This window comes from Phacochoerus africanus, chromosome 8 (assembly GCF_016906955.1).
Source record: "Phacochoerus africanus isolate WHEZ1 chromosome 8, ROS_Pafr_v1, whole genome shotgun sequence".
NCBI classification, from domain to species: Eukaryota; Metazoa; Chordata; class Mammalia; order Artiodactyla; family Suidae; genus Phacochoerus; species Phacochoerus africanus.
This window is the reverse complement of record NC_062551.1, coordinates 34,170,252-34,241,695: the sequence shown is the minus strand read 5'-3', so window position 1 is coordinate 34,241,695 and position 71,444 is coordinate 34,170,252. Positions and strand designations below refer to the sequence as shown.

Here is a 71,444-nt window from a genome sequence, read left to right as displayed (position 1 = left end):
GGTAGGTCAGCAGATGTAGCTCCGATTGGACCCCTAGCCCGGGAACCTCCATATGCTGCTGGTGCAGCCCTAAAAAGCAACAAATAAATAAATAAAAATAAAAACTCTTGGACAGGAGTTTCCATTGCGGCTCAGCACGTTGAGGACCTGACATGGTCTCTGTGAGGATGTACGTTTGATCCCTGGCCTCACTCAGTGGGTTAAGGATCTGGCATTGCTGCAAGCTGCAGTGTAGGTTGCAGATGCGGCTCGGATCCTGCGTTGCTGTGGCTGTGGTGTAGGCTGGCAGCTGCAGCTCCAATTTGACCCCTAGCCTGGGAACTTCCATGCGCCACAGGTGTGGCCCTAAAAAGAAAAAAAAAAAAGAATTAAATTGAATCGATGGAGACCTAGTTGGTGTAGGAGAATTAAAGAACTGGGGTCGGAGAACACTGTAAACCAGCTATAATGGAAAGAATAAAAATCATTATAAATGAAAAAAAAAAAAAAAGAATTGGTGTCAGAAAAAAATCAGGTACAAGCCCTCTGGAAGAATATTTGTTGAGTGAACAAAGACTAATAGTTAACCATAAATTAAGCATTGTATCCTGTGTTCTATGCCAAATGCTAAATGTTCACTCACTGAACAAAAACAAAACAAAACAAAACAAAGAAACCCCAAAACAAAACACCTTTTGAGTAAGGAGTAGGTGTCATGTGCTGGGCTTGGTATTTGAGTACATCTGTGAACAATTAAGCCAATTCAACAAACAATTTTGGCCCTGACTACTCTATGTCATATACTGTTCTAGGTGCTGGACATATAGCTGTGAGCAATTCAAGTCTCTACAACAAATGTCTATTGAGTTCTTACTATGTGCTGGGTATTGCTCCAGGTCTGGTCGATACAGCAGCGATCAGAGAGAATTGATACAGTGTGTGCATTTTGCAGGACTCCCGAGGACGTAAATCCTTTGATTTATTCGCTTTTGCGATTGAGGCTCAGAGTAGTTAATTGCCTTTTACAAGGTCACACCGGCAGGGCAGTGAGGCTAGACCTAACCCTGGGCCCATCTGACATCACGTTCTCCCCCTTGAGAGAACAGGCTGAGTGTTACTGTTAGGGTGAGTCGAGGGGTCCGCTTTGCTGAGCACTTTAGGGCTCCTGCATCCCCCATACAAGCATCCTTCTTCTGTCCCCAACCCCCACACCTGCACCCTCCTCTCTGATATAGAACATTCCGACCATGGCTGGCAGTGTTCCTGAGTGACACCCCCGAGTGCTGTAATGTGTTTTTCGTGCACAAAACCCCGTGTTCAGCAAATTGCTGTGACCAAGACCCTATCCAGTTACCTGCCGCATCAGAGGTATGTTCTGTGGCGCTGCCAAGCAAAGCAGAAGCATAATACTTCTAAGAATTTTAACCATTAGATAAAAAAAGCACAGCCCTGGCTGCCCCTGGCAGGCGCTGCGAGCAGGAACCAGATACAAAGCAAACAAGAAGGGCTCGTCCTGTGTGTGAGCTGATGTCTTTCCTGGTGGGCTGGCCGCCATGGGTCCATAGTCACGTTGTCAAAGCCATCGGTCCCTGGCTCTGGTGGCTGGCTGGCTGGAGGTGGGTGGCCCTGGGTTTCTGCGCACTGCCGAGCCCTGAGCCGAGGTCTGCCTCCTGGGGGTGGGCTCAGTGGGGACGATCCCTGAGCCCAGAGGATCCTTGTGTGGCTTTGCCAGTTCTGTGACTGTTCCTTGTCTCAGCAACTTGGGAACTTTGGGCAAATGACAGCTTTGCTGAGCCCCACTTCATGTGTGAGGATTAAACGGGTTAATATAAGAGAAGGGAGTGTGGCCGACCCTTGGAGCCCCGAAGCTGTCAGCTGTTCCTGAAAGTCAGGCATTGATGGAACATGTCTCTGGAAGCACCTCCCTGGCCCTGTCAGGTGCACATGGAGGAGCAGGACAGGTGTGGTGCCTGCCCCCATGGAGCTCACCGTCCAGAACAGCGATGGGAGGCCCAGCAACCATGCTGTTAGAACTGGGTCTGTGATAGGAAGTTTCACCAGGTAGTGAGACGGGAAAAGTCGCTCTGGAGGACGCTGGGGCCTGAACAACGAGGAAGTTCTGAGGGTAGAGGAGGGAGGGACAAGCTTTCTTGGTAGGGGGAACAGCATGTACAAAGGGCTCATGGTGGGAGGAAGCCTAATGACCCAAGGACTTGAGGTAAGGCCAGTGCGGCCGTGATGCAGAGTGATGGGCTGGGAGAAGGTTCTGGAGAGGTGGGCAGGGGCCAGGTCTTGCAGGGCTTGGCAGGCCGGGTTGAGGAGTTTTGCTTTTCACTGAAGATCAACAGGAAGCATTAATATGTTTTAGCCAGGGGGTGACTCGATTAGATCAGTATTTTCATAAAAGATCACAGGGCTGGAGTTCCCGTCATGGCGCAGTGGTTAACGAATCCGACTAGGAACCATGAGGTTTCGGGTTCAATCCCTGGCCTTGCTCAGCAGGTTAAGGATCTGGCGTTGCTGTGGCTCTGGCGTAGGATGGTGGCTACACCTCCGATTCGACCCCTAGCCTGGGAACCTCCGTATGCCATGGGAGCAGCCCTAGAAATGACAAAAAGACAAAAAAAAAAAATCACAGGGCTGCTGTGTGGAACATGGTATGTAGGGGGCCAGGAGGGGAAGCAGGGAGGCCAGCTAGGAAGCCTGTACCACTGTCCCAGAGAAGATGGTGACGTAGACCAGGATGGTGGCCATGGGGAGCAGAGAGGTGGGGGCAGACTCCAAAGGTTTTGCTGCCGTGGTGCATGTAGGGTGGGCTGCCAGGGGGTTGGGGGGGTGGTCTTGGGAGCAAAGGTCACAGCCCTGAGTTCCTATGGAGTGGAGAGAACCAGCTTGGCCTGTCCAAGGCCACCCTCAGGTCCCTGCAGGTGGTCCTGCTCTTTTTTTTTTTTTTTTTTGTCTTTTTCAGGTCCGCACCTGCGGCATATGGAGGTTCCCAGGCTAGGGGTCGAATTGGAGCTGTTACTACCGGCCTACACCACAGCCACAGCAACGCCAGATCCGAGCCGTGTCTGTGACCTATACCACGGCTCATGGCAACACCGGATCCTTAACCCACTGAGTGAGGCCGGGAGTTGAACCCACAACCTCATGGTTCCTAGTTGGATTCGTTTCCGCTGCGCCACGACGGGAACTCTTCCCGTGGTCCTGCTCTTGACACTTCACCCTAAAAGCCACTAGAGGCCAAGAAAACTCTGAGCTGATACAGCCCTCAGCGTGCTCGCGTTCTCCAGCCTCTTTCCAGATGCCCAGGAAAGGTCAAGTCTGATCTCCGTCTCCTCCCCTGGCACCAGGGGAGCCAGGGCTCTGACTCAATCTCTCCCCCCGCTCACCCAGGGTGCCCACCCCCGCCGGCAGAAACCCGCCCTGACATCCCCGTGGTGCAGTGAAGTGCTTTCAGATTCGGCTTAGATCCAGGGTCTACCAGTCCGTACCAGCGGTGGCACCGTGGGGGCAAATTAGGAACCTTTCTGTACCTCTGCTTCCTCGTCTGCAGTGTGAAGGGGGCATCTAAGTCGCAGGGGGTAATGAAAAGAATGATGTGAGAACTTGCTTATCCTCCCACGTTCAGTGAAAAAAAAAAAAATCAGGATTAGAACTACAGTCTGAACATATCCCTTTGGAATTTAGGATTTCATATATTGAAATCCTAATCCCTAAAGGTTGATGGTAGTAGGAGACGGGCTTCTGGGAGATGCTTGAATGATAACAGCAGAGGCCTTGTGGGTGGGATTCCTGCCTGATAGAAGCCCAGGAGATCCCTCGCTCTTTTAATCAGGTGAGGACACGGTAAGAAGGTGGAGGCAGGCCCTCGCCAGAAGGTGACCGTGCTGGCTCCTTGATCTTGGACTTCCCAGCTTCCAGAACTGTGAGCAATAAAGTTCTGTTGTTTATAAGCTATCTAGTCAGTGGTATTTTGCTCAGACCGAGATAAAACTATATATATACTGAGACAGTGATTATTTTTGTTTCTTTTTTAGATTTTTCATAATTAAAAAAAATTTCAACTGTGAAAAGGCATCTGTTCAAGAGCCTGAAAAAATATTATGATGTTTATAAAGAGTTTTTAATGACAAGGGAGCATTAAAATCCAATGTTAAATAAGAAATGAGGGAGTTCCCGTCGTGGCTCAGTGGTTAACGAATCCGACTAGGAATCAGGAGGTTGCAGGTTCGATCCCTGGCCTTGCTCAGTGGGTGAAGGATCTGGCGTTGCTGTGAGCTGTGGTGTAGGTTGCAGACGTGGCTTGGATCCCGCGGTCCTGTGTCTCTGGCGTAGGCTGGCGGCTATAGCTCCGATTGGACCCCTAGCCTGGGAACCTCCGAATGCCGCTGCTGTGGCCCTAGAAAAGGCAAAAAGACAAAAAAAAGTTTTTTTAAATTTTTTAAAAAATGAGAGGAGTTCCCTGGTGGCCTCAAGTTTTGGTTAAGGATCAAGCATTGTCACCGCTGTGGCTTGGTTTTGATCCCTGGACTGGGAACTTTTGCATGCTGCAGGTGTGGACAAAAAAAAAAGCAGATTACAAAATTGTTTGTGCAATTTTTTGTGCAAGCTTACATCCAAAGAAGTACTGACACAGGAATAAATATGCCAGGACATCAGTGTTTGGTATTTTGGAGTGAGGATGTTGTGATTTTATTTTATTTATTTATTTATTTTTGGTCTGTTTAGGGCCTCACCTGCAGCATATGGAGGTTCCCAGGCTAGGGGTCAAATCAGAGCTGTAGCCATTGGCCTACACAGCAACACCAGATCCGAGACATGTCTGCCACCTACACCACAGCTCACGGCAACGCCATTCAACCTCTCCGAGCACATTTTCTTACCTGCCAGGTGAGGCACATGCGGATATGTGGAAACAGCTGGAATGTTTAAGAAAGAGGATTTAAGCTCAGGTCGGTCTGCCTCTGGCCAGGACAGTTCCTCTTTCTCCACTAAGGGGTCTAGAAAAGGACCTTGGGGGATAACAGAAGGGAGCTGCTGCTGGCCAGCCCCGGCCTGGGAGCTCTCTGTGTGGGCTGCCACGGGGGCCAAGGTGCCAGGCACAGGGCAGGGAGGCTGGGGGCCCAGGCAGAGGCGAGGGCGTTCAGTCCCTCCAGAGAGCCGAGCGATCCCTCCCATAAACCTTTCACCCCTGCATTCTCTGAATGAAGCCATTCAGAGGAGGAAACCTGACCGGCCGATGTTTTATGCGTGGTCCAGCCATGCCAGCAAGAGCGAGTCTCCTGGGGAGGTATTATTTTTAGCCAGAGCATGTGAGTGAGCTGGGAGCTTGAAAAGAAGTAGGCTGGTCACCCACCTGTCCACCTGCCCCTCTCCCCAGGACCCCCTCCTTTGCTGGGTGGCCCTAGGCAAAGTTAACACATACTGTGCCCAGCCCAGAGGCACTGGCCCGAGTCAGACCTCCACGGGGGGCGGGGCTGGGGTCTCCTCCCACCAGGCTCTCTGCTGTGCAGCCAACTAAAGCTGCTGGAGGAGTTCCCGAGGTGGCACCGTGGTTAACGAATCCGACTAGGAACCATGAGGTTGCGGGTTCGATCCCTGGCCTTGCTCAGTGGGTTAAGAATCTGGCGTTGCCGTGAGCTGTGGTGTAGGTTGCAGACGCAGCTCAGATCCCGAGTTGCTGTGGCTCTGGTGTAGGCCAGCGGCTATAGCTCTGATTGGACCCCTAGCTTGGGAACCTCCATATGCCACAGGAGTAGCCCTAGAAAAGGCAGAAAGACAATAAATAAACAAATAAAGAAAGCAGCTGGCCATCTCCGACACCTGCATGGTCACCTCCCACGGGGAGCTCCCTCCCTCCCTTTTCAGGTGTTGGCTCTGGAGAAGGCTAAACCAATAGTTGAGTCAAGGGGACAAGGACATTTGTGAGACTCTGTGCGAGAGGATGTAGCCTTTGTCAGCCTTTTGAGATTCCTTCGCTGCTGTAAAACATCATCTGGGTGCTGGGAGTGCCCCACTTTCATCACCCCCAGCTTCCTCCTGGGCAAGGTCCCCAGTAGGGAGAGTGTCCACTTCAGGGCCGGTTGTCGGGAAATCCTAGGAAATTAACATTTTTGCTGTCACGTTTCCAGGTCCCCCACCCTGCCTTCCTTTCAACAAAGTTCCAGAGGCAGTGTGGCTAGTGTTTATTGAGCGCGCCTACTGTGTGCTGAGTGCTTTTGTGCCCATATCGTATTTTTCAATCCATACATCCCTTAGGGTGGGTACTGCTCTGGGCCTCCCTTTTCTTATGGGGAAATTGAGGCTCGGATGAAAGGGACTTGCTCAAGGCCCCATAGGGAGTAGTGGCAGTGCTGGACTCACACTCAAACCTGCTTGACCCAAAGGAGTGCCCTCTGTACATTTTCAGTCCTGACCTGGTACCTTCTTAGGTCAAGAGCCAAACCCCACAGCTCAGAGGTGTTTTTTCCTAACTTCTTTCTTTCTTTCTTTTTTTAAAAAATGCATTTTGTATTCTGAAGAAATGAATTTTTTTCTTTCTTTTTACTGCTGCGCCTGCGGCATATGGAAGTTCCTGGGCTAGGGGATGAATCGGAGCTGCAGCTGCCAGCATACATCACAGCCACGGAAACATCAGCTCCGAGCCACAGCTTGTGGCAGTGCCTGATCCTTAACCCACTGAGCGAGGCCAGGGATGGAACGCAAGTCCTCATGGATGCTAGTTGGGTGTGTTAACCTCTGAGCCACAACGGGAACTCCCCTACTTTCTTTTCTTTTGATGAACAATAAGAAGCTGCAAAATGTGGCAATGGAAGGAACTGTGGGGATCACCTCTTTTAAGCTGTTCATTTCTCAGATGGACAAACTGAGGCCCAGAGAGAGGAGGGCACTTACTCAAGGTCACTTGCTAGCCGAGGGGCACTCCCCATTGTGCTAACTCTATTCCAGGGCTTCCTCTGTTCCAGCTCATGGTCTTCCATCACCTTAGCTCCCTGGGGAGCTCCATCTGCCTATTTATAATGGGACCAGTCACTCAAGCTCCACGCACAAGCTCTCATGGATGCAAAGGTGCTTAAGACCAGGTGGTCCTGATTCCCCACTGTGAGTCCTGTGAGCCCTGGGCCCCATTTGGTAGATTGGTTATAGGCCAGCTTGTGGAGGCATCAAGCTGAGTGGGAGGCAGGGCCTTCATTTGAAATGTCTCCCTAAGAGCAGTTGCTGAATTTTCCTTGCCTGGACAACCAAGTTCTGTACCCGTCAAAAGTCTCTCCAGGTCTTTCAACAAGAAAGAATTCAATAGAGGGAGTTGATTACACAAGTGATATAAGAGCTGAGGAGCCAAGCGGAGAAACATAACCAAGCTGGTAGCCTAGCAACCATAGGAAGCTCCTGCCACACCAGGTCTGGGGCCAGAGGAGGATCTGGGCAGGGACCGTCTGATGAGCATGGGACCAGAGACCCAGCACAGTCTCCACTGGAGACACTGCAGGAAACCCAGAGATGGGGGAGGAGGGGAGAAATACCTTGGCTCCCCCGACCTCGACACCTCGCACTCTCTGCAGTGCCTCCCATTGGCCAAACCAACCCAGAAGCCAGATGGCAAAGGAGTCTGGGAAATGTAGTTCCTGTGATGTGGAGCAAGGCTAGGATCTGGGATCGACAGACACAAGGTCATCAGTATCACCCAGGCGACAGACAGCATTGAGGCTGTATCAGCAACCGTTGGTTAAACGTTCACCAGGTACGTAATGCAGTAACTTTTCACCCCACGATAACCCTTTTATGAACAAAAAAGCAGACGGACGCAGTAATGAAGTGTCTCAGCCAGGCAGTGGGGGAACTGGAGAGCTCTGGTTTCGTGCTCTCATTCCACTCTCCCCTCCTTGCTGCCGATGCGCCTCAGGGCTGGTCTCCAGCCAGCACAGGAGTGTGGGCTCTGGGTTGAGTGGTGCCTGCTTCAATACAGGGTGGCTGTTGGGTGCATCATTTTCCCCGTTCTTATAGCTGAGGAAATGGAGGTGTAGACAGGTCACCACGGGGCACCTCCTTATTCCCCCAACTCCCCCAAGCACTTAGCTCATTAGCGGCAGTGCTGGGAGCTTGACCCATCTCTCCAGGCTCCAGAGTTCATGCCCTTAACCCTCGGCTGCCTTGGAACCCCTGCCCGTGTCCTGGGTGCTCCCTGGCAGCCCTTCTCGTGGCCACCGTCTGCCCCCCCACCCCCAGCCCTCTCTAGCTCATTAACTCTGCCTGGATGGCGGGGCTGGTGTGGCTCAGGCATGACCCGCACGCCCAATTAGAGGAATTCAAAACGCCGTTTATTTATCAATGACTTAGGCTCATTTGATCATGAAGGATGGAGCCCAAACTATTCTCTGAAGCCACTGTTGTCTCTCAGCTGTGCCAAATCCGCCTTTGATCTGCTAATCCTGAGTTTATAAGGTTAGGAGATAAGCGGGCGGAACGAAATTCTTTTCTCCGTTGGTCCATCTAAGTGGCCCTGAAACCCCAGGCATCTTAGGACTCCCGGGCCCTGCGGCCTGCTTGCCTGGAAAACCCCGAGGGTGTGCAAAGGGGGGCCCTGCATCCCGGTCCACAAAGGCCACCTGGGGGTGGGAGGCAGTGCTCCTCGTCAAATCTGCCTGCTCCTTCCCCCTCCTCCTCTGTCCCCTCCTCCCTCTGGCACAAGCCTCTCCAAGCTGACCTCAGCCCTGGGGAAACCAGGAAGCCAGTCCAGCCAGGGTTCTGGCCAAACTGCTGGGAACGTCTCCCTTTTTATCCCACCCACACATCTGTCCTTCTATCTGGAGCCTCCTGCCTTCACCCTGGGGAGGCGACAGAGACCCCGTCCCTCGGAGACGGACAAGACTTTCGGCCCAATGAGCCCAACCCGTAATTATTGTGCTCTTGCAGGAGAAAGACCCCGGGGAGGGTTTATCACTCAGTGTGTTGAAGAGCCAGAGCGATCTGCAGGCATTTGGGGTATAGATCCCAGCCCTGGCAGGGTCTGGGACCCTGGACAACTGGTTAGCCTTCCTGAGCCTCCGCGTCTTCATTCCTAAAATGGGGCTAATGATGCTACCTACCGTCGCTAATCTAAGTGTCACGGTGAGGCTCAAACGAGGACACTTACAGCCTGGTACCGAAAAATGCTTAACACATGGCACCTGCTGGGATGGTCTTTGTGACCTTCCATAATAACGAGGACAACCTGCACCTGGGCAATGTTTCCCACGTCCCTTTGGGGGTGGCTCTGTGCCCCGCAGACCCCAGAGACAAACTGGGAAGCCCCTGCCATGTGACTTAGGCAGCGAGGGGAGCGAGCCCCTGGGAGGAGGGCCGGCGATACACGTGGTCAAAGCTGTGGGACGTGGGCCAGGGCTCTTGCAAGAGCTGCAGTTGTCACTCACCGTCTCAGAAGGGCCATAGAAGAGAGGGCAGCAGGTCAGAAGAGGCCAGGACGGCTTTGAGGCAGTCGGGGGCAGAAGTCCCATTGTTCACCAAGAGGCCGGCTGATTGGAAAGCTGCGCCTGGAAAACAGGTGTCCTGACCTATTTGGTGTGGGATTCATTGATAATAAAATAATGATTAAGGTCACAATAATTCATAAAAGCCTTCAAAGGCTTTTAATGGGCAAAAAGGCTTTCAGGGACAAAGACTGGACCTAGCAGGGGAAGGAAGAGGTCGAGGCTGAGGGGCGGGCTTACTCTGGATTGGAGAGGGAGGCAAGAGAGGCTGGGAGGCTGGGAGGCTGGGAGCCCTCTCTTCCTTCCTTCCTCCCTCCCTCTCTCCTTTCTTTCCATTCTTTCTTTCTTTCTCTTTTAGGGCCACAACCGCAGCATATGGAAGTTCCCAGGCAAGGGGTTGAATCAGAGCCACAGCCACAGCAATTCGGGATCCAAGCCGCGTCTGCGACCTACACCCCAGCTCACAGCAATGCTGGATCCTTAACCCACCGAGCGAGACCAGGGATTGAACCTGAGTCCTCATAGATACTGGTCGTGTTCATTACCACTGAGCCTCAACAATAACTCCCTCTGGGGGCTGTTTCTACCCTCACTCTGCTTCCTACCAGTCCTCAGACAATTCCCTTCACATGCATGGTCTCAGGCCTGCCTTTCTGGCTTTTTTTTTTAAGGGCCACCACAGCCACAGCTGTGCCAGATCCGAGCGGCGTCTGCGACCTACACCACAGCTCATGGCCACACCGGATCTTTTCGCCCACCTAGCAAGGCCAGGGATCAAACCCACAGCCTCATGGATACTAGTCCGGTTCTTAACCCTCTGAGCCAGAGTGGGAACTCCCAGCCTCTCTGTTCTTAAACTGTAAGCTCCTTTGAGCTGAGATTTGGCTTTATTCATCTTGGTAAAACCCAGATGTCAGCAGAGGGCACCCCATTGATAAGATGTTCTTGAGGTGGACTCCAGCTCTGAGTTGACATCTTGGAGTTGGGGGGGGGTCACCCCACCCGCTTGGGATCCCTGCAGATTTCTAGGTGTCTGTGCTTCACTTCTGGTCCTGATTCCCGGCCCTCTCTTCTCACCCTGCACCTCCGTGACTATTTCTTTTCTTGGCCCCGTGTGTGGCTCCGGGGAGTTGGACTCACACTTTCCCCACATCTCCCCAAACGCCACGCACACACCTTCGCACGGCCAACGTTGCTGGTTGGGAGTTTCAGGAGAAGGAAGGTTATGTTACAGAAGCGGCCAAGTCCAGATCAATATTAGCATCCTTATCTGGAAAAGCCCCTTAGCCGCGGCTCCCGGACCATGGCTTCACTCTGTGTGGGATTCTGCCACATCAACCCCACTTTTTTTTTTTCTCCAACTTACTCCAATCCCTTCCAAACCCTCCTGCAGAGCCATTGCCTTTACCCTCATCCTCCGTTCGAGTGTGCCAAGGCCCCACCTTTGCACCATGATGTGCCCCAGCAAGATATTTTTCTAAACCAAATTTCCTCTTGAAAACGGACTTGGATCATCGCAATCCAATTTCACAGGATTTCCATCCCACTTTATACAACTGCAGATGTGATAAAAAAATAAAAATAAAATAAAGTGAAATTAAAAAATAAAATAAAATACAAAAGAAACAAACTAAAAAAAATGGACTTTGGAACAAACTGTTGTATAGCTGTTTTTTGTTTTTTGTTTTTTTTGGTCTTTTTGTCATTTCTTGGGCCGCTCCCACGGCATATGGAGGTTCCCAGGCTAGGGGTCCAATCAAAGCTATAGCTTCCGGCCTACACCACAGCCATAGCAACGCAGGATCCGAGCCGTGTCTGTAACCTACACCACAGCTCTTGGCAACATCAGATCCTTAACCCACTGAGCAAGGGCAGGGACCAAACCCGCAACCTCATGATTCCTAGTCGGGATTTGTTAACCACTGAGCCATGACGGGAACTCCTTTCTTTAACCCTTTAACCTGCATCCCCGTGCATGTCCTTCTTTAGGTCTGTCTGCCCTCATGTGTAAACGGAAGTCACCATCTCTCCTTTCTTTCTCTCAGACTTTTTTTGTTGTTGTTGTTGTTGTTGGATCAAAACAGAATACTAACCAGAGAAACAGAAGGGCCCCGCAAGTGTTCAAACTCTCCTTGACAAAACTAGCCTATGCTGATAAAAAACGGTGCTGTAAAACTTGGCAAGAACTCTGGTCTCTTCGGTTTGGATCTCCAAGTAGGTCGTTTTTGACCTTGCTGATAAAAGAGCTCAAAGACATCCTGAAAAAGAAAAATGGAGCTGGAGGAATCAGGCTTCCGGACTTCAGACTATACTACAAAGCAACAGTCATCAAAACTGCATGGTACTGGCACAAAGACAGACATATAGATCAGTGGAACAGGATAGAAAGCCCAGAATTAAACCCATGCACTTACAGCCAACTAATCTATGACAAAGGAAGCAAGACTATACAATGGAGAAAGGACAGCTTGTTCAATAAGTGGTGCTGGGAAAACTGGATAGTCACATGGAAAAGAATGAAATTAGAACACTCCCTAACACCATACACAAAAATAAACTCCAAATGGATTAAAGACCTAGATATAAGACCAGACACTATCAAACTCCTAGAGGAAAACATAGGCCAAACACTCTCTGACATAAACGACAGCAACATCTTCTCAGATCCACCTATCAGAGTATTGACAATAAAAAGAAAAATAAACAAATGGGACCTACTCAAACTTCAAAGTTTCTGCACAGCAAAGGAAACCCTAAACAACACAAAAAGACAACCTACAGAATGGGAGAAAATCTTTGCAAATGAATCGACTGACAAGGGATTCATCTCCAAAATTTATAAACACTTTCTGCAGCTCCATACCAAAAAACCAAACAACCCCATCCAAAAATGGGCAGAAGATCTAAACAGACAGTTCTCCAAAAAAGACATACAGATGGCCGAGAAACACATGAAAAGATATTCAGCATCACTCATTATTAGAGAAATGCAAATCAAAACCACGATGAGGTACCACCTTACACCAGCCAGAATGGTCATCATCCAAAAGTCTACAAACAAGAAGTGCTGGAGAGGGTGTGGAGAAAAAGGAACCCTGGTACACTGTTGGTGGGATTGTAAATTGGTGCAACCACTGTGGAAAACAGTATGGAGAGTCCTCAGAAAACTAAACATAGAACTACCATTTGATCCAACAATCCCACTCCTGGGCATCTATCCAGAGAAAACCATGACTCGCAAAGACACATGTACTCCAGTGTTCATTGCAGCACTATTTACAATAGCCAAGACATGGAAACAACCTAAATGTCCATCGACAGAGGAGTGGATCCAGAAGATGTGGTCCATATACACAATGGAATATTACTCAGCCATCAATGGTACATATACACAATGGAATATTACTCAGCCATCAAAAAGAACGAAATACCAGCATTTTTAGCAACATGGATGGACCTAGAAACTATCATGCTAAGTGAAGTCAGCCATACAATGAGACACCAACATCAAATGCTTTCACTGACATGTGGAATCTGAAAAAAGGACAGACGGAACTTCTTTGCAGAACAGATGCTGACTCACAGACATTGAAAAACTTATGGTCTCCGGAGGAGACAGTTTGGGGGGTGGGGGGATGTGCTTGGACTGTGGGATGGAAATCCTGTGAAATCAGATTGTTATGATCATTATACAACTACAGATGTGATAAATTCATTTGAGTAATAAAAAAAAAATGAAGAAAAGAAAGAAAAAAAAATAGCTCTTTGCTCTCCCCACCGCTGGGATTCGCCAGATGCAGGGAGGATGGCACGGAAACGCGGAGGTTTCCCTGTTTAAGAAAAGATGCCCACCTCCTTTTCATTCCGTCCCTCTGCGGGGTGGGGTCTGTTTTATTCTTTTTTTTTCCTTCCGTATGCAAATCTTCCTCTCGGCTTCCCTCACAGCTTGATAAATGATTGGTTTTCGCTTTCAACATGAAGAGCAAGGCGTATATATATATATATATATATATATACTTTTTTCTTTATTATGCATGATTCTGTGTCTAAGTTCTTGGACAGTGAGAGAAAACAATATAGTTCTCCTGCAGGAGGTAGACTGTGTAAATATATATTAGTTTGGGGAGAACAAATGAGGAATGATAAAATATTCAGAAAGCGGTCTGTTCTTGAGGGGTGTTATTCCACACAGCCAGGGAGCAGATTAATGACGCTGTGTGCGAGGAAGGGAGAAGGGCCCCATAAAATATGTATTAGCGGGGTTGGTGGTGGGATGGGCGGGTATGCCTGGGGGTGGCCGGGGGGAGCCTGGCCTCAGAATCTGGAACCTGCCCTTGGTCTCCTTCACCAGAGCTCCCAACAGCTGTGGCTCTGGGACCCTAGGGGACAAAAGCTCTGATGAGGGGTGTGCTAGCAGTACCGAGCCAGATGTAGGGCATCAAATGGGGTCTAAGGTCGGAGTTTTGAGGGGGGAGCTGGGAGACCTGGCCTGCCTCTAACCTGCTGTGTGGCCTTAGACAAGTTACTTAACCACTCTGGGTCTGTGTTTCCTCCATGATAAAATGAAGATTAGATGATGCCTAACAGGGCTTGTGGACGTGGCCAGGGTGGGGAGGGGAGTCCCTGGAAATGCAGCAAGATGGGAAAGGTTGTATTTGATAGGAGTGTGGGAGTGTGATGTACCCGGCTGGGAGAGAGTCTTTGATCAGCTATTTGGGGGTTGGAGGGAGACCCCTAAGGAGCACAGTTGAGTAACGAGTGATGGTCCCCAAATTGCCTTCTAAGGTTGACAGGCCTGGTAACTTAGGGTTTCATGTGGCTGAATGGGAATGCAAGTTTGGGGCCAGAGCTGAATTGCCTGGAGGAGCAGCAGAGGGAGAGAGAGGACAGGGTGGCTAACACAGAATGTAGCTTCTCTGCTAAGTCAAGAGTGGGTAGATACTTGCCTTCTTGGCCAGGCTGAGGGGCCCGCATGTCCTGGTCCAGCCCTGATTCCTTAGGTTACATCTGCCTCAGACACAGTGCAGGACTCTTTGTCCCATCCCTGTGCCGAGCCTAACTCTGCAGAATTCAGCTTTGATCCCACAGGGCACGCTCAGATTTCACATGGTAATAGTGAAAAGTTGGTATCACACTTCCCATGTCTTGGGGATGCTGGCAGCCGTTCCCAAGCTGGGTGAACCCCTGGAGAGCACGAAAGCCTGTTCTTGTCCCCACAGGTATAGCAGATGTGGCCGGGGCTCAGCTCCGGATCCCCGCACGCTGTTCCTGTTCGGGCTGACCCCGTGCCAATATCTGTGGCTCTTTCTGGGTGCTTCCTCTGGCTGCTGGGACTTAGTGAAATTGTGGGGAAGTTAGCCTCCCTGGGAGTAGACTTCAGCTGATGATGGGCTGCTTTCTCGCCCCTCTGGTGGGAGACCGGAGGAGTTCTCTCTGCCATCCCAGTAGCAGTGAGCCCGGCTGCCGCAGCAGTGACCTGCTCATTATGCCCCTTCTCTGCCTCCCATCCCCCAACCCCCACTAGGGCTTCCTGGGATCCCCTCCCAGACAAACTCCGAGGTGTGTGTGTGTGTGCGTGTATGTGTGTGTGTGTGTGTGTGTGTGTGTGTGTTTGTCTTCTGTCTTTTTAGGGCCAAACCTGCGACATATGGAGATTCCCAGGCTAGGGGTCTGGTCAGAGCTATAGCTGCTGGCCCACGCCGCAGCCACAGCAACTCGGGATCCGAGCTGAGTCTGCGATCTTCACACAGCTCACGGCAGTGTCAGATCCTTAACCCACTGAGCGAGGCCAGGGATCGAACCCACAGCCTCATGGTTACTAGTTGGGTTCGTTAACCACTGAACTGCAATGGGAACTCCCGAACTCAGTGTTTCAAATCTTGGTCTCAGGGTCTGCTTCTGGGAAGCCCAGCCTAAGACAATAGAGGGAACCATGACAAAAACTGCAGGATGGGGGGAATTAGTCTGCATGAGCCATTCACTCTGGGTCCCGAGGCAAGAGCGCTCTGTCGTGTTGCTCAATCCTGGGACAGGAAGGAATCCAGCCAACTGCTTCTGGGTGCATATATTTTTTTTTTAATTAAAAAAATATGATTCCCCCTGATAAACCTCTTGCAAATTTCCCACTGTAAAACATAACACCGGCTTGGGTATCATAGTTTACTGGTCGATTCCATGTGCCTTTGATGGTTTGGGGTCTGATTTTTGATGTCACAGAATCTATATTAAGAAGGGGGACATGTTCCCCTGAAGCTCTGCTTGCTCTTGCTCCCCCTGCCCTAGCCCCTATCAAGCTCCCAAGAGGGAGCTCATGCCCCTCCCGCATGTCACCCCCCTCTTCCGGGGAGAGTGACTGTCTCAGGTTGGGTCAGCTCAAGGTGACTGAGAGTCGGGGGTGATGATGGGTCCAGGGAGCCTGGAGGGGTTGGCCTGAGAGGTCTTTCCCAGGCGAGATTCTTGGCAGGTGTAAGATGGTGCACGTGAAGTGTTGCACATTTGAGTGTTGGAGAATCTTGTGGGAGGGGCTGCAAGATGCTCTAGGCATCCAGCATGGGAGGAGAGAAGGCTATGGATACTGTTGGCCCCTGGACCTCTAGAAGCTACTGGATCAATGGCAGGTGCCAAGCTGGAAAGGCCAAGGGCCCCCCACCGCCTCAATCCCAAAGTCACAGTGACTTTCTCTGGGAGAGCTGGGTAGCTTTGAGCAGATGGACAGGCAGGGGGCTGGGCAGGACCCAGGGTCCCCTCTGACGTTGTGTCTGTCTACCAGAGTGGCTGGCCAGGGCCGGTCAGGTGTACCTGGGAGCACTGCCCATTTAGAATGAAGGAGGGGTGGTTTGGGCAGGTGCAGATCCAAGGGCAATGGTAAAAGGGAGAGCCTGGGGTTTTTTTTGAAGTGGAACCCCCCCTGAGAGTTTGTACAGCCATCCCGTCCTCTCAGAGAAGGTAGGGTCTCTTGGGTTCATTGTAAAATGCCTGCTTACATCAATAAAGCTCTTGGCTTATTAGCATTAAAAAAAAAAGTCCCAGGGTCCCCTCCCCCCAACCATACATCTGCAGCCACTGGGGGCTCCTGGGATGAAGGAGGAGGTCTGTACGTTGTCACCTGCTGGATCCCTGCCAGCATTTTCTACTGTTAGGGCAGAATCATGTGATACCCATGCACGTCTGGTTCCCAGTAGTTTATCTGGAAGATGGTCCTGGAGAACATCAGCAGAGGGGCAGGACAGTGAGATGAAAAAGGAAAGGCAGCCATAGAGGGCGTGTTTGCAAGTGTATTACCGCTGAAGACAACTGGGCTTTACCCTGCTGGGGAGCCCTGGGAACCGGCGCAGAACATCCGAGATACCCCGCCTCCCTGAGCACGAGTGAGCTGCAGTAATGATACACAAAGCCTCCTCCGACAGCTCGAGAGCGTGTTCCTGGGTGGTGGTAATTTTCCAGCACTGCTATCCCATGGGAGGAGTGAACCTGTGGGACGCTGGCCATCGGAGAAAACCCTCAGGCAAAGAGATGTGGGTGCTGGCAGTCAGAAAGGCCCAGAGTTAGGGGTAGGGCAGTGAGGGCATTTTCTACGCTCCTGCCCCAAACCTCTTCACTGCTCCATACGACTTAACCCTGAACTTTGAGGCCCTGGCCACCTGGCATCTCCCACCTTGCCAGCCTCGCTCTCACTCCACAAGCCTTCTCCTGAGGGGGCCCCTGGGAATTGTGCCCTCCCATAACACTTTCCCTCTCCGGCATGCCCAACCTTCTTCTCTCCATCCTCCTGACTCCTCCTCCCGCACGGATCAGCCCCTGGTCCTTCCCTGAGCATCTCTGGCTCTAGAGGCTTCTGGGAGCTTGGCCATTTGTAGCACCCACTTTGTCCTAACCAGGGCTGGGTCTGGTTGGTGTCCACTTTCGCAGCATGTAGCTTGTTTCCCAAAGAGACAGGATGCAGCTCCGAGTCTCAGTGCCCAGAACAGCATCTAGCACATAGTAGGTACTCAGGTAAAGCCTATCGTTTTGGCTGAGGGTCTGAGGATGAAGGTGGTGAAGGCGACAAGGTCTCTGCTGAGCAGGTCCTGGGGATTGCTCTGTAGCTAACTTGTTCTGTTTCTTCTGACAGGTCACAATCTCTTTAAATCTGTTTTCCTACAGCAGAGACTTGCTGGTTGTTCTAAATGGTTCTCTTTTCCCTGCTGGGGACTCAGGTCAGCCACCCTTCCCTTGGGGCTCAGGAGTTCACCAATGGACTGAGTTCTGGCAAGAGCATGTGGGCAGAAGGGATCCTCCCACCTCAAGCTTCTCCCTAAGCCTCCCCAGGCCTGATCCTTCCTTATCTTTCTCCATCTGCCACTAAAAGGTGGAAGGAACCAGGCCCCAATCAGCATGGAAGGAGAACAGCCCAGGGGGACCCCACCCAAGGCCCCATCAGACGATATGGCGAGTAGGAAATACACCTTTATTGTGGTAAGCCACTGAGGTTTTATAATGGTTAGAACAGTTTATTCACCTCAACTAACATAGAAATGTTTCAAATAAGGGCAGTATAATAATCTCTAGGTCCAGCTGTGTTGCTGCAAATGGCATTATTTCACTCTTTTTCATGGCTGAGTAATATTCCATTGTGTATACGAACCACATTTTCACACTAAGTAAAGTTAGAGAGTGAAAGACCAACAGCATATGATATCGCTTATATGTGGAATCTAAAAAAAGGATACAAATTAACTTATTTGCAGAACAGAAATAGACTCAACAGCCTTTGAAAAACTTAGGGCTTTGTTGTATAGCAGAAATTGACACAACACTGTAACTCAACTATATTTTAGTTAAAAAAAGTCACAAAAAGAAAAACTTATGGTTGCCAAAGGGGACAGGTGGAAGGGGTAGGGATGGACTGGGGGTTTGGGATTGGCATATGCACGCTAAGATATAGAGAATAATTGGCCAACAGGGATCTGCTGTACAGCACAGAGAACTCTACCCAACATTCTGTGATCATCTATGTGGGGTAAGAATCTGAAAGAGAATGGATGTGTGTCCATGGATAACGGAACCACTTTGTTGTACAGCAGAAATTATCATAACATACTAAATCAACTGTACTTCCATAAGACTTTAAAAATGGAAAAACACACACAAGGTGAGGGCAATATCAATCAATGGGCTATTGCCAACATTAATGATGCAACCTGATTAGAAGATGTTAGACAAATCTACCAGGACTGCCACAATGAAGGGCCACAGAGCGGGGGCTTAAACAACAGAAATTTACTTTCTTGCAGTTCTGGAGGCTGGGAGCCTGAGATCAAGGTGTCCGCAGGGCTGCTTCCTGCGGAGGCCTCTCTCGTGGGCTTGCAAGCGGCCGCCTTCTCTGTGTGTCTATCACATGGCTTCCCTCTGCATCTGTTTGTGTCCAGCTGTCCCCTTTGGATGAGAACACGGTCATATGGATTAGGGCCCCCCTAATGACCTCATCTTGCCTTAATTGCCCCTTTAAAGGCCTTGTCTCCAAGTACAGTCACACTCCGAGGTTTTAGACTTCAGCAAGGGAATTTGAGGGACATAACTGAGCCTAAAGCAGATGCTCAGGGAAAATTCCTTTCCTTCCTTTCCAGGAAATTCTAAGACACTCCAGTAACTAAAGCATGATGTTCATGGCACATCCCGACTTGCTCTGAAGTGTGGTATCCTGGAGTGTCACCCGGGTCCTTAATTCAAAGTCTACTCTTTGATGGAACTGCACAGAAGACACGGGGACTCTAGGAGATGAAGTGTGGCCAGTGCGAGGGCTGCTTGGGAAGGACCAGCCCAAGCTAGGCTTGGAGGAGGGGCGTGGAGACAGACCACAGAGCAGACTTGGCCATGACCCCATGGAACCCTGGAACAGTCACTAAGCCTCTCTGGGCCTTGGTGACTTCATCCGTGACATCCTTTGGCTCGGGATGGAGTGGGCACAGGTAGTTGTAGAAGTCCCAGTGAAGGATCACAGCAAGGGAACCTAGGGGGCATTGGGAGACTGCCATAAGCTAATAACTGCTCGAGAAAGCCATCAGCACAAGGCAGGCTGGCCTGACGAGCGGAGGTGCGAGAATTGCCACAGGTCATTAGGTGGGGATTGGGATGAGGCCTGCATTCAGATTCAGACCAAGGGCAGGAGTTTGAGGACCTACGGAGGAGCTACTACTCAAAGGAAGAGGAAAAGGCCGTCTTTCCTGACTCCCACTCCCCTTGGAGGATAAAACTAGCCCACCGGATCCTGGGGGCAGAGCCTCCTTGCCTGCCTGTTTGCATCTATTTCTGCGGCATATGGAGGTTCCCAGGCTAGAGGTCCAATCGGAGCTGTAGCCGCCGGCCTACGCCAGAGCCACTGCAACACGGGATCTGAGCTGCGTCTGCAACCTACACCACAGCTCACGGCAACGCCGGATCCTTAACCCACTGAGCAAGGCCAGGGATCGAACCCACAACCTCATGGTTCCTAGTCAGATTCACTAACCACGGCGCCATGATGGGAACTCCCTGTCTTAATAAACCTATTTCTTGCCTATCACTTTGTCTCTCCCTGAATTCCTTCTGCACGGAGACATAAAGAACCTGAACCTCACTAAGTCCAGACACGGGGTGAGTGATTCTAATTTAAAACGTGGGTTCAAGTCCCAGTCGGGTTTAGGCTGGGTTCAGGCCACTAGTGCGGTCAGTTTCACTTGCTTCCTCCCTGTTCTTTCTCTTTCTCCTGCCTCCAACCTGTAACCTCAGCAGGGTTTTAGGAGAACAAGCCATGATCCTGACATTAACCACCACCTATTTCTTGAGCGCTTACTAAGTGTCAGACACTTCCCCGCACACTCTCCGAGACTTTGTCACTGCCTCCTCTCTAAGTGGGCTCTCCTGTTATCTCCCTTTAAGAGAAGCCCCGCATGGCTTACACAACTTGCTCAAGTGGCACAAGCGCGAGGCAAGCCTGGTGGGTTGGCTCGTTTGTTGAATAAAAGATGGAGATGTTGCCTCTTCAAAGGGCCCATCAGGAGCTGGCCACCCCAACCGCGCTGGACCCGGACATTTTTGTCCAGGGCTTGGACTGGAGCCTGTCTCCTCCTGCTTTTGGGGCCAGAAAGCTCCCTCCTGCCCCTTTCAGGGTTTGTCCCGAAGTCTGGCCTCCCTCCCTGTCACTGTGCCGGCGGCGGTGGCGGCGGGGAGCTTTCATTCAAGTGGAATTTAGCCGGGGACTTTTGTAGCACTTCATTTACATGTATGCCAACAAGCTGAAATGTGCAGCAACCTTGGAACACTTTCAAAGGCAGGAATAATTCTCTGAAATAGGTCTTCCGAAAGCTTTATCTTGTCCTTTCTTTTTTTGTTAATCTTGGAGCCCCTTAGCATGTCAAAGCAATTTTTCTAATGTCACATCTCCAAGACATTAGCATGAAAGGGCTTTAAGAGATGATTTGAGAAAGAATAAATGTTGAATGAGCATTTATTATAGAGTCGTTTATGCTACATTTGCATTTGGACTCTCTTTCTGCCATGCGGGGCTGGAGAAGCGAGCTGATTTGAAAGTCAATGGTTTCTAAAGAGGAGATGCTTTTTGAGCGCCTCCTGTGGGCGGGGGGCTGCCTGAGACCCCTTTCCTGCAAAGGGAAGGAAACTGTGGCCCCATCCTCCCAGTGAAAGCCCAGGGCGGCAAAGCTGGGATTGGAACTCAGGTTCTGTGTGACTCGAGGGACTCCATCGTTGTCACGTGGCCAGGCTGCTTCCACACAAGCAGCTCCTACCTTTCCTGTGGGCCTGGAGCCTTCTCAAGGCACATTTTGACCCGCTTGCTCCGCTTCCCCGGGGCCTTCCCAGCTCAGGGCTAAGGACGTCGCTAAACTCCTCAATCCAGACTTTTTTTTTTTTTTTTTTTTGCCTTTTCTAGGGCTGCTCCTGCGGCATATGGAGGTTCCCAGGCTAGGGGTCGAATCGGAGCTGCAGCTGCCGGCCTACACCACAGCCACAGCAACGTGGGATCCGAGCCGTGTCTGCAACCTACACCACAGCACACGGCAATACCCGATCCTTCACCTACTGAGCAAGGCCAGGGATTGAACCTGCAACCTCATGGTTCCTAGTTGGATTCATTAACCAGTGAGCCATGACGGGAACTCCAATCCAGACTTAATGTGATTAGTTCCCCCTCAGCTCCCATAGGGCCTGATCCCAGCCTCCACTTGGAGATGCCGCACACAGTGTGCCTGCGAAGACAACTGCAGAGCCACAGGACAAATGTTCAATGTCCCACTGAGTCTGGAAGAGCTGGGTTCAAACCCCAACTCTGCCACAAACCAGCTGTGTGACTCTGGGCAAGCTGCTTACCCTCTCTGAGCCTGTTTCCTTCTCCCTCCAAAGATGACGATAATAGACAAGTTGCTTCTGATCTCTGGGCCTCAGTTTCCACTTCTGTAAAATCATGGTTGGATAATCTGTTTCTAAATTCCCATCTGGCTCAGCCCGAGTCTCCAAGCCCTGGGGGCCAGTAGTGGGATTTCTCCCTTTCCCTCCCTTGTGGAGGGGAAACCAGTCCCACCCAGGCTCCCGACCCAAGAGAAAGCTCCGGTGGATCTGCAGCGTGGGGAGAATCGTCCTGGTTCTACAGAAGTGAGAGGAAAAGATCGCCAAGCAGGGGCTACAGGAAAATACAATCCTGCATTTTAGCTCAGGAGGAGAGAGAGAAAGCGAGAGGAGAGACAGAGGGAGACAGAGAGACAGACAGACAGAGACAGAAAGAGAGAGAGAGGGAGACAGAGAGACACAGAGAGGGAGACAGAGAGAGACAAAGAGAGACAGACAGAAAGAGAGTGGGAGACAGAGAGACAGAGACAAAGAGAGAGAGATGGAGAGAGAGACAGAAAGAGAGTGTGAGACAGAGAGGGGAGACGGGGAGACAGAGAGACAGAGAGAGAGACAGAAAGAGAGACAGAGACAGACAGAAAGAGAGACAGACAGAGACACAGAGAGAGAGACAGAGAGAGACAGAAAGAGAGAGAAGAAAAAACCCCCACTTCAAGGCCAGTTCCCCTCCCCGGGCTGGAAACCTGTGTGCCTGAGGATGAAGGGAACAGAGCAGAGGCAAAGGCTGGCCTTCTGATGGAGCATGTGGTGCCCACTTTGAACGGTGGCCTTTGTGCCTGCCTATTCAGGGCGGCCTCAGGACAATGGGGGGCAGACACGCAAGGGAAGACAATGACGGGGACATCGCTGCCGCTTTGCATTCCCTTTGAAGTGGCTCTGCCCTGGCCCCCCATCGGCTCCAAAAAGAATGCTTTTGTTGCCCGCTCCAAAGATGCTGTAAGATGCTGTGGAAAAAGTAACCAGAGGGGATCTGCTCGATTAAAAAAAAATTAAAGATAAGAAACAAATCAAGCCGGCCACGTGGGGGCTGGCGGTAGCTTTGAACCCTGAGAAGAGAAGAGACATCGCAATCCAACCTTTTATCTCCCCAGGGAACGTGACTGGCTTCTGGGGGGGCCCTCTCCATAGGAGCAGAGGCTTGGTGGGTGGGAGCTGGGGGCCAGGGTGGAATTCCTAGCCTGCTGAGGTCTCCTAGAAGGGTCTTCAGAGCTGGAGCTGGATCTCTGAAAGCCAAAGCCACTCTAGTGCTGATGCTGGGGCTGAAAAATGCTGGAGGTGGAACCAAAATAATAACACTGTTTTCTGAGACTGTGTGTGCCAGCCATGGGGTAAGTGCTTGCTTAATTGCCTGTGTAATTACCTTAAAAACGCTTCACTACTGGAGTTCTTGTTGTGGCTCAGAAGAAACGAACCCAACTCGTATCCATGAGGACTTGGGTTCAATCCCTGGCCTTGCTCAGTGGGTTAAGGATCCAGCGTTGCTGTGAGCTGTGGTGTGACTCACAGCTGTGGCTTGGATCCCTCGTTGCTGTGGCTGCAGTGTAGGCCGGCAGCTGCAGCTCCAATTCAGCCCCTAGCCTGGGAACGTCCATATGCCACAGGTGTGGCCCTAAAAAGCAAACAAACAAACAAAAGCTTCACTTTTAATCTTGTGATGAATGTGCACACATAGGGTGACTACATCCTAGAGGTGGAGGTTAACGCCACAACTACCTAAGTCAGCAATCCACACTGTTGGGTTCAGGGCTTCAGGGAAGAGGTTGAGCAAGCCCAGCACTTAGAAGGTTCCGGGGGCACATTCATACTGTGGTACTTCCTGGAGTTGTGCAGTGCACAACCTGTGCATCTGTACCAAGGGATTCCGCTGGAGGTTGTTACGTAACACAGGAAGGGTCCTCATCGGGAATCCACACCTTCAAACGCTTGTTACCAAAATCAACATCAAGAATTTGTTAATTAGCCTGAGGATTCTCAGGAGTAGTTTGTTTTTTAAATGTTGGTGATGCGAATGAAATTCAAGATACATGGTTTGGTTGTTAAAACTTTCCAAGCCTCACTGCCTGTGAAAAATGAGCTATAAGGACCCGGGAAGCCCAGCGGTCTAAGACCAGCTTGGCCCCTGGTCTGGTTCATTGTCATAATCATCCCCCATCTCCTGCTGAGGAAGCTGAGGCTCAGGGAGGTAAAATCACTGACTTAAGTGCCCGCTGCTGATAAACGGGGGGCCAGATTTTGTGGCACTTTTAAGCTCTTGAACCCTGACCTATCCTGACTTTGGGAGGGTGACTCTTTCACTTGGGCAGTAACTTGGTCAAAGCATGACTTTCTGTGGCCCTCAGGGCACAGGTGCCAAGACCACCTGCTCAGCAGCACTAGGTACCCTGACCGTAGGCTGCAAGGCCAGCAGGATTTTTGGATCTGCTCTGAGCATCTGGGGAATCCTTCCTGCTTGCCACGTCCTGGGTGGCCCCTGGAAGCTCTTTCCAAGAAAGTGTTCCAAGGGGCAGGGCTTGGATTTGTAGGCAAACTTCTGGGTCCCTTTTTATCATTTCTGAGCACCCAGCTCCACCTATGTGTGCTGTCAGGGGCCAGCCGGCATGCGAGGCTCTTCTTTGAGGGAGTCCTAGGGGGTTGCAACGCTTTTTGTCCACACCTTGGAGAGTCTACAGTGCCTGAGAATTAACACGCCTCATCAGGACAGGTGTATGAAAGCTCCCTTGCCCTGGCTGGGACAAGTCCAAGGTGTAACACCGTCCAGAGCCCCCTGCGGGATCAAGGTGACGCCACCCTCGGCGGGGCTTTGTCTGAGATGGCACCTCGCCTGGTCCCACTCTCTGCTCCCCCCAACTCCCCCCGCCAGCCTCCCTGGGAGCAGCTCCCAAACATCACGTGTGCCTGAATTCTCACCTCGGTGTCTGGTCCTGGGGCTTCGGACCTACGACGGCTGCACCCACAGAAGGCTCAGCATGAAGCTCTGCTCCATCCTGCGCAGGGACCAGCTCCCCAGAGCACAGGGAGGCTCTCCCCGGGGGGACAGAGGATGCAGTATGTGCTCAGAGAAAGTGCTGGGAAGCCACGCGCTCTGCTTTCAGGGACCGCCAGGCGGATGTTCTCAGGGCACCCCTCCATCTCCCCTAGCGAGTGAGTGGCTGAGTCAGGACTTGAACCCGGATTTTTGGTCACAAGTCTTTGGCTTGAAAACCCAGTCACTCCTCTTTCCCCCCAAACAGCCGCACGCATGTACTGGCTGCAGGCCCTGGGCTTGAGACTCTTCCAAGCACCCCATCTTCCAAGTTCTTCCTCCCTGCCCCTCATGGGCCAAGAGAGACACGGAGGCCACATCAGGGACAGCGACTGTGAACTCTGCAGGAGGAAGAGGATGGAGAAGAAGGGAGAGGGGACCAGAGAGCCTGGGAAGGCCATGACCTCAGGGGTCCAGTGCTTTTCCTGTTGTCTGTCTGTGTGCCAGTCAGCGTCTCTGGGTAACCAGGCCCTTTCAGACTCCCTGGCAACCCTGGCCACTCTGGCTTCCTCGATAGGCATCTCAGCCTTCATCCCTGCAGCTGCTCTTTATGGCTCCCTGGGGTGCCCAGGAGGTCTCAGTGGCTCTCAGAGCCAAAGGCCTGGTTATCTTCAGCCACTGGGCACCCAGCAGCCCACAGGTTGCCAAGGGCAGGCAGCCTTGTTCCCTCCCCACCACTCTCAGGCACCTCCTGGTGCCCCCGGGGGTGATTGCCCAGCATCCAAGTGCCCTACTTAGCCCGAGCTCCCCACTGGTCAAGGGCTGGAAACAGACTCTCATCTGCTGGATCCAGGGTGTGCTAAGCCATGTGCTGGGCACTGCAGGGGGAGAGAAGAGACACCCAGGGCCAGCTCCCCGCTTCTCCTGGAGCATGGGGTCCAGGACACAGGCCTGGAAGTCCCAAATAGCCAGGAACAACTGGATGACTGTGGCTAATAGGCTGAGCTGGACTGGCAGGAACTCAACTGAAGGAGAGGAAGTCTGTCCTCAGGAGGTCAGGAGGGCTTCCTGGAGGAGGTGCATATACCTCCTGGAGTCAGAGGATCAGGAAATGAATGCTGCCTTTGACCAGGCTTTTGGGCTACCCAGTCTAGCCTTGTGTTTCACCCAATTATTTCTATTTCCCACAACCCTGCAAGGGGGATCTTTTCCTTTCCTTTCCTTTTATTTTATTTGCTTTTTAGGGCCGCACCTGAGGCATATGGAAGTTCCCAGACTAGGAATCAAATTGGAGCTACAGCTGCCGGCCTGCGCCACAGCAACCTGGGATCTGAGCTGCATCTGCGACCGACACTTCAGCTCAAGGCAACACCAGATCCCTGACCCACTGAGCAGGACCAGGGATGGAGCCCACATCCTTATGGATACTAGCCCTGTTTGTTTCTGCTGTGCTACAATGGGAACTCCTGATCTTTTCCTTTCTTAATTCTAGAGGAGAAAACTGAGGCACAGAGAGCTTACAGAGCCACACGGCCCTGGTGGGAGCTGTCAGTCTGGGGAGGGGGGGAGACACACAGACCCTGCAAAGGAATAAATCACTCACTCAAAGCCGTATGTTCTCTGCCAGGGGGGAGGCATTGTGTGGGCTTAGGATTGGTGACTTCAGCCGGGAGGAGGCTTCACAAAGGAGGAAACTTTTAAATTGGGCTCTTGCAGGTTGAATAGGAGTTTGTTCAGGGCAGAGGAGGACATGCTAGGTAGAGAGAACAAGTGCTAAAGCATAGAGGTGGGGGGGAGAGCAAGGAGGAGCTTGTGAGGGGTTTAGGGCGGCTGGGCAGTGTGGCTGGAGGGCGATGAAGCAGGGGACAGCATGTAGCACATGGCGGACACTCAAAAATTGTTTCGGGGATGAATGCATGCATGCATGCACGCATTGTATCCTTAAGGTCTGTTCCTAAAGACGAGTTCAACAAATACCGGTTAAATGAATGCAGGCAGGCATCAACCGCATTTCCCTCACCGAGCTCTGGGCTTGGCACCTCCCAGGCCCTCAGCACATAGTTGCTGAATTAACGAAGGAACTAATGCAGGGGTGATGACACGGACTTCGCCGGGGGAGGTGTCCGCCGTGGCCGCCCAGCTCGGACAGCCCGGGACTGTGCCATTCAATCGCCGGCGCCCCTGCCCCCTCCCGTGCGCGCTCTAACGCGGAGCAGATGGCGGGGGCGGCGCTGGCGGCGGGGGCGGCGCGGGCGGGCGGGGCAGGGCTCTGCGCCCAGGCGGCGGCAGCCGGGCCTGATTAGGGCCCCCTCCCGCTGGCGGCCGCTGCCGCTTTGAAGTGAGCCGCTGCCGGGCCGCTCCGGCCGCCTGGCCGTCCCTGCCGCCAGGCCGTCGGTCCGGGGCTGGCGGCGGGGCTGGCGGCGCGTGTTTATCCAGGTGCGGGCTGGGGGCTGGGCGCGGGATCCTCTTTCCTCCAGGCCCATCTGGGACTTCAAAGCGCAGCGCGGGGCTCAAAGGCGGCCTGGGGTGGGGGTGGGGGACGGGGTGGGGGACAGGCGGGTGCACGGGCCTCCTGAGCTCATCCCTGGCCCCAGCCCACGGGCGGCTCCTGCAAGGCTGTCCCCCACCTCCCAACCCCAGAGAGCGCTTTATTGAGCGCCTACTGTTTGCCAGGAGCGGCGTGTGTCAGATTTCCTAACGTCTCACTACAATCTGCAGAGACAGGCCAGACTATGATTCCCATTTTACCGGTGAGGAAACGGAGGCTCAGAAAGTCAAGGACTTGCCCAGCACCGATGCTGCCCGCCGCCCAGCGTCTGTCTGTATCTCTGCCTTTGGGAGCAGCCCTCTTCCAGCTCTGTCTGTGGCGGGGCCTTTCCAGGTATTGTCACCATGGTTACAGTTGATTGTAAAAGCAGTGGTTGGGAGTTCTGGTCGTGGCTCAGCAGTTAAGGAACCCAACTGCCGTCTATGAGGACGTAAGTTCGATCCCTGGCCTCGCTCAGTGGGTTAAGGATTCTGCGTTGCCATCAGCTGTGGTGTAGGTTACAGACGTGGCTCAGAGCCCGCGTTGCTGTGGCCCTGGCGTAGGCTGGCGGCTACAGCTCTGATTGGACCCCTAGCCTGGGAACCTCCATATGCCTCCGCAGGTGTGGCCCTAAAAAGAGAGATAGACAAAAAAATATAAAAATAAAAGCAGTGGTTGGGAGTTCCCTCCCTGGCTCAGTGGTAAGAAACTGACTCCATGAGGACGCTGGTTCTAGCCCTGGCCTTGCTCAGTGGGTTAAGGATCCAGGGTGGCCATGAGCTGTGGTGTAAGTGGCAGACATGGCTTGGATCTTGCTTTGCTGTGGCTGTGGTGTAAGCCTGCAGCTACAGCTCTAATTCGACCCCTCGCCTGGAAACATCCATAAACTATGAGCGCAGCCCTAAAAAGACCATAATAATAATAATAATAATAATAGCAGCGGCTGGCATATCTTGAGCCCCTAACATGTGCCAGGTGAGTGCCAGGCCTGTGCCAGTGCTCCAGTCTGCTCACACCACCCCGTGAGGCGGGACATTGTTGTCCTCATTTCAGAGAGGTGACCACAGCTAATGAAGGCCTAGGGCCAGTGGACTGCAGAGTTCTCCCTCTGCCCATCAGATTCTACCCTGCTTCCTCCAAGGAGCCTTCCCAGGTAGTCCCAGCTCAGGGTTCTGTTGGTCAGCAGAATAGCTCTTAGGGCCTAGCCGTCTCCACCCGCCATACATCTCATCCTGTTACTCAGGCTCCAGCAGCAATGGGGCTCTTGTTAGAAATGCAGAATCTCAGGCCCGCCCCAGGCCTGCAAGATGAAAGCTGGATTTGAAAAGGTTCCCAGTGAATTGGACATGCATGAAAGTTTGAGGAGCCCTGGATTATCAGGACATTTTGGCTAAAAGTCTGCTATTGTCACTATGCGGGAAGCTGTCTTTGGGAAGCGGTTCCTCCTGCATCAGAGCGGGAGTTCGTCAAGCCAAGAGCTGAGCCTCCTCCATCAGACCAGAAGCGATTCCGGGCCAGTGGCCACACTTCCCTGGGCAGACTGGGATCTCTCCAAGGACAGGTGTTGGTCCTCCCCCACCGTACTGGAAATTTAGCAGAAGCCGAGGTGGGTTTTGGTTCCAGACCAGGAGTTTGCCTGAAGCTTGGAGTGCCTCCCTCATCTGATTAGAAGTCTCCAGGCTCCCTTGTGACTCTTTGTGGGGGGGGGGGGTGCAGGGGGTGCGGGGGGTTGGGAGCCTGCAAGGAGAGGTGTCAAATGTTCATGCCTTTCCAGAGAGGAGGGAGGCCCAGGGAGGACGTACATCTTGATGGCGCGATCCTCACGACCTGCTTCCTGGCCCAGGGTGTGCCTCTCTGAGGGTCCTGGAGGGGTGCAGTAGGGGAAGAGGACAGATGCCAGCCCCAGCAGGGCCATGTATGTTGCCTGACACCAGGCCTCTCTGGGCAAACATTTGTCCTTGTGTGTCGCTGAGGGACCATTTAGACGCAGGAGCGAGCCTGTTGGCAGCGGGTGGGTATTTTTAGAGCTTTGACTGACAGCCCTTTATTAAGCTGTTGCTGCCTCTGTCCTGGCCCCCAGCCCCTTCTGGCCCTGCTGAAAAAGCAAGCGCATTGTCATTTTGTTAAGAAGAGGATCCTGGCAGCCCTTCCTAGGTCCCTCACCCACAGGACAGGCTATTTCTCGCCGTGTCTGGGGTCCAGGCACCCCTGCTGGCACTTCCAGCAAGCCCCGCAGCCTGACCCTTCACACATCTGGCAGTGATAAATGGCTTCAGCGTCGCTGCCATCACCTTGCACCCTCTGATCCCGCTCACTTTGTTCTCCCTTTAAAGCCAGTGGGCGGGTTGAGGAGGGGGGGCTCTCTCTCTTCTTCCCCTTCTCCATCAGCCGTCTCCTGGATACTTGCCGGCCTGTGCTCTGATACCACTTGAAAGGGACCGCGACACTCAGTTATCTGGTCTGGGAAGTCCGACCATGAGTTGTCTGTGCTGACTGGTGGAGTATGTGGGGCGAGAGAGCATGCCTGTGTGTGGATGCCTGTATATGCTCGTGTGTGTGTGTGTGTGTGGATATGTAGATCTGGGAATGCATCACTATGTGTGCCTTTGAATGACTATAGCTTCATAATGCATCTCTATCTCCAGTAGGGCAAGATTGCCTCATTCCCACTGGATCCACAAACATCCTCTGTTCTTTAAAAACTTCTTCTTGATAATCCAGGAGTCCCACTCTTAGGAAAGTGCCCCACCAATGTGTGCGTAAATGTGGGTCAAAAAACAAGAAACAGGAGTACCCATTGTGGCTCAGTGGTTAACGAATCTGACTAGCATCCATGAGGACGCAGGTTCAATCCCTGGCCTCGCTCAGTGGGTTAAGGATCCAGCATTGCCATGAGCTGTGGTGTAGGTCACAGACGTGGCTTGGATCTGATGTTGCTGTGGTTATGGTGTAGGCTGGCGGCTACAGCTCTGATTGGACCCTCTATCCTGGAAACCTCCTTATGCTGTGGGTGTGACGCTAAAAAGACAAAAGACAAAAGACAAAAAAAAAAAAACCTACCAAAATGCTATTTCAGTGTCTCCAAGCTGGAAACTACTCAAATGCCTGTGAACAGTAGGTTAGATCAATAAAGGGTGAGATAGCCCTATAGTGAAATACTACACAGAAATGAGAATCAATGAGTGACAGCTCAGGCAACGACATGGAAGAATTGTACAATCATGGTGTTGAGTGAGAGGCCAGATACAAAAGAGCATCTATGGTAAGGCATAAGGAGTTTAAAACCAGGCAAATCGGGTTGATTAAGATAGAAGCCAGGAGAATGGTTATCCTTAAAGGTGGTAGTGACTGCAGGAGGGTAACAGGGAGGTCTTCTGAAAAAATTTTCTGTTTCTTGATCTGAGTCTCGGTGAAATGGTATGCTTCGCTTTTTAAAACTTCGTTGCGGGGGTTCCTGCAGTGGCACAGTGGGTTCAGAATCCGACACTGCCATAGCTGTGACATAGGCTGCACCTCTGGCTTGGATTAGATCCATGGCCTGGGAACTTCCATATGCCTTGGGTACAACAAACACACACACAAACAACTTTATTGAATTGTACCCTTCTAACTTGCGCATTTTCCTGAGTGTATGCTATTTCTTGTATTACAGTCCTTCTGCCATAGGATTTTTAGAATCAGTTTAGTCAGTTCGATACAAAATGCTGTTGGGATCTTAGTTGGAATTTGTGTTGTATTATGGATTAATTTGGAAAGATCTGCCCTCTTTACAACACTGGTTCTTTTCCTCCATGAACATGGTATATCTCCACTTTGGATGGACCTTTACAGCTCCTCCATAAAGTGGTGTGGTTTTCTCCACAGTCCTGCGAAATCCTGAGTTTGTGCCTTGTGTGTCATTGCTGTTTGAAGGGGATTTTTTTTCTTTTATGTTTTCAAGTCTTTTTAAAAAATTGTGGTAAAATACACATAGAATTTACCATCTTAAATTTATACACTGTCAAGTATATGGTTCAGTGGTATTGAGCTCATCCACATTGCTGTGCCACCATCACCATCATCCATCTCCAGAATGTTTTCACCTTTCCAAACTCAGACTCTGAACCCACTATACACTGGCCCCTTTCCCCAGCTCCAGAAAACCGCCGTTCTATTTACTGTCCCTATGAATGTACCTTTTATATGCCCCTCATATGAGTGGAATCAGACAATATTTACCCTGAAATTGACTGGCTTGTTTCATTAGCATCATGTCTTCAAGGTTCACCCACGTTGTAGCACATGTCAGAATCTCATTCCTTTCTAAGGCCAATTCTATTGGGTGTATAGATGGCCTTTTGTTTATCCATTCATCCATCTGCAGACTGGGTTGTTTCTCTTTTTTTGGCCATTGTGGATTATGCTGCCATAAACCTGGTGTATCTCTTTGAGTCTCTACTTTCAATTCTTTTGGGTGGATGCCCAGAGATGGGATTGCCAGATCATATGGTAATTCTCGGTTTCATTTGTTGAGAAACTGCCCCACTGTTTGCCCATAGTGGCGGCACCATTTTCCTTCAAATTAATTTTGCTGGTCGGAAGGAAAGCTATTGGGTTTTTGAAAATGAATCTCTCAATTTGTGTGCACATTCCTGAGCATGTACATGCATTTTGTGTGTGTGTGTGTGTGTGTGTGTGTGTAGAGGTCACCCTAACAAGAGCATGGCCTTTAGACAACTTAGAATAATTCTGGCTGCACAGCACAGAAACCCCACATCAAACTGGCTCAAGAGCCAGGAGCTTTATTATTGCACCCACCCAGGAGTCTAGAGGTAAGATGGGCTTTGGCCATGATAATCGGCGGCTCAAAGATATAGTTCTTTCTGTCTCTCTACCCTGTCATCCTCAGAGCCAGATGGTTGTAAAGGGACTGCCTGTGATAAGAGGAGCCACAGGCTTCTTTGGCCATGTCCAGCAGGACAGAGAAAGCTCCCTCCTAACCACAAACTAAGGCTTTCTTCCTTTGCAAAGATATGACCCCAGCGGTCCAAAGGCAGGCCTCTGAAGGAAGGTGCAGGTGCAGGTGCAGGCCATCAGCAGCAAGGCAGAAGCTGGAAGTGGGGAACAGCGGCACAGACATGGGGACAGGCCCCCGAGGGGGTCTTGCGGAGCCCAGGGCTGTCCACGACAAGAGTGTCGAGGAACTCAGAGCCTATTCTGCAAGCTCAGGCTGGCTGCTCTCACACACTTGCAACAATATGTGGCTATAAGGCAGCCTCTCTTCCTGTACCTCACACTTTGTCAGTGAGGAAACTTCACAGAAGCCCCAGCCCGTTTCCCCTCAGGTCTTAGAATCTCATCCCATGTGGATCCAGAGGTGAGGGGAGATGGACTCACCACGGCTGGAAGACTGATCTAATGAGGACACGTTCCCTGGGCTTGTGATGACGTGGGGGAGGGCGGGCACCTGTTGAAATGCAGGTGGAACGGAAAAGAGCTGAGACTGAGTCTTGCCTTCCAATTGTTCTGTCCTGATCTCCAAGGCCCACAATTAATTGCTCTTTGGGGTTTGAGAGTGTGTAAGGGTTTGTGCTGCATGCTTTTGTGTGTGTGTGTGTGTGTGTGGCCACAAAGTTAGGGAAGACTTCCTGCAGGAAGTGGATCAGCCGTACAGGAGGGAGAGAAGGAGCACACTTCTGGACTGGGGGGAAGGTGGGCCAGAGGAGGCACCTGGAATGAGCAGAGGCATCTCTACATTTGGCCGAGAAAATGCTGCTCACACTAGCTGGGTCTTGTGTCTGTACATGTCTTTCTTGCATGGATGAGCAGGCCTTTCAGTGCAGCTCAAGTCTGAATTGGTGGTCCTTTCGTTCATTCAGCAGATACATTTTGTCTTTTGCCTTTTTAGGGCCACACCCACAGCATATGGAGGTTCCCAGGCTAGGGGTCAAATGGGAGCTATAGGTGTCAGCCATAGCCACAGCCACAGCAATGCAGGATCCGAGCTGTGTCTGCGACCTACACCACAGCTCACGGCAATGCCAGATCCTTAACCCAATGAGTGAGGCCAGGGATCGAACCCGCAACCTCATGGTTCCTAGTCAGATTCGTTTCTGCTGCACCATGATGGGAACTCCGGGCTGGACCTTCGGCACCCACGGCTGGTGCTTCCAGCCCCCTCCTTCCCTGCATCCTCCAGCTATGTGACTGCTTTTTTTCTCTTGCCCTAAGGAAAATAGGTTTTATTCACTAATATGAAAACCTTTGTGTGTTTACATCTGCACATTTGTAAATGCAAAAACGTACTCATGAACACTATGTTTGTTGATGCATTTTTCTACTTTATTGCTTGATCTTCCTCACTCTGTTCTCCCCCTCCTTCCCAACTCATGTTTGCAAACTAAAAGCATATTTCCAGGTCTCCATCTATTCTCACGTAGCCGCAAATGCACGTCTCACACACACAGGCACAGACATGTACACACGTGCTATTAGAGGGTCACCTCCACCATTGTGTATATTACCCGAATGAGATATCATGGGCACGTCTCTTCATTTTGCTTTTCTCCTCTGGTGGTGTGGAAACCCCAGGCTGAGGACGAGTCTAGGCTGTGCTGTGCTGTCATTCCGTCAGTCATTTTCCACTGAGGGACACTCAGGCTGTGCATTCATTAAAGTGAGTGAAGCTCTGCTTTAGCCACAAGGAAGCGGTGAGATTGCAGCCCCCAAACACAGCAAAAGTTTATCTCTTGCAGTTACCCGGTGGCCTGGTAGTGAAGGATTCCATGTAGTCCCTGCTGTGGTGTGAGTTCAATCCCTGGCCCAGGAACATCTGCCTGTGGTGGGCATGGCCCCCCCCCCAAAAAAAAGTTTATTTCTTGTTCCTGTCCCCAGGCAGTGAGATTGGGAAACCCTGGGATGGTGTTCTCCAAACAGGGAGTCCAGCTTCGGGTGGTCACCGCAGAGGGGAAGAAAGAGAAGGGGGGCTGGGTCGTGGGCTTTATGGCCACACATCACTTCTTCCCCCCAGTCTGTTAGCTGGAACCCCGTCACATGGTCCCAACCAAGCTTCGAGGGCTGTTAGGAAACCAGGTCTTTCTTGTGTGTCAGTCTGTCATGCTTTCTTTTGAGAATTTTTTTGCCATTATTATTATTTTTTTGTCTTTTTTTTTTTGTCTTTAAGAGCTGAACCCCTTGATCACTTGGCACATGGAGGTTCCCAGGCTAGGGGTCCAATCGAAGTTGCAGCTGCCAGCCTACACCACAGCCATAGCAACACAGGATCCGAGCTGCATCTGCAGCCTACACCACAGCACGGCAACGCCGGATCCTTAACCCACGGAGCGAGGCCAGGGATCAAACCCTTGTCCCCATGGACACCAATCGGGCTCACCAACCACTGAGCCACAAGGGGAACTCCTTTTTGCCATTGGTAATAATAATTCAATAAACATCTTTTGTCATTTGTCCTTAGGATAGGGTAGTATAATTTCTATCAAATGGAGTTCCAGGGTTAGGTTTGCCAGGTCAAAGAAGATTGAGAGTTATTTTTAAATGCAAAATGTTCATGGAATGCCTGAAGTTCTAATTGGTGGGGCCACATTTTCTCTCAAAAAGACAGTAATAATTTACATGTTCACCATCGACGGAGGAACATGGCTTTTCCCTAAACCCCTGCCAGCCAGTGCATTCTTGTTCTTTTAAATATTCCTCTGCGACATCTCATTGTCAGTTTAATTTGCATTTCCCTGACCGCTAATGAGTGTGAGCATCTTTTCATTTGTTTGTGGCCGTTTGGCTTCATTCTTTTGTGAATTGCCTATTCATGTCCTTTGCCATCATTTCTTTTGGGTTGTTTGCCCTTTTCTCTTCACTTTGTAAGAGCCCTTTGTATATGATGGATGGTAACCCCTTGTCCTCTGCATCACAAATATTTTCTTCCGAATTTATTGTTTGTCTATTAACTTTGCTTGTGGCATCTTTTGCCTTTCAAAAGGTGAACATTTTATGTAGTCACATGCGTCTGTCTTTTTAATTTCTGTGTCTTGGGTTTGCATTCTTGGAAGGTCACTCCTGACTCGGGTCCTTTAAGAAGCTACTCTCCCTTCCTGGGCTGTGAGCTGGACGAGGTGACCCTCCTCCCCTGTCCTGGGTATTTGCAGCCACCCCTGCTCCTTCTGACCTTGAGAGGACCAAGGGCCCAGACTTGATTCCTACAAGACTTCCCAGGCTTTTGGTGGCTGAGCAGTTGGGGCCATACAGATGGAGGTTAGGGAGGCGGTATGATCTGGGTCCTGGGCTTGGAATCTGAGAGCCTGGCTAACAGAACTGGTTTTTGAGTTGCCTGCGTAACCTTGACTGGATCACTTGGCCTCTTTGGCCCTCGGTTGCCTCACCTGTAACATGGGACATAGCCCTTTCCCCCCTGTGGATGTCTGATGGTCAAATGGAGTCAGGCACTCTGCAGGCTTTGAAACGCTATTCAGAGGTTGAGATGCAATTTCTGAGTCTTGACAAGGAGTGACTTGACATGCATCATCTCATTTAATCCTCAGCCATCCTAGGTCATAGCTATTGGTACTCTCTTCTTAGAAATTAAGGAACATAGGCCCAGAGTGGGTAAGTGACATGGCCGTGGTGGCACAGCAGATAAATTGCAAAGCAAAGATTCCAGAATTTGATATTCCTAATCCTTGTGTGTGTGTGTGTGTGTGTGTGTGAGTGAGAGAGAGAGATAAGCTGGTGAGGAGAATGTTATAGTATTTTATTTTATTTATTTATTTTCTTTTTATGGCCACATCTGCAGCATATAGAAGTTCCTGGGCTAGGGGTCAAACTGGAGCTATCTATAGCTGCGGTCCTACACCACAGCCACAGCAACATAGGATCTGAGCCACACCTGCGACCTACACCACAGCTTGCAACAGTGCCAGGTTCTCAACCCACTGAGTGAGGCCAGGGATCAAACCCACATCCTCATGGAAGCTATGTTAGGTTCTTAACCTACTGAGCTACAACGTGAATTCCACATCACAGTATTTTAGAGGGACTATGCAGAGCTTGAAGTTCAATGTGAAAAGCGTGGGACATGCTGTTAAACACTCTGGTTATTTTCTGGGAGGACCGTCTTCCTGACATTCAAAGTTATTAAAACCTGCCAAAGCGGACAAGGGTAGCGTCTAAGCAAGACTGGGACGAAGAAGGAGGCCTGAGGGGCTGATCGCAATGCTGAGGGAGTGGAGCATGGGCTGCGAGAGGCACCGAGGCACCACGGGTCTGGGGCTCATGAGGCTGAGGTGGCTCTGAGGGGCAGGAGCAGGGACAGGGGCTGCAACCTACGCCCCAGCTCACGGGCAACGCCAGATCCTTAACCCACTGCGCAAGGCCAGGGATTGAACCTGCATCCTCATGGATACTAGTTGGATTTGTTACCACTGAGCCATGATGGGAACTCCAGGATCACATTTTAAACATCATCGATTTGGTCCATTCCTTTCTATTTTACAAATGAGGAATCATATGGAAAATTGTTGATGATCATACAAGTGCAATCGCCCCCATCCCACACCCTACCAACTCTTTTTATGTCATAAAAATCAACTTTAGAATAGAAAAAAAAAAGCAAAGTTGGAAAATCTCTGCAATATATATGAAAAGCAAAATATGAATATCTTTAAACAGACTGGTGGTTGCCAAGGGCTGAGGGAGGGAAGGGATGGATTGGGAGTTTGGGATTAGCAGATGCAAACGATTATATACAGAACAGATAAACAATAAAGTCCTACTGTCTCGCACTGAGAACTATAGTCAGGGAGTTCCCGTTGTGGCGCAGTGGTTAACGAATCCGACTAGGAACCATGAGGTTGCGGGTTTGATCCCCGGCCTTGCTTAGTGGGTTAAGGATCCGGCGTTGCTGTGAGCTGTGTGTGGTCTAGGTCGCAGACGAGGCTCAGATCCTGCATTGCTGTGGCTCTGGCGTAGGCCGGTGGCTACAGCTCCGATTGGACCCCTAGCCTGGGAACCTCCATGTGCCGCGGGAATGGCCCAAGAAATGGCGAAGAGACAAAAAAAAAAAAAAAAAAGAACTATAGTCAATATCCTGTGATAAACCATAAAGGAAAAGAATATGAAAGAGAATGGATATATATATAACTGAACCACTTTGCTGTACCGTAGAAATGAACACAACATTGTCAATCAACTGTACTTTAATAAAATAAGTTGAAATAAATAAATATGCAAAAATAAATCCAGTGTCCTCAGCAGAAAGAAAAAATAGGCAAAAGACATGAACAGGCAACTTAGGAAAGAAACATGGACGGCTGATTCGTATGAAACAAGTTGTTCAATCTTACTAAAAAAAAATGAAAGAAATGAATGAATATCTATAATAAGCTATGATTTCTTTGCATATCAGTTTGCCCTCAACTAGCAATTAAAATAATTGATAGTATCCAGCGCCTGGAAGGAAAACTGACCCTTTGTACTGTTGGAGCGGGAATTAATTGGATGGAGGGCACTTAGAAAATGTGAATCGAGATGGAAAATGGGCCTGATCTTTGACGCCGAAGTCCCACTTCTGTAAAATGGGGACAATAAAAGTCCCTATTTCAATTAATTGCTGCAAGGCTCCAGTGAGCTATTCCATAAAAAGCATTTAATGCAGTGCCTGGCAGAAAGGGCTTGAGAAATGGGAGTTATAACTAGGAATTTGTCCTGGAACCGAAGCTCCGACGTGCAGAGTGATGTGTATACAGAAGATGATCCCTGAAGCTTTGTTTTCAACAGGAAAAAAGTTGGAAAAAAATTGACTGCTCATCAAGAATTAAGGAGGCTTATTCCACGAGGGCAATGCTCTCTGCCATTGCAGGATGAACCAGAAAAAGATCTGAAGGTCCTTGACCGACACTCTTTCTTTCTTTCTTTTTTTTTTTTCTAGGGCTGCGGCTGCAGCATATGGAAGTTCCCAGGCTGGGGGTCAAGTCCGAGCTGCAAGATGCCAGCCTGCACCATGGCCACCTCAACACAGGATCTGAGCCGAATCTGCAGTCGGCACAGAAACTTGCAGCAACGCAGGATCCTTAACCCGCTGAGTGAGGCCAGGGATCAAGTCTGCATTCTCATGGGTACTAATCAGGTTCTTAAGCCACTGAGCCACAATGGTAACTCCCCAACACTGTTTCTTGAGCTGGATACTGATGACAGATGTGTTTACTTTGTGCAATTTGTCAGGCTATATCCTTGTGATTTGTGCCTTTTTTCTGTATATATGTTCAACAAAGATTAAAAATCTCCCACCAGCATTAGAGTATGATCTCATCTAAATAAATATGTACACATATGTACATAAAAACAGGGACATTTATTTTTTATTTTTTTGGTCTTTTGCCTTTTCTAGGGCCACTCTCACGGCATATGGAGGTTCCCAGGCTAGGGGTCGAATCGGAGCTGTAGCCACTGGCCTATGCCAGAGCCACAGCAACGTGGGATCCTTAACCCACTGAGCAAGGGCAGGGATTGAACCCACAACCTCATGGTTCCTAGTCGGATTTGTTAACCACAGCACCACGACGGGAACTCCTGGCCTTTCTCAGTGGGTTAAGGAGGCAGCATTGCCACAAGCTGGGGCATAGCTGCCCAGAAGGAAGACAGTCTTTCAGTGTGTGGGGGCACTAGAACAGGAAATGCAGTTTACCCTTATGTCTCCTTTTCTCCAAGAAGCTGGAAGCTCAAGAAGGCTGAGCGCCATTCTCATCCACCCATGAACTCTCCCTGCTGCCAAGCACATCATGGGGGTATGTGGGTTGCATTTCATGGAGTCCATGTAATGACCTCTGTTTTAGCCAAATCAATCTGTCTGTCTGTCTGTCTATCTGTCTGTCTGTCTGTCTGTCTGTCTGTCTATCTATCTATCTATCTATCTATCTATCTATCTATCTATCTATCTATCTATCTATCTTCTTTACATGGCCACACCTGCGGCATATGGAAGTTCCCGGGGCCAGGGGTTGAATTGGAGCAGCAGCTGCCGGTCTACACCACAGCCATGACAATACCAGATCCAGCCGCATCTGCAACTCAGGCTTCAGCTTGCAGCAACGCTGGATCCTTAACCCACTGAGCAGGGCCAGGGATTGAACCCACATCCTCACGGAGACAACGTTGAGTCCTTAACCCACTGAACCACCATGGGAACTCCTTAGCCAAATCTCTTTAAGTTTTAGGTGACAAACAGTTCAAATCAACAGAAACGAAAATTGGGAATTTATTGCCTCTCATGTAACGCCTCTCATGTGGGAGTATTTTTGCTTCAGGTATGGCTGGATTCTGTTGCATAACAGATGCCATCAGGTCTTTCTCTCTGTCTCTTGGTATTGCCATCTTTTTTCTTTTCTTTATTTTGAGCTTATTCTTTCTTTTTAAGTTTTAAGTATAGTTTTTTTTTTAAATTAAGAATAGTTAATTTACAAAGTTGTAACAATTTCTGTTGTACAACAAAGTGACCCAGTCACACATATACACATATCCATTCTCTCTCAGAATCTTTTCCCACATAGATGATCAAAGAACACTAGGTAGAGTTGTCTGTGCTATACCCCAGGTCCCCGTTGGCCAGTCATTCCATATACCTCAGTGTACATATGCCAATCCCAAACCCCCAGTTCATCCCTCCCACCCCCACCTGTCCCCTTTGTTAACCATAAATTTTTCAAAGTCTGTAAGTTTGTTTCTGTTCTGCAAAAAAGTTCATTTGTATCCTTTCTTTTTAGATTCTACATATAGGTGATATCATATGATGTTTGTCTTTCACTGACGAACTTCACTTAGTGCAGTAGTTTCTAGGTCCATCCACGTTGCTGCTAAAGGCATTGTTTCATTCTTTTTTATGGCTGAGTAATATTCCATTATATATGTACCACATCTCCTTCCTTTCTTCCTTCCTTTCTTTCTTTCTTTCTTTCTTTCTTTCTTTCTTTCTTTCTTTCTTTCTTTCTTTCTTTCTTTCTTTCCTTCCTTCCTTCCTTCCTTCCTTCCTTCCTTCCTTCCTTCCTTCCTTCCTTCCTTCCTTCCTTCCTTTTTCTTTTTTCTTTCTTTCTTTCCTTCTCTCTCTTTCATTCCTCCCTCCCTTGCTCCCTTCCTTCCTTCCTTCTTCTTTTTGAAAAAGAATGTGTATATATACATCCTTTAGACTGTATCAGTCTAAAGACTGGGTCACTTTGCTGTACAGCAGAAATTGACAGAACATTGTAAATCAACTATAAAAAAGAAAACAATAAAAACTCTCCATCTTTTTTCCATGCTTTCTTCAACTTAGCCTTATTCTCAGGCAGATTCTCATGAGGTGGCAAACCTGGTCCCCAGCAGCCCTAGGCTGATATCTTACTAGTTTAGCAGCCCCAGTAGAAAGCAAATATACTCATTTCCCAATGATTCCATCCAGCCTCCTGCAACAGGCCCTTATTGGTCCAACTTTGAGCCAATCATCGGCCAGGAGATGAACGCTCTGATTGGCCAGCCCAGATCACTGGGCTCAATCCCATAAAGCTCCACGTGGCTGAGACTGGCTCCTCAAAGAAAATCAAAGTTGCTGGAATTACACATGTTATCCGAGCAAAACTAACAAACATGTATCCACCCACACTGACATCAGACCTTTGGGTTTCCCTGCTTTGGGGGACCAGGACGAGCCAGTAGCTCTGAGCCCACAATTAAAATCCTTTTAAGGAAGGACCCATGGCTCCCACCTCCGGAGACTCGCCCTGAGTGGGGCCATGAAAGGAAAGAACAGGGAAAGCCAGCCATCCCTCCCCTCTGGGGCTGCTGGTGCCAAGTTTCTGGCTGAGCTTCTCTTAGAAGACTGGATCACAAAGCTCTGGAAATGGGTGTTTGGGATGGAAACACAGACACACAGTTAATTACGGCGTCCTGCTCGGCGCCACCCTAATTAAGGCAGTTCCCTGGTGGAGGCCAAGATTTAATGCTCTCTTTTATAGAGTTTGGTGGCAAGAGGGCGGCCCTGTCCTCTCCCCCGCTTCTGATGCATCCCTATCTGGCTGGTTGAGAACCCCGTGGAGAGGGTGGCCTGGCCGGCTGGCAAGTAAACAAGAAAGGCTGTCTAAGCCCCATTGGAGCGACATAGCCGCCCGCCCAGAACAGGGGACAGGGACAAGTGGGAGGCCATGTGAGGGGCAGAAATGTCAATCCCGGCCGTCTCCTACTGGTAGGTTGTGGCGGGGCTGAAGTGTCCCACCTTGAATGGAAGTGTCAGGACTTTCTTGGCTCTGGGACCCTCCAGGAAGTGGGAAATGACTCCCAGAAGGCAGTAGAACCCTGGCTGGCCAGCCCCACAGTCAGCTCCTGATGCCTGGCTTCATGACTGCTCCCCAGTAAAATAAAGCAAGGAGGGCAGAGCTACTGCCAAAACAATATGTGAAAAGGAGTTTCTTTTGAAACTTCTTTTTGAAACCAAACAGAATTTCCCTCTACTCTCCACAGTATAGAATTTTCCAGTCCACTAGTATAGATTTCACTGAATCACAGAGCTGGCAGGGACACAAAAGTCATTTCATATAATAGATGAAGAAATTGAGGCCAAAAGAGAAGTGATTTTCTGAAGATCCCAGAGAGGGTTAGGTTAGTGTAGATGACAGCTGGCAAAGAGCTCTCACTTTGAGTGTGAGTGCTGGCCAGTTGGGCAGCTGGAGGCTGATGATATGATTCTGAGGTCTTCCTGTTCGGTGGGGAACAGACCCTTGATCGATTAATGATGTCTGTCATGGGCAGTTGTGGGAATGTGGTGGTGGATATGCCAGTTTTCTGTCATCTCTGCCTAGATGTCAGAGGGATGCTCTGAGACAGGCCCTGGAAATAGGCCTTCTTGGAGTGTTTTGGCAAGACCAAGAAGAGGAAAATCCAAAGAAGTTTGCTGGAGTTCCTGTTGTGGCTCAGTGGATTAAGCACTTGACATGGTATCTGTGAGGATGTGGGTTTGAGCCTTGGCCTTGGCCACTGGGTTAAGGATTTGGCGTTGCCACAAGCTGCAGCACAGGTCACAGATGTGGCTCAGATCCGGTGTTGGTGTGGCTGTGGCGTAGGCCGGCAGCTGCAGCTGCAGCTGCAGCTCCAATTCAACCCCTAGCCTGGGAACTTCTGTATGCCGCAGGTATGGCTGTAACCAACAAGAACCACAAACGAAAACGGGTTTTGCTGAGAGAGACGTGACATCGGTAAATCTCCTCAATACCTACCATCAAGTTACCATGAGGGATGGATGGTCGGGGTTGCACAATGGGAATTCCCAAGGTTTTTCGCTTTAAGAAATCTTCTGATGAAACTCGGGCTATGTCTCTGCAGCCTTGCCTGCCCCCAGAGCTGTGAGTCCCCTGGGCCTGTCCCTTTCCTTGAGGGGATACGGGTCAGTGGTCCTGGTGGTTCTAAGACACTTGGAAGAGCTGGGACTTGTGTGGCACCATCAATCGGGGATGCTGGACTGAGGATGGAGTGCTTGAGCCAAAAGGCCGGAGCTGGAGGCCTGAGTGTCCGGATACCTAAATTCCCCCCTGCCTCTGCTATCACGACTCCAACCTGGAACCAGTCTCTTCCTCTGATGAGCTTCATCTACACAGTGAATGGGGGTCCCAGTGGTCTCATGGGTTCCTACAAGCTCTCACACTTGACCAAATAATCTATTTTTTTTTAATTATGATAAGGTACTCATAATATAAAATTAACCATTTCAATGGCTTTTTTTTTGCAATAGTCTTTAAAAATTTTAAATTAAAGTATAGTGATAATTTCTGCTGTATAGCAAGATGACCCAGTCATACACACACACACACACACACACACACACACATATTCCCTTTCTTATATTATTTTCCATCATGGTCTCTCCCAAGAGATTGGATAGACTTCCCTGTGCTGTACAGTAGGACTTCATTGCTTACCCATTCTAAATGGAATAGTTTGCATCTACTAACCCCAAACTCCCACTCCCTGCCCCCCATCCCCTGGCATTTCAACCACTTTAAGTGCCTTGTTCTGAGATATTAAATATATTCACATTATTGTGCAACCATGAACCTCCAGAACCTTTTCATCTTACCCAATTTCAATTCTGTACACATTACATAATAACTCGAGACTCTCATGTGCCCCTGGCCCCTGGAAACCACCATTCTCCTTTATTTGTTTATTTATTTAATTTTAAAAGATTTTTATTTTTTTTCCCTTATAGCTGGTTTACAGTGTTCTGTCAATTTTCTACTGTACCGCAAGGTGACCCAGTCACACATACATGTATACATTCTACCATTCCCCTTTAAAGTCTCTATGAATTCGACCTATTTTAGGCACTTACATATAGGTGGAATCACATAGTTTTTATCTTTTTGCGATTTGCTTCTTCGCATGTTTTCAAAGATCATTGGTGTTACAGCACGTCAGAATTTTTTTGTTTGTTTGTTTTGTCTTTAGAGGGCCGTACCCAAGGCATATGGAGGTTCCCAGGCTAGGGGATGAATCTGAGCTACAGTTGCCAGCCTACCCCACAGCCACAACAACGCCAGATCCGAGCTGCCTCTGTGACCTACACCACAGCTCACGGCAACGTGGGATCTTAACCCACTGAGCAAGGCCAGGGATCGAACCCCCAGCCTCGTGGTTCCTAATTGGATTTGTTAACCGCTGAGCTACGACAGGAACTCCTAATTGGATTGTTTGTTTCTGGCTTTTCATCTCCTCGAAGGGCTCTGAAAGATTGGTACTAAGGCATGGTAATTTTCTTTTCCAGGTTTGCTGAGGTATAATAAACAAATAAAATACAATGTATTTAAAGCATAGAGCTTGATGGTTTGACATATATAGACACTGTGAAAAGAGTCCTACAGTGAGGTTACTAAACATCCATCACCTCACATGGTTACCTTTTTTTTAAATGTGTGTGTGTGAGAATGTTTAAGATTTACTTTCTTAGCAAATTTCAAGCATATAGTACAGTATTGTTAACTATAATTACCATGCTGTACAATAGATCCTTAGAACTTACTCGACTTGTAGCTAAAACTTTGTACTCTTTCACCAGCCTCTCCCCATTTCCCCCATCCCTCACCCCCTACAACCATCATTGTACTTCCTGTTTCTCTGAGTTCCACTTTTTTTTTCAAGATTCCAGGTATAAGTGAAGTCATACAGTATTTGTTTGTCTCTGTCTAGCTTATTTCATTAGCATAATGTCCTCTAGGTTCATCCATGTTGTCACAAAAGGCAGGATTTCCTCCCTTTTTAAGGCTGAATAGTATTCCGCTGTATATATGCCACTTTTTCCTTAGCCATTCATCCACTGATGGACACTTAGATTGTTTCCACGCCTTGTCTATTGGGATAATGCTGCTATCTCTTCAAGAATGATTTTCATCTCCTTTAGCTATACGGCCAGAAGTGGAATTGCTGGATCATATGGTAATTCTATTTTTAATTTCTCAAGGAACCTTCATACTGTCTTCCATAGTGGCTGCACCAACTTACATCCCCACTAACAGTGCTCAAGGGTTAGGAAGGGGAACTTCTTTTTTTTTTTTTTTTTGGCTTTTGTACTTTTAGGGCCGCACCAGCAGCATATGGAGGTTCCCAGACTAGGGGTCGAATCGGAGCTGTAGCGGCTGGCCTACATACACAACAGCCACAGCAACTCGGGATCCGAGCCTCGTCTGCCACCTACACCACAGCTCACGACAACGCCGGATCCTTAACCCACTTAGCGAGGCCAGGGATTGAACCTGCAACCTCATGGTTCCTAGTCGGATTTGTTAACCACTGCACCACGATGGGCACTCCTAGGAAGGGAAACTTGATGAAAGACGGAATACAGATGGAAAAGCTCAAGGATGAGACGCTATACTAGACCTGATTTCTCTCCATCGGAGCTGTCTCTTTACTTCACCCTCCTTGGCATTGGCTTCATCCTTGGATTTCCAGGGGTGTCTGCCCTTCCCCAGCCCTCCTTGTTCCAAGGCCTCCTCTTGTATCACCAAAAGAGAGGGAGCAGCATTTGAATGGACAGAGCCAGTCTCTTTCTGCAGCTGTCCAACCTCAGCCTGGCTCTCACTGGACTCACCTAGAGCCCCAGGAGCTGTTCCTGCCACAGGAAACAGAGCCTCTCAAGTTATCGCCATAACACTGTCTGAGGGGGCTCTAAGAATAGGGATGGTCACTGCTTCACTGAGCAATAGGGCACGGAAGGGAGTTCAGAGTGCCAGGCAGCCGTCCCCACAGGGCTGTCAGCGTGGAGCTCGGAGTCCTCCGCTCAGAAGGGGATTCCTCTGTAGGCAGTTGGAGCCCTCACTGGGTACTGTTCAGCGTCTCTCCACCTCACATCAGCTTTCTCCTAACTTCTGCCCACTCAAGGCCCCTGTGGCTCCACTGTCACTGCCTCTCAGCCTCTAGCCCCCACGTGCTTCCCAGTTCAGAGAGGAGAGTCAGATTGGGCCTGTGTATTAGACCCTGAGCAGATCCAGCTGCACCTGCTCTGAGCCCTTGGCCCCACGCTCTGTCCCCAGCCAGAGTGCTTAGTGCTGTTCCTGTAGGTATTAAAACCCTGGCTGCCATTCCTATCAGCTCACCTCTTAGTACTGCTGGCCACTTCAGCAGCCCCTTGGGGACAAAGCTCTGGCTTTGTCATGGCTTCCACGGTACCTGCCCAGGTGGGAGAAGCCTTTGGGATCCATCTGATGGCTTGTCGGGGAGGCACAAGCTTTACCAGCGGCTGCCTGGAGGAGCTGAGAGACATGCGGAAGAAGAGTGACCACGCTAGGAGGCAAACGTGGACGAGCAAGAGTCAGGAGATGTGGTTTCTCACCTGTCCTCCCTCTGCCAGACCTTTCTTAGCTGCGGTGCTCCCCTGGTCCCATCTCCGTAGAGCTGACCAATGCCCTGTATTGTCCCAGGGTGCTGGAACCAGCTGGGTCACACTTACATTTGAATGGTGCTTTCCCTCTGTCCCTCTTGGTTCCCTGGGAAGCAGCGCCTGAGCTGGAGCTCAGCACACAGGAGGTTTGGGGGGTGGTCCTGCAGTCACTGCTGGTGGACAGGCTGGATGGAAGCAGCGCTGGGCAGAGGGAGAAGCCAGTTGCAATGTAGTTTCCTTGAGGGGAGTCCTGAAGCTGGCACGGCCTTCAGGATGTCCCGAGTTGGGGTGAGAGGTCCAGCCTTCACGGCCCTGTGCTTATCAGCTATTCCATCAGCTGCTCCAGGAAGGGGGCAAGGCCTGGGCCCACGTGACTTCAGTGAAGACAGCTCGGAAGACGGCTGGCAGCTGGTCTTCCAACAGCAGTTCCAGGAGCTGGGGGAAAAACTCTTCACTTCTTTTTTTCTCCTTCCTTCCTTCCTTCCTTCCTACCTCTCTCTCTCTCCCTCTCTCCCTCTCTCTCTTTTCCTTCCTTCGTTTTGTCTTTTTAGGGCTGCACCTGTGGCATATGGAGGTTCCCAGGCTAGGGGTCGAATCGGAGCTGTAGCTGCTGGCCTACACCACAGCCACAGCAACGTGGGCGTTGGAGCCCCGTCAGTGACCCACATCACAACTCATGGCAACACCGGATCCTTAACCCAATGAGCGAGGCCAGGGATTGAACCTATGTCCTCATGGAGACTAGTCGGATTATGTCCCCCTGTGCCATAATGGGAACTCCCCAGTTTTTGACTTCCGAAGGGGAGTCCACTGTGCTCTTCTCCCCGCCTCACTCCCTTGTCCCCACCTTCCGGCATTAGGAGGTAAGTCTGACCCAGGCTCTTTCTGGGGAATCGGGGGTGAGACATCCACTAAGCCACCACCATTTCGATTGGGGAGACCTTTGTATTGCGACGTGTCATAGGCTGTTGGCTAACCTATGACGTAAGTTCCCTCAGGTCAGGTGATCACTTCTCAACCAATCATCTCTGGTCAGAGGCAGAATAGGATAAATACCAGCCAATCCACTCCAGGGGCACAGTCTGTCTGCCCCCTCTTCCCTCAGTATGGGGACTGTGAGTATGGCAGGCCCCAGGACTGACCCATCTAGTACAGCTGGGTGGCTGCTCTTTGGTGGGCCTTGACCAGGCAGGGAGAGCCAGGGAGAGAGGAAAACTTAGACATGCTTTCTTTATTTCTTTTTTTTTTAATTTTTTTTTGGCTGCACCATGGCATGTTGAGGTTCCCCAGGCCAGGGATCAAACCCGCACCACAGCAGTGACAATGCCAAGTCCTTAACCCACTGCTCCACAGGAGAGCCCCTAGACGTGGTTTCTGATGAGGGAGCTCACAGTCCAAGTGGAGTCACCCATCTAATCCTCTCAGAGCCCTTGCAGGGGAACCCCAAATGGTGGTAAAGGCCAACGTTTTGGGGGGGTTGTTGTTTTTTAGGGCTGCACCCATGGCATATGCAGGTTCCCAGGCTAGGGGTTGTATTAGAGCTGCAGGCCTATGCCACAGCCACAGCCACAGCCACATCAGATCTGAGTCACATCTGCAACCTACACTACAGCTCAGAGCAACACTGGATCCTTAACCTGCTGAACAAGGCCAGGGGTCAAACCCAGGTCCTCATGGATACTAGTCAGATTCGTTACCACTCAGCCATGAGGGGAACTTCGCAAAGGCAAACACTGTCGCTTGCCCCCTACCAGCGCCCCATCAGCTGTTCCCACCTACCTTGCAGCCTTAGGGGGTGAAATGGCAAATGTTCTCAACTTACTGTGGTGGCCGATGCTTGGTTTGGTTCTGGGCCTGAAACTCAGTTTGGTCAGTGGCCCTAAGGGGAAGTCTCAAAAGTTAGATTTGGAAGAGGGATTGCTGAACTGCACGTGATTTCCCGAAAACGCTGCAACTACAGCGTGACGGTGGGGCGGGGAGACATGGTGGACGTGGTGAGGACGGCAGCTCTGATGATGTTGCTGAAACCCCCCCCCCCCCCACACACACACCCAGCTCTGGCTCTGGGCTTGTAGTCCTCTGAGGTGGTGATTTCATTCTTATTCATGTAGGAGCCCAGACTGTGGTCTCTGACGTCTGACCACCTACCACTTACCACTGACCTGGGGCAGGATGCTTAACTTCTCTTGCTTTGGTTTCTTCCTCTGCAAAATGGACATAAAATAAACCCACTTGCATAAGGCTGCTGTGAGATGTAAATGTGTTTGTACGTGTGGAGGCCTTACAGAAATGACCGGCCTGCGGGGAATGGCATACACAGTGGCTGTGACGGGTTGTTTAGGCCCCCTTTACAGACAGATCTAAGTCAAGAGGCAGACCACGTTGGGTTCATCATATGCCTTGGTTCATGACATGCCTCTGGTGTATTTATTAAAATAATGAACAGGAGTTCCCTGCATGGCACAGTGGTTAACGAATCCGACTAGGAACCATGAGGTTGTGGGTTCGATTCCCTGGCCTTGCTCAGTGGGTTAAGGATCTGGTGTTGCCATTCGCTGTGGTGTAGTTTGCAGATGCGGCTGGGATCCTGTGTTGCTGTGGCTCTGGCGTAGGCCGGTGGCTACAGCTCCGATTGGACCCCCAGCCTGGGAACCTCCACATGCTGTGGGAGCGGCCCAAGAAATGGCAAAAAGACAAAATAAAATAAAATAAATAAAATAAAATAACACATGGAGTTCCCACTGTGATACAATGGGATTGGTGGCATCTCTGGAGCGCTGGGACACAGGTTCCATCCCTGGCCCGGCATGGTGGGTTAGGGATCCTTCCTTGCCACAACTTCAATGTAGGTCCCAGCTGCGGCTTGGATCTGGGAATTCCATATGCTGTGGGTGTCCAAAACAAAAAACAAAATCAAACACCACCTGTGGACCCATCGCTTGACTCAAAACTCAAGAATTAGAATATTGCCACTTGTAGTTACTTCTTGATGGGTGTTTCTCTTGAACTGGCCCTCTGACAACTCCACCCCAGCCGCCTCAACCCCAGATGAGCACTGCCCTGAATTCTACGTTTACTATTCCCTTGTGTGTGTGTGTGTGTGTGTTGAGTTTCATCACATCTAAATGTACATCCAAACAACGTATTGCTTTGTTTTGCTGGCTTTTGAGCATTATAAAAGGGTACACACCACGTGGTCTTCTGGGAGTTTTTCTTTCTGCAAAGACACTTTTATTGGGGGCTTTTGCTCCCATAGATGAAGGCAATCCAGCCACATGGCGCCTTCTTGAAGGGAAAAGAAAAGCCCACTTTCAACTGACGGGAAACAAAATTAGGTCTTTTCTTCTTTCTTGCCTTTCATGTGGCTGCAGAGGTGTACAGGCCCACATGAGGGTCCTTCCAGAAATGCCTTCCTTCTGAGTTAGTGTGTGAGGGGGTTTTGCCCCGCTGGGCGCGGGGTCCAGGTGTGAGGGACCAGGAGAGGTGACGGCTGGGAGACCTGGTCCATGTAGAGAGAGGCTGTGGCCCCTGTGGAATTTTTCTGATGCTTTTGAATCCCCACTGGGCATCATTTTCCCTTTTCCATCCCAAATATGGGCTGGGCTCTGGAAGGCGTGGGAGAACTAATTTGAGGCGAGAGTAAACACTTCCATGCCGGTGGAGCTCTGGCCAGCAGGAATTCCAAGCCATCTGAGAAGTCTGCCAGCCTAGAGTTGGACTTTGGCTGGGACCCTCTGGTGTAGCTACTTTTAGCTGAGAACATTTTTTTTCCCAGACTCTGGAAGGCCACACTTGAAGATTACAATTTACTCAATAAAGACCCCAAAGTGACCGAGAGCATTTCTCCATGGAGTTGACCATTTACATGCCTGCCTCCCAAATTTGGCCTTTCTGGGGAGTAGAACCTGCCTACTTTGGAAGACCCCGAACTCGGGAGGCAAAAAATCCTCCATCTACCCTCGAATCTACCTCCCGTTGACATCAGGCATGTTATCTGACATGTCCGAGTCCTCTTCTTCCTCTGGAAAATGGAGATAATACTACTAATAAAACCTATCTCAAGGGTTGTGGGTAGGATCAAGTGAGATCATAAGGCATATGAAAATACCTGTACATGATAGTGCTTGTACCAGTCAGTCCAGGCAAGGCTATGCTGCAGTAACAAACATCCCCCAAAGTTCAGTGGCTTAACACAACAAGAGTATATTTTTTCACTCTTAAAACGTTTGTTGTTGGTTCAGGCCACTCCCCAGGGCAGCTTTCCTCCATATAGGACACATGATCCGGAAGATCAAGTTCTGGTTCCACTATTCCAATAAGAACCCCCCCCCCCATGTTCATTACAGCAGAGGAAGGGTTTAAGTAAAGAACTAGGCAGAAGACTTTGGTTTCCATTTTATTTAATTTATTTATTTATTTTTTTGTCTTTTTTTAGGGCTGCTCCTGCAGCATATGGAGGTTCCCAGGCTAGGGATCTAATTGGAGCTGTAGCCACCAGCCTATGCCAGAGCCACAGCAACGCAGGATCCGAGCCGCATCTGCAACCTACACCACAGCGCATGGCAATGCCGGATCCTTAACCCACTGAGCAAGGCCAGGGATCGAACCTGCAACCTCATGGTTCCTAGTCAGATTTGTTAACCTCTGCACCACGACGGGAACTCCTGGTTTCCATTTTAATTGACTGGAACTAGTCACATGGCCCCGTCTAACAGCAAGGGTGCTGTTACGTAGTTTTCTATATGTTCAGGAAGGAAAAGCTAATCACATATCAGGGCGTCTTTGTAATATATCCCACAGTGTTCAATAAACATTAGTGTCCTGCCTTTATTTTCTACCCTCAAAGAGTTTAGCACTTGTTCAAGCTAGAGACAGATGAAAGGACAAACATATCTTCTTAATTCCTTAGAAGGATGCCGTCATTTGCATTTTGTAGGTGGCTTTTTCAGCCTCATTTGCATAGTCTTCCGGGGAGGGGTTTTGCTCCTGGTCTATGAGGAGAAGAAAGCCGGGGAATGAAGCTCTGGGGAACTTCTCATTGACCAGACAGGCAGGTGTCAGAACCAGCTGGTTTTGCAGAGAAAATCCACCTGCCCTCAGGGAGGGCAGAATCATGAGGGTGAAAGAAAAGGACATATTATGTGCCAGGCATCAAGGCAAAAGTTATCGTGTGCTGTCACTCATGTAGTTATAATTAGCGCCCCGATTTTAAGGTTGAGAAAACGGAGGCTCAGAGAGCCAGGCAGCAATGACAAGAGGAGGGAGAGATGAGGGGATGTGGGGACAGTCTCTGGCTTGAGGAAATGGGTCAAGGCCACCCAGGTCCTCCCTCTCCCCCTCTGATCACGCCATGGCTGAACAGGCAAAACAGAGTTTTTGGCAATGCACCGAATGTGACAATACCCCAGACAGAAGCTCTTAGCAAAAATCCAGACGGCTCAGAGATTTCTTACAAATAAAGAGTTAACTTTGGGGAGTTCCTGGTGCGGTGCAGCAGAAACGAATCCAACTCGTATCCATGAAGTTGCAGGTTCGATCCCTGGTCTCGCTCAGTGGTTAAGGATCTGGTGTTGCCTTGAGCTGTGGTGTAGGTCGCAGATGCAGCTTGGGTCCCACGTTGCTGTGGCTGTGGTGTAGGCCAGCAGCTGTAGCTCCTACTTGACCCCTAGCCTGGGACATTCCATATGCTGCTAGTGCAGCCCTTAAAAAAAAAAAAAAAAAAAGAGTTAACTTTTCTGTTGTATAGAAGCAGCAAGTTTCCCCTTTAGGATAGAAGGGAGTTAGGCGAGGATGGTGGGGAGAGGGATTCTGCAGAGTGAGGGAGGGGGCTCTTCTCCATGTCTCGGGCTGGCTGGGATCAGAATCAAAGTCTCTTTTCCTTGTCAGATGGGGACACAGAGCCTCAGAGTAGGGAAGGGTTTGTTCAGGGTCACATGACCAGGAAGTGGCAAGGACAGGTGAGAACTCAGGTCCCCTGATGTCCTTTCCGTCCACTGGCCTGCTCCATAGCTGCTTCGGGGCCAGAGAGGAAGGAAGGTGCAATGGCCTTGGGTGGACAGCGGCTCCCAGCTTGCCCTGGGTGCAGGCCTAGCTGGCTCCAAACCCGCCTCCAGCCCGGTCCGTCCCTGCAAGCCTGCAACATCACAGAGAGGAAGCAAGCACCCACTTCCCTCCCCCAAAGCACCCATTTTCCATAAAAGTGACATGTACTATGTTGTTACGGCACTGGTGAGGATTCTGATTAAGACGGAAGAAAAATTGAGGCCAAGAGCCGTAAAGAGAAAGTGATCCAATGGGGGATCCCTTTGTTTCTGTGTTTACCAACCAATGCTCCAAGGAGGCCAGCCTCCCCTCTAGCTCTGCCCTGGCCCTCCATCCCCAGCCTCATGCTCCCACACTTAACGACAGCCTGCTCCCCTTCCTGCAGGCCTGCTCCCCAACCCCAGAACGGAGTTTTGCCGGGAGCTGAGATTTGGAGTATTCAGACGTGGATGGGCTCCTTGCAGGAGGAGCTGGGGGAGCTTCCCATTCCCAGACATGCAGGAGCCAGAGGGGGCGCACACTGCAGGGGTGTCCCATGGCGGAGAGCCTGCCCCTCCGGATTCTGCTCTGTTCTCTGGGCAGCTCCATCTCTCCACGGGCACCTCCCTCTGGCTTTGGCATGGGTTTGGCCAATGGGAGTGCGATTGTGTTCATTCTCCCCGCCCAGCCACAGCCCCTACCTGGTGGCCTCTCCAGATGCCACCCTCTCTGGATGCTGGTTCTGGCTCCATCATCCCCTTATCCTTTCAGGTCTAAGGGTGGTACCTGCTACCTGCTGGTGCTCACTGTCTCTGGGACCTTTCCGATTGCCCTTCCCCCATCGCAATCTCCTCTCACTTTCCCCTTTGGAAGATGCCATCTGTTTCCTGCAGGGACCGAACTGATACAAACAGGAAGGATGGGATGTCGACCTCCGGACCTGGTCTTTCTCAGAGGCCACGGTTCGCAGGTCCCACCGTCGCCTCGCCTGCCCACATTTCCGCCAGTCTGGCCCCTCCGCGTGCCAGGCCTGAGCCGAGCTCCCGCCAGCCTTATTTATTTATTGAACAACATGCAAGCTCAGTTTCCTTTTGTGTTTAATGTGTCAGCGTTTCAGTGGATTCGGACTTCAAGGCTTGGATTTTGTTGACAATAATGAGATCACCCAGACAATTATCGTTTGATTTTTTAGTTTGCCGGAGAGGGAAAGATTAAAGAAAAGTTAAGACGCTTTGGCTGTTTCCTGTTATCCATTTGCTGGGAGGGGTGGGGGTGGGGTTGAGGGGCTGGGAAGATGAGAAAATCTAACTGCTTAAAAATGTCCACTTTGGGAGACACGCAGACTGTCTGCCTCCAGCTGGCTTCGCATGTCTGTGATAGTCTCAGGTGGGGTGACCCTGGAGGCACTGTGAAGGCTTCTGGATCCCCAGGTGCTTCTCCAGCTCAGGCCACAGGGTCTGAAAGACCCATTGGCTCTGAGATCCAGCTTAAATCCAGGAGAGAGATATAGGAGATGAGAATCCGACAAATATTTATCATCATTATTATTATTGGGAGAGTGACTGTTATTGTTTCAGCTCCCCACTCACTGATTAACACGCAATAGCTTCAGGGCATCTGGCCTCCGTGTCCTCTCTGTGCAGTGAGCAGTGATTGAATGAGATGATCCACCCACACCCATGTCAGCCCTGAATTCACCTCCCATCACTCCCCCTTATTTGTGTGGCCGGAGTTTTCAGATGGTCGGAGATCCTGGGGAGAGGGCACGAGGCTGCTGAAGGAGAGGAGGAGGGTCCTGGAGGGAAAAGGGGGTGCTGGAGCCTTCCCTCTTCCCATTGTGCTCTCCCAGTGAGATCCCAGCCCTGGAGGACTAGCCTCGGCTGGGGACTTTCAGAGCACATGTCCCAAGGGGTTCCGGAAGGAGCCGCAGTGCTGGGGAGGGCAGGGCAAGCCGGAGGGTCCACGCCTTCCTTCCATCCCGCCATCCCGCCGTAGCGCTGACTCCACTGATGGGGAGGCTGTGGCTTTTACGTTCAGAAAGACCATCCAGAAAACAACCCTACCTCTGGAAATATTCTCCTGGCTCCTTTTACAACTCACACCCCTTTCTAGAATGACAGAGACCCTCAGCCCTGGCGGTTCCACCTTCCCCCAGCTTATCAGCTTCCCTTGGACTCCCTGAGCCTCCCCGTCTAGCTCAGATGCCTTTGTGGCCTCACCTCCCTGCCCCTTCTATCCCAGCCTCCCTTCTGATGCTCCCAGGGTGTCACTCTGCCCCTCTCTCTAGGGGTTGGCACTTTCAAATAACCTACTATGTATGGAATGTTGGAAGGTGACCATTAGGACAAAGCTGTTTGTCACTGGAGATTTAAAAAAAAAAGAGAGAGAGAGAGAGAAATGATGGGCGTGGGGTGGGTTAAGGGGACTCTGAATCTTTGAGCAAGAAAAATCTTAGACCAATAGGAAAACTGAGGTCCAGAGAGAGGAGAAAACCCATGTCTCCCAGCCTGACTCTGAACTGCAGCCTTTCATCGAGGGTTTGAGTTCCTCACAGCAAAATAAGGCAAGAGCAGCATGCTGACTTCTTCATAGAGCCCTTTATTCTGAGAGTCTGTCCTCCCTATTTTTGTGTTTAAATGCTCATCCTTTTAGGAAATCCTGGTGATAATCATCACTTGCCAGTTTCCTTTTTCAATGTACTTGTTTGGCATAAGTTTTAATTTGGGGGGGGGGGCATGCCCATGGCATGCAGAAGTTCCGGGGCCAGCGACTGAACCCCCTACCCTGCCACAGCAATGACCCGAGCCATAGCAGTGACAATGCCAGATCCTTAACCCACTGAACCACCAGGGAACTCCAAGATTTAAATTTAAAAATTGGCAGTATTGTAGTTCCTGTTGTGGCTCAGAGGGTGAAGAACCTGACTAGTATCCATGAGGATTCGGCTACCATCCCTGGGCTCGCTCAGTGAGTTAAGGATCTGGCATTGTGGCATATTGGGCCACACCGGTGGCATATGGAAGTTCCCAGGCTAGGGGGTGAAAAGGGCTGCAGCCACAGCAACACTGGATCTGAGCTGCATCTGCAACCTACACCACAGCTCACGGCAATGCGGGATCTTTAATCCACTGAGCGAGGCCAGGGATCGAACCTGCCTCTTCATGGATACTGGTTGGGTTCATTTCTGCTGAGCCACAGTGGAACTCCTCTCCAAATTTAAAAGTAATCGTTGCCCACGGCATTAAATGGGAACACCCGGGGAAGAATAATGAGAACGTCTCCCCCGTGGGAGCAAATGGCCAGCATCTGGGTTCTTTCCATCTTCAGGACCACTTAGACGTGGAGGACACCACTGGCTGTTTGGAGGATGGCCGAGCCACACAGGTAGCGAACACATTTGCTTTGAGAGAGGCAGAAACCCAGTCTGCTCCCTCCGGGGGCTCCCCTCTCTTTTCTGCTCACCCACCCATCCCCCCCTCCAACCTCCCCAACACTGATGCCAGCAAGGCAGGGAGCTCTCTTGATAAATATTTGTGAAGCTGAATAAAGAGGCTTCAGAGAAGAGTCCCCCCCCACCATCCCGTGAGGTGTGGCGCCCCTCCCAGCCCCCAGGAAAACTCCGTTTGAAGGATTTTGACAGACAGGGGTTTGTTTCTTCACGTTGTTTAGCTCAAAACAGAGCTAAGACTCCTAATCGTCTCAAATGACCTGAAATGGTTTCCCAAGCAACCTGGGCAGGCCCTGGGGGGTCCAGAGGGCATTCGGGGGGCCCTGGGCCTCTGGGGCTGGAGGCCTGCCCGCCCCTGCTCTGTCTGACACAGATTCCAGAAGGGCGGCAGATGCCTGGTGCTGAGGGGCTGGGGGGCATCTGTGTGCCATGGTGTGGGGGAAGGGCTGGGTGGGGATCAGGGGGTCCGGCCTCGGGCCGGGGCATTGTCTGCAGAGGCAGGGAGGAGGATGTGGCCTGGGGTAGCTGCGGACAGTGATGAGCCAGAAGAATGGGGTCATTCTTCCAGAAAGCTGACTGCTCCAAGCTGGGGTGTCCCCTAGGGGTGATACCTCAGGGCAGGGCAGGGCAGGCTGGGGGGTCCTTGCTGGAGCAGGGCCACAGGGTAGGGTGGGGTGGCTTCCAGCCAGTCCCAGAGGGAAGGGATCAAAGTTCTGGGACCTGGGGCTTTCAGACCTGGGAGGCTATCCAGGGGTCAATAGTGTGGGGAAACAGAGGCCCAGAGTGGAGCTAGGACTCCCCTCATCTCCCTGAATGGGTTCGTGGCTCGACCTTAATCCGGGACCCTATGAAGTTGAACCCCAGGTTGGTGGCTTATAAAGGGTGGGTGTGAGCTGTTGGGGGGGTGGGGTTGGGAGGGCTCAGCTTCTCTGCCTGAAAAACAGAGAGAAGTTGAGTCCTCCAAGGAGCAGGACGGAAGGCCGAGGTGTGCAAGGGGGCTTCCTTGCCTGCTGTTTGTAACTGATTCCTCAACCCGCTCGTCCTTCACGACCCCTCACAACCACCCTCTCCTCCTCCAGGCTCCTCCGTTCAGCTTCTTGGGGATACCCCTTCTTTTCCCGTCCTCACTGGAGGACTGACCTTTCTCACCTCCATGCTCACCTCCAGTCTTGGTGGCTGCCTTTCAAGATGAATGGCCAGGACAGGAGCCTGTCTTTGAGTTCCGGGCAGGGCTGGTCAGTTAAGGCAAGAAGCAGCCTGACGTCCCAGGGACCTGGGTGACTTGTCACCTGGGTTGATGGCTGCTGAAAGTGGGTGGTGGTGGTAGTGGGAGGGTGGGATCCTCTGTAAGGAAACTAGCATCGCTGTGCACCAGCCATGCACCTGCCACATTGGAGACATTCAAGGCTCATAGATGCCCTGTGATGTTAATGTTATGCCCATTTTATAGGTGAGGAGACTGAGGTCTAATTTGCCAGAACTCCTTTTTTTTTTTTTTGGATGTTCTGCATCTATCTAGCCCGAGTTGTCCAAAGCCTGGAGCCGGGGCCCTGGCCTGTTTCTCACCTTGACTGGACACCTCAGGGGCAGGCCCGGGTGTCCTCTGGCACCGGGGCTGCCACCAGCTCTGTGGGGTCTTAAGTAGAAGGGAACCAGGAGGCCTGGGCATTTCCTTGCTACACACCTTTGTGTTTTGAGCAGATGGATGCCCGGTGCACAGAAGAGGCCTCATGATTGCTGTTTTCACAGCGGTTCTGCCTTCAAACTGGGTGGCCCTCAGTTTCCTTATAGCACTGGGCCTGGAAATCACCCCTCTGTTGCTCCTACCTCCCCGCCGGGTCTGTGAGGGTAGAAGACATAGAAACTGCTCTTGCCCTGCGCTCAAGAGTCAAGACCTCGGAGCTCTGGGGGTCCTTCCCCTGCAAGCTCCAAGGAGACCCTGACTCCATGTGCTCCCCCATGCCCTGAAAGGTACAGGTTCCCACTGAGTGAGACCATGGAGGTTTGAGCCGCCAGTGGTCCTGAGTCCTGGGACATCGTCAAGCCAGGCCACCTCCATAAAGGCCCTGGAAGTCCTGCTCAGCCAGGCACCCAAGGTGGCTACTCTGCTCTCCTGGACGCCTCTCTAAGAGGGGGCTCTGAGGATGCTCTCAGGTTGGAGGGACAGAGAACCCAACAAGAAGGGACCTTGACAACTAGGCCACTTGTTTTTGTTTTGTTTTGTTTTGTCTTTTTGCTATTTATTGGGTTGCTCCCGTGGCATATGGAGGTTCCCAGGCTAGGGGTCAAATTGGAGCTGTAGCTGGCGGCCTACGCCAGAGCCACAGCAACACTAGATCCAAGCCGCGCCTGCAACCTACACCACAGCTCACGGCAACGCCGGATCGTTAACCCACTGAGCAAGGGCAGGGATCGAACCCGCAACCTCATGGTTCCTAGTCGGATTTGTTAACCACTGCGCCACAACGGGAACTCCCTAGGCCACTTGTTATGGCACCTAAGAGAGGCCCAATGACAAGGTGACTCTATGTTGGTCCACAGCATCTTGGGTACCTGGTTCCTGTCCCTTTATTCTCGCCACCATTCTCAGCATCTGCACGGCCTCTTGGCCTGGCCCTCCTTTTGGCCTCAAGATGGCCATGGCACCTCTAAACATTCCTGTGTCACCATCTGGGGACAGGAAATGGCTGGCTTTCTTTCATGTGTCTCTCTTTGCAGGAAATAAACCCTCTCCTAGAAGCATCCCCAGCCCAACCTATACCTCTCACGGGCCAGAAGTGACACTAGGCTGGTTCAACACCAGAAACAGAACCGCTATGATGGATTTTGACCGGTCAAGACTCCTCCTGGGGATGGAGTCCAAACTCCCTCTAAAACCTGCACCAGGAATTCCCTGGTGGCTCCCAGTGGTGGTTGAATACTTGGTGTTACCACTGCTGTGGCATGGGTTTGATCCCTGCACCTGCATGCTACAGGTGCAGTCAAAAAACAAACAAAAAACCCCAAATCCAAGAGCAAGAACCCCCCCGCCCCAAACCCTGGGACCTCTACCTTGAGGAAGAAGAGGGTATTCTAGTAACAGGCAATGTTTTCCTTAAATATATAAACACACACACACACACACACACACAAACACATACTTGCTTGCTTTGTTTTTAAAGCACCTATTTAAAAGTTATTTTTAAAATTCTGGTTCTGGTTCCACCTCTAAGATTCTACTGAATTGGTTAGGCTTCAGGATGATTGGACGCTGCCCAGGAGATTCCAGCGTGCAGCAGGGCTGAGGACAGAGCATATAGCCCCGGGAGCTGGTTCCATCCCCACCACTACCTCAGCCACTCTCAGTATTCTTTTCACCTTTGCCAATGTGATGAAGAAAAGCAGTACCTCCCCGCTGTTTTATTTTTATTTTTTGGTCTTTTTAGGGCCACACCCGTGGCATATGGAGGGGTTGCATATGAGCTGTAGCTGCCGGCCTACGTCAGAGCACAGCAACGCTGAATCTAAGCTACATCTGCGACCTACGCCACAGCTCACGGCAACACCAGATCCTTAACCTACTGAGCAAGGCCAGGGATTGAACCCATGTCCTCGTGGATACTAGTCGGGTTCATTACCATTGAGCCACAATGGGAACTCCTCTCCCTGCTGTTTTAATGGGCATTTCTCTGCTTACTTCCAGGGGCGGGCAACCTGTGTCTCCGCCACTCCAGGATTTTCTCCCCACACTCCTGCCCATCTTGACCCTCACAGACCGGAACCCTGTCATACGCCTGTCTCACTGGGTCTCCCAGGGGCCCTGGTGGACAGGCAGCAGGGGGTCGGATCAAAGCTGTAGACGCCGGCCTACATCACAGCCACCGCAACGCCAGATCCGAGCCCTGTCTGCGACCTACACCACAGCTCATGGCAATACCGGATCCTTAACCCACTGAGCAAGGCCAGGGATCGAACCTGCGTCCTCACGGATACTAGTCAGGTTCGTTAACTACTGAGCCACAACAGGAACTCCAGGAAATCTTTTTTGGCGTCTTCCATATAACCCCAGATTCAAATCAGAGAAAAGGGCTGTCACTGAAGAGCAAGGTTGAAAGCCGTGCCTCTGCAGTTCTGCTCCTTGACGGCAGAGGCCAGGTCTTCCATCCCTCCTTGTGTTTCCCAAGATGCCCAGCATAGGACAAGCTGTGGGCTGGATCTGATTCGTAGTGCTGCTTTGTTTGGTGATTTTATTTCATTTTTCATGTTTTATCAAGACATACTGATGTATGAGTGTAACTTTACTGCATAATCGACATACACTAGAATTCACGCTTTTTAGTGTACAGTTCTGTAAATTTGACAAATCGCCACCACGAGCATCACACAGATCATCTCCATCACTCCCCAGATTGCCCCGCACGCATCTTTTAATCTATTCCTGCCCCATCCCCAACCACTGGCAATCACGGACCTGTTTTCTGTCCCTATATGGTTTTGCCTTTTCCAAAATGTCATGGAAATGGAATGCTACACTATGGCACCTGTCGAGTCAGAGCTCTTTCACTTGGCAGAATGCATACGAGAGTCAGCAATTTTGTTGCGTGTGTAGGGGGTTCATTCTGTTTACGGCTGCTTAGTATTCCGCTACCTGGCTATACCACAGTCTGTTTATCCAACACCCAGTGGAGGGAACATGTGAATTGTTCCCATTTGGGGCGATTACAAATAAACCTGTTATAAACACACCCTGATAGATTTTTTGTGTGGCCATACATTTTTTATTTGTCATGGACAATACTCAGGAGTGGGATGCTGGGTTGCACAGAGGGGTATGTTTAACTTTAGAAGAAGCTGCCAAAGTTTCCAATGCAGTGGTACTGTTTTGCATTCCCACCAGCCATGCAAGAGATTTCTAGTTGCTCCATATATTTGTCAGCACTTAGTATTGTCAGTTTTTAAAAATGTAGCCATCTTAGTAGGTGTGATTTTAATTTGCATGTCCCTAATGACCAAGGATGTTGGACACCTTTTCACTTGCTTATTTGCCATCTGTATATCACTGGAGAACTGTTTGAAACTTTTGTTTCATTTGTTTTTAATTAGGATTTGAGAGTATTTTTATATATTTTGGATGCAATATAAAGTGTTTTAAAAGTCAAAAGATGTTTATAATATTTAAAAGGATTTTAAGAGATTTCACATAAAAGTGGGATTTCTGGTTTAAAAAAAAAATTTGGAAGATCTGGCAAGGTTGAGCCCGGTATCCCTCGTGGCAACAGTGGCTGAGGCTGGATAGTGCCTGCATCTTTACACTGGCTGCATCCTCCAGTCTCCTGCCTCTTTACTGGCCAGCCTGGTTCCTGCAGGTTTTTAAGTTTGAGACCCTCTGAATAATGCACTATTCTATTTGACCTGTAATGTGTGTTGTCCACATAGACAGCGCCCCCTAGGGCTGAGTTCAGGTTTTGCACTGTTTTTCTTCCCATTTTCCCAATCACTCCTTGCCTTGGGACTGAATCCCCCAAACCTGGTTATTCAAATGACCACAAGATCCCTCCTTATGCCCTCTGGTTCCTTGATGTTCCCCACTTGGTCACCATGTTTCACTATTCAGGTGGTAGTTTATGGGGATGGTGCCCTCTGGAATTGTGCAGTGCACAACTCACACTGCTGTACACACTAATCAAATCCTTTGCTCCTCCCCAGCCCTGGATTCAGGTGTTTATTGTTTGCTCACCAGGTGGGAGGATGCCATGTAGCTGAGACCAGAGCCTAAAGTCGTCTCAAGATAACCCCACCATCTTGGCTTTTGATTTTACTCTTACAGATTCACTGTGATCATTATCCTGGTCCTTCAACTTTAGCATGCTTTACAATCACTTGGAAGCCTTGTTGAAACACAAATTGCCAGCACCACCCCCAGAGGGTCAGATTCAGCAGGCCTTGGAGGGGGTCTGAGAATTTGCATGGCTCTCGAATTCCCAGGTGATGCAGAGGCTGCTGGGCTCAGGCCACTTTGAGAACCACTGTCCTAGATGATTCCAGAATGAAGCAGAGGGAGGAGAACAATTCTGAGTGGAGGAGGTTAATTTGAAGAGAGGAGGTGACGAGAGGAAAATGAAATTCCCTGCAGGAGGAGAGGGCTGTGTGGAATTCTCACATCCTTAAAGTAACAGGATGGAACCTGGTGAGAGGGGTGTGGCAGCCCCCCTGAGGGAAATGGCTACACCTAAGGTGGCTGGACCAAGACCCCAGGCCTTAGCAAAGACCCCGTGCCCACACATGGCTGGAGGCATCCAAGCTGCAGCCTCCGAGGGATCTGGAGGGCTTGTCCAGCTCTGCCTTGGGATGGGGACTGATCAACAGCTACCAGGGACAAATTTCTAGTCAGGCTGCTGAGAACATGCCTGGAATCATGTTTAAATTGGTTTTAGAAAAATAAATTAATACCTAAGATCACAGAGTAAAATTCATACCCACTCTAGATGATTGAATTGTAAGTACCTCTGTCTCCACGATTGTAAAGCTTTGCCACTGATAAAGAATTCCATCTTTCCTGAGAATATGTAGAAAGATGTCAGCGGATGATAAAAAATAGTTTGTGGATACTCTGAAAAGTGGAATAGTCAAGAGTTGGTTAAACTGGTCAGAAAGGCCATGATTAAAAAGTCTATAAACAATAAATGCTGAAGAGGGTGTGGAGAAAAGGGAACCCTCCTACACTGTTGGTGGGAAGGTAAACTGGTGCAGCCACTATGTAAACAGTATGGAGTTTCCTTAAAATACTAAATATAGGAGTTCCTGTCGTGGCTCAGTAGTAACAAACCCAACTAGTATCCATGAGGATGTGGGTTCGATCCCTGGCCTGGTTCAGTGGGTTAAGGATCCGGCATTGCTGCGGCCATGGTGTAGGCTGGAACCTACACCAGCTCTGACTTGACCCCTAGCCTGGGCACTTCCATATGCCACAAGTAGGGCCCTAAAAAGACAAAACAAACAAAAAACCACTAAATATAGAACTACCATATGACCCAGCAATCCCATGTCTGGGCATATCCAGAGAAAACCATAATTTGAAAAGATACATGCACCTCAGTGTTCACTGCAGCACTATTTACAATAGCTAAGACATGAAAGCAACTTAAATGTCCATCAATAGAGGAATGGATAAAGAAGATGTGGTACATATATGCAATGAAATATTACTAATGAAATAATGCCTTTTGCAGCAACATGGATGGACATAGAGATTATTATACTAAATGAAGGAGGACAGAGAAAGAAAAATATCATACGATGTCACTTATATGTGGAATCTAAAAAAAATGATACAAATGAAATTACAAAACAGAAATAGACTCACAGACATGGAAAACAAACTTATGGTTACCAAAAGGAAAAGGTTGGGGTGGGGGGAGGGATAAATTAGGAGTTTGGAATTAACATATACACACCTCTCTATACAAAACAGATAACCAGCGAGGACCTGCCACGTAGCACAGGGAAATCAGTATTCTGTAATTATCTATATGAGAAAAGAAAAAGCATGGATATATGGGTATGTAAAACTGAATCACCTTGATGTACACCTGAAACAAACACAACATTGTAAATCAACTATACTCCAATATAAAATTACAATTAAAAAAATAAAAATATAAACATTTAATAATAATTTAAAAAGCGTTGGTGAAAATTAGCACTAAAAGCTTTCTTTTAAAGCAAATACAACAATGATGGTCAAAGCACCAGCCAGGTGCTGCGGCTCTGCTGTGGTGGGTTCTGCGTGCAAGAATCTCCAGTTATTTATTTTGAATCTCTCAAAAGACCCCTGAGATAGGAATTTAATTCTCCCACTTTATAAATAGGAGAAACTGAGGTTAATAACTTGTCTAAAAGCACACGGCCAGGGGCAAAGGCAGGATTAAAATGCGGCTCTGTTTACACTGTTTACCTGAGGGATTGTATGGCTGTAAGAACAGAAATCTCTCAAATCACTTTAAATAAAACGCTGCTCGGTAGGAAGGATACAGGGTGATGCCAGAGGAAAGGGCTGGGGGAGAAGCTGGAACACTGGACGTGGAGAGTTGAGGCTTCTCCCTGGGATCTCTGGGGCCATCTGGCCTCAACATCTGTTTCTCCCTGCACGTCAGCTCCATCCTCCTTTCCTTTCAGACACGTCATCATCATCCCGCTTGCAGGCTGTGGTCCAGTTTTGGTCACGCCAGCCTAGCTTTACACAACAGGGTCCCGCTCCCCGCGAGGAAGGATCTGATTGGCCCAGCTTGGGTCAGGTGACCACTTCTGGCCCAATTGGCTGTTTTGAGGGCGGGCACAACAGAGGGGGGCGGAGCTAAGCGAGGCTGTGGGTGTCTCCGGGGTAGGGAGGTCCAGTCCTGGGTGGGCGGAGTGTCTTCTGAGTAGGCGGCCTCCATGTGTGTAGGAAAACCAGAGGCTCTGAGAAGTAACCGCCGAGCTCTTGATGAGTCCATAACAGAATCACTTGGCAGGGTTTTGAGCCAGGTAGACCCGGGTCTAATCCTCGGCCCTGCTGGGTTCGACTTGGGCAAGTCCTTGAGCTTCCAAAGCCTCGATTTTCTCAATTGTGAGATGTAGAAACTAGAACTCAGCTCATAGGGTTGTTGTGAAGAGTAGGTGATGTCTACTCAGCAACTTGCAGGCTTATAGACCTCTAGGGTTAACATGAAGCCTCCCTGCTTAACAGGAAAGCCCCTTTGTTGTGCTTTTCTCTTTCAAAAGTTACATTGACCATAACATCAAAAGAAGAAAGGACAAAATGTTATTTCCCTTTGTCTTATAATACTTACTTCTCCAATCTGTCATTAACCTCTGTGTGACCTCAGGCCAGTTATAGGAATGTAACCAGACCTCAGTTTTCCCTTCTGTAAAATGGGCATGCTCATTTCCCCACTACTCCCTGCCATCTCCAACCGCAGGGCTGAGGTGCTGGTGGGCCCAGGGAAATAAAAGCAGGAACTTCAAGGGAAACAATAGTTCACAGCCACAGATTGATTTTTTTTTTTTTTAAGTACCTGGGAGTTCCTGTTGTGGCCCGGTGGATTAAGAACCGGACATAGTATTCCTGAGGATGCAGGTTTGATCCCTGGCCTTGGTCAGTGGGTTAGGGATCTGGCATTGCCACAAGCTGCAGTGTAGGTCACAGACGAGGCTAAGATCTGGTGTTGCCATGGCTGTGGGGTAGGCTGGCAGCTGCAGCTCTAATTCGACCCCTAGCCTGGGAACTTCCATACTCTGCAAGTGCGGCCCTAAAAAAAAAATGGGGCCTGAAAAGCCCCTTGATGCCCCACAGATGAGAAGAAAATCTTCAGAAAGCTGGTTAGCTCACTCCTTCTGCAGAGGCCCGGTATTGCCAGGTATTCTGATTTTTAAAGAAAAACTAGAAAGGAAATACTCTATGTCTAAAGAAATATGTAAAGGTCTGCTCTACTGGAAGTCAAAAAATATGTTTGAATTAAATATTTAAATAAAAAATCACCATGAGAGTCAAATAAGTTCTCCCCGGGGGGCTGCTGGTTTGTGAGCCCTCTTCAGAGCTGGGAAAGATCTGGGGTCTCATTCTGAAGGCTGGCCCCCACTCTAGCTCTGGCCCGAGTCTCTGGCCAGGCCACCGCCCCCTCCCACCCCCGCATCAACCCCCTCCCCGCCCGGTGCCAGGGATGACTTCAGCAGAAAGACAAAGGGGCCTTCATGTTCAAAGGCCGGCAAGACGGTTCATCCTCCATCCTCCACAAACAAACAGGGCAGCTTTGATCTGGGAGGGGGTGGAGGCGGCGGCTCCAATTAGGAGATCAGCCTGTGACTGGGCTAGAGAACGTTCGGAATAAAATAAAAGATCTAAGTAGTGGGGATGAAGCATAATAGAACAATGGGGTCACTCTGGATTCTCCCCGAGCTGGCCCATTTGAAATAGATCAACCGACTGGTACGGGACAGGACGAGGGGCTGGTCCCCAAAGCCTCTGCCTGGGTTCCACCCTCACCCCCACTCCTGGGTGCACGTGGAGGGACCCCCCCCCCAGAGGAGACAGCAGGAGCACGACTTCCTCACCTTTGCAGACACTGCCACCCACGTGACCTCTCGCCTTCTGTCCACGTGTAGGAGTCCAGGCCTTCTCTGGGGACCCTCTTGTGGGGAACATGCCTGGCTTGGTCCCCCTCACCGGCTGTGGGTTGCTTCACTCTCTGGAGCCTGGCCCGTGGAGCTTGGTTCTGCATTACTGCAGGGCTGGGGATATTTCCTCCTAGAAACGTTTGTTCCTTGAAGGCAGGAATCCTCATGGATGGTGGATGGCAGTTCTTCCTCAGCGTCAGCATCCGCCGTACTCTTATATTTTGCCTTTTTAGGACCGCACCCGAGGGGTATGGAGCTTCCCAGGCTAGGGGTCTAATCGCAGCTACAGCTGCCGGCCCATGCCACAGCCACAGCAACACCAGATCTGAGCCACGTCTGTGACCTACACCCCAGCTCACAGCAATGCCAGATCCTTAACCCACTGAGTGAGGCCAAAGATCAAACCCGCAACCTCATGGTTCCTAGTCCGATTCGTTTCCACTGCTCCACAGCGGGAACTCCCAGCATCCACAGTGCTCTTTGTGGAGGAAGTTGCATGGGAAAGACTTTGAGTTTAGGTCGAAGATTTGGTAGGTAAGTGTCCGCAGATGGAGGCATGGGGTTGGTGTCTCCAGTGTGCCAACTGCTTTATGTTCATTATCAGGGCTGCAGCAGACGTTGCTCAGGCCGTGCACTGCACAAGCCAGAGACGCTGTTGACGGTCTAGGGCTTGACTGTTCCCAACATTCCATTTTTCACCACGATAATGCTGCAAGGCAGTCATTTTGGTTCTTAAATGAGGGAACTAAGGCTCAGAGGGGTTCAGTGATATCCCCTAAGCAAGGTGACTGAGCAGGAAATGTGTGTCCTCCTGGCCCCTGAAGTCCTTATGTTACCTCCTCAGAAGAAGACGCAAGGTGACAGCCTGGACTAGGGATTTCTCTAGCAGACACTCTTAGGGCTCTGTGTACATGAACCCCTTGAATCCTTACGCTTCCTGCTGAGGTGATCACAAGAATTATCATCTTTGTTTTACAAATGAGGAAGCTGAGGCAGAGGGTGGACTTGACGTAACTTGGCCTTTTAGCAATGCAGAATGGCAGGAATTTGACCCTGAAGAGCTAGACCCTCCAAGCCTGTGATATTATCCATGGTGCATCTTGTCTGGCTCCGTGGCCTCATTTTTCCGGCTTGGTTTCTTTTCCCTTTTAAGCTGCTGATTCCGTTCACCTGAGAAAGCCTGGAGGGAGAATATTTCTTCGGTCCCGGACCATGTGTGTCCCTTTCTTGTGGGCAGGGACTCCAAGACAGGAACTTTCTGAAAGGATGGAGGCTTCCTCCTTCTTGGCCCCCAGGCCGTGCCTCTCCCTGCTCCGTCCCCCGCTCCCTGCTTGAAAGGGGGTCCTACATCTGGGGAGACAGCCCAAGGACAGTCTGGCTTTATCGACCGACCGTATATAAAATAGAAGGCAGCCCTTTCTTTGACATGGAATTCCTTGAGCTTTTGTTTTATGCTTTCTGTTTCTAATTATTAGCTTCAGATCCTTTGGTGTGACCTGACATCCATTGTGTTACCAGCGAGCAGATTGTAATGGGGACATTAGCCTTGCTCCTGTCTCCTCCATGACATGAAAAGCCACTCTTGAAGACTTTAACTCGGAGTTCCCGCTGTGGTTGAGCAGAAACGAATCTGATTAACATTCATGAGGACGCAGGTTCGATCCCTGGCCTCACTCGTGGGTTAAGGATCTGTGGCGTAGGTCACAGGCATGGCTCGGATCCCATGTTGCTGTGACTGTGGCGTAGACTGGCACCTACAGCTCCAATTCGATCCCTAGCCTGGGAACCTCCATATGCCATGGGTGTGGCCCTAAAAAGACAAAAAATAAAAATTTTTTCAATTAAAAAAATTTTTTTTCCGCTGTACAGCATGGGGGCCAAGTTATACATACATGTATACATACTTTTTCCTCCCATTGTTGTGTTGCGATGTAAGTATCTAGACATAGTTCTCAATGCTACATAGCAGTTTTTAAAAAAGAGTGTAAGTCCCTGGGGAGGCAGCGTCTCCCATCCTCCTGGTGGTAGAGGAGGGAGAGGGATCCACGGAGGGGGCGTCTTGGAGTTGGGACTCTGGTTCAGCTCCTGAAACAGGAGATTTGTGAGCCTGTGAGGTCAGGCCAAGTCCCCACTGAGCAAGGCCAAGCAAATCCAGGAGGCCACCCTGGAAGCAGTTTTATAGACACACACGAGTGTTTTTCTTCTCATTGGTCACAGATTTTTAAAATCCATCCAACATTTTTTTTTTTTAACAGCTGCACCTGCTGTATATAAAATTTCCTGGGCTAGGGGTCGATTCCAAACTGCATCTGTGACCTACGCTGCAGCATTTGGCAACGCCAGATCCTTCCATCTGCTGATCAAGGCCAGGGATTGAAACTGCATCCTCACTTAGACAATGCTGGGTCCTTAATGGGCTGACCATAATGGAAACTCCATAAAATCCACCCAACTTTTGAGTTAGGTTCATGAAGTCAGACCTCTGTCCACTTGCACGCCAATCACGTTGCGGAGTGTCAATCCAAGCAGGACCCAAATCACCGTGAAGAGGGTCCCCACCCTTTGTGGTATGCTGGGTGCTGAGGGCTCCCTTGTTGGTAAAATCCATCGGGCATTGCCACCCACAGGAGGGAGGGCAGTCTGCTTTACTCTGTCCCCTGATGCAAAACTGAATCTCATCCACAAGATTCCTCGAGGACACGCCCAGGATAGTGTTTGACCAAGTGTCTGCACACCCTGGGACCCACTCAGGTTGACACACGCAAATCAGCATCACCACTTCCCAGAGATGCCAACTTCTTGAAAAGAGATGGACCCCTGTGCTTATGCTCCCCGCCTTGGCATTGCTGAGGGAAAGCTTTGGACCCAGAGAAAGGCACGTGCCACTCTGTGGGCCACTGCGGGGACTTCCGAGGGTTAGTATGAATGTACCCCAATTTTACCATCTGCTGATGAGCCCTTGGTACCCCCTAAACTGCATCCCCACACCCCTATTTCTGTGCTCTCCCTATCCCACCCTTTAGCCCCCCCCACACCCCGCAAAATTCCCCCTTACCCTCAGATCCAATCCCAGATCCTCGGTCCTGGGTGGTCCCAGCTGCCTACACCTCATGACTGACACCCCCTCACCTCCTGCCTCCTAGAGGCCTCGTTCTCCCTGTCCCACCTGGGCCACCAGCCTGGCCTTCACAATGCTCTCCCCACCTCCTAGACCCATTGGGTGTTGCTTTTTAGAGATGGAGGATCTTCTGTAATCCGCCTTTGCCTCCTTGCTGCTGGAAGCTGCGCCCAGAGAGGGGAGGGGACTTGCCTGGGGTTGCTGCCCTGACCCTCGGGGCCTGGTCTTCCCATGTGTTCCCTGGGGTAGCGGGAGTGGGTGGGGCAGTGAGGAGAAAGTCTGTAAGTGGTATGACGGGGGTGGAGACAGGGGTGGGGAGTTATGTGAGTGTGAGCTGGTGGTGTGCCCCAGACATGCTTGTGCCATGTGCAGAGTAGGTAGTGAGTCCTTGCGGCTCCTACCCAGTGACCCCAGACAGTGGATGCTGGATTAGGGGCCAAGAGAGCTGGGTAAGGGCCAAGCAGTGTCGGCTGGTTGATGGATCAGACTGATTCTCTAGGATGCACCGACTAGAGCCAAACCTTCACCTCCTTCAGACAAAGCCTGCTTCCAACCCACGCCTCACTGGGGGCTTCGAGGGGGGCCCTTCTGCTCCTAGATCTCCTGGGCTTGGTGAGATGGGAATAACATCTGACCTCGGGGTCCTCCCGCCAGTTGGTCCCTATCTGGAGGCAAACCAGGGTCCAGCCCCACGGAACCCCGGCTGGCGATGCCCCTGCTAGTACTCTGCCCTCGGGGCATAATTCCCCTCTTCGGAGCCAGAAGGGGTGTGTCAGGCTGGAGGCAGTTTCCAAACACCATTCTTCTATGCCAGCATCTGCCCCTTGCCTTGGCAAAACCAGAAAAGGGAGGACAATGCGGTGAGTTGTTCATAAATCTAAACGCATGCAGTTTAATGGGGTATCCTTTCTTCTGAGATGACGTCCTTCTTTTTGATATTCAAATGCCCTTTTAAAAATCAAATGATAGAAGCTGTGGTGTGTGTGTGTGTGTGTGTGTGTGTGTGTGTGTGTGTGTGTGTGCGCGCACACATTTTTATGCTTATGGAAAAAGGCAGAACAGTGAAAGGCGGTGCCCTTCGAAGTGTGGTCTGAGAATGCCTGGGTCCCTGTCAGGGGATATACAAGGTCAGAGCTATTTTCCTTCCTTCCTCCCTCCCTTCCTCCCTTCCTTCCTTCCTTCCTTCCTTCCTTCCTTCCTTCCTTTTTGCTTTTTAGGGCTGCACCCGCGGCATATGGAGGTTCCCAGGCTAGGGGTCAAATCATAGCTACAGCTGCCAGCCTACGCCAGAGGCACGGCAACACGGGATCCGAGCCACGTCTGCGACCTACACCACAGCTCATGGCAAAGCTGGATCCTTAATCCACTGAGCTGGGGGGCAGGGATCGAACCTGCAACCTCATGGATACTAGTCAAGTACATTATTGCTGTGCCACGATGGAAAGAAACTCTAAGAGCTATTTTTCTAACCATACTCAGACGTCATTTGCCCTTTTCTTTCTTCCTTCCTTTCTTCCTTTCTCCCTCCCTCCTTTCCTCTTCCTTTCCTTCTTCCTTTTCTTTTCTTGTTGGTTTTTAGGGCTGCACCCACAGCATATGGGAGTTCCCAGACTAGGATGGAACCCGAGCTATAGCTGCTGTTCTGTACAACGGCTTATGGCAACACCGGATCCTTCACCCACTGAGCGAGGCCAGGGACTGAACCCTCATCCTCATGGTTACTAGTCAGGTTTGTTACCCCTGAGCCACACTGGAAACTCCCTTTTGCCCTTCTTACTGTGTGGACTTTTGCACTGATGGTGTAAGAGCGAGCCACTGCTTTGGCTGCAGCCCGCCTCAGGCTGTGATGTGCTCACGGTAAAAAATAAAGACAGACAAAGAGACAGTCATCACTTACGAATGTCCTTGGTGAGTCTGCATCTACTAACCCCCAACTATGGCATTTAGAATGGATAAACAGCAAGGTCCGACTGTAGAGCACAAGGAACTCTATCCAATCTCCGGGACTGGAAAAATAATATAAAAAAGAATATATATATGTATGTATAACTGAGTCCCCTGGCTGTCCAGCAGAGACTGGCACCACATGATAAATCAACTGTAATTTAAAATTATGGAGTTCCCGTCATGGCTCAGTGGTTAACAAATCCGACTAGGAACCATGAGGTTGTGGGTTCGATCCCTGGCCTCCCTCAGTAGGTTAAGGATTGGGCGTTGCTGTGAGCTGTGGTGTAGGCCGGCAGCTACAGCTCTGATTAGACCCCTAGCCTGGGAACCTCCATATGCCACAGGTCCGGCCCTGGAAAAGACAAAATAAATAAATACAAAATTAAATTAAATTAAAAATAAATAAAAAATTTAATTTCTCCACCCTTGAGTACAAGCCAGGTTCAGATTCTGTGCCACCGAATGCATGTGGCAGTTCTCCTGTGCACCGAAGTGCAAATGCAACTGCCCAAGGACAAGAGCTTGGGCAGTTGTTTGAGTGGTGAGCTGACCCCACTGAACACCATCCTCACTTGGGGAA

The 71,444-nt window shown here is 50.3% G+C and overlaps 1 long non-coding RNA gene across 1 annotated transcript; it reads left to right on the top strand.

Moving 5' to 3' along the window:
- The first annotated feature begins 27,157 nt into the window (after window positions 1-27,157).
- Window positions 27,158-59,546, top strand: LOC125133534 (uncharacterized). The gene is made up of 3 exons (XR_007136456.1): window positions 27,158-27,225; window positions 27,508-27,670; window positions 59,351-59,546. It is a non-coding gene; the product is annotated as an uncharacterized LOC125133534 (long non-coding RNA).
- Window positions 59,547-71,444: the final 11,898 nt, after the last annotated feature.